The sequence below is a fragment of the Coregonus clupeaformis genome, chromosome 27 (assembly GCF_020615455.1).
Source record: "Coregonus clupeaformis isolate EN_2021a chromosome 27, ASM2061545v1, whole genome shotgun sequence".
Classification (NCBI taxonomy): domain Eukaryota; kingdom Metazoa; phylum Chordata; class Actinopteri; order Salmoniformes; family Salmonidae; genus Coregonus; species Coregonus clupeaformis.
Window position 1 is genome coordinate 37,672,937 of NC_059218.1, and position 59,385 is coordinate 37,732,321.

General features: G+C 44.2%; 2 protein-coding genes across 3 annotated transcripts in view; one reads left to right on the plus strand and one right to left on the minus strand.

Moving 5' to 3' along the window:
• Window positions 1–8,715, minus strand: part of LOC121541913 (gamma-aminobutyric acid receptor subunit rho-3) — a 15,979-nt gene extending 7,264 nt beyond the window's left edge. The window contains exons 1-4 of the mRNA XM_041851297.2: window positions 5,716–8,715; window positions 4,525–4,637; window positions 1,156–1,223; window positions 1–202 (exon numbers count right to left, since the gene is read on the minus strand). The exon at window positions 1–202 is cut by the window's left edge and continues 22 nt beyond it. Coding sequence (XP_041707231.1) covers window positions 1–202; window positions 1,156–1,223; window positions 4,525–4,637; window positions 5,716–5,858 — 526 coding nt within the window. The 5' untranslated portion in view covers window positions 5,859–8,715. The remainder of the gene's footprint in view (window positions 203–1,155; window positions 1,224–4,524; window positions 4,638–5,715) is intronic.
• Window positions 8,716–42,750: 34,035 nt separating this feature from the next.
• On the plus strand, window positions 42,751–55,151 carry LOC121541235. Of its 2 annotated transcripts, XM_041850213.1 has the most exons (8): window positions 42,751–43,118; window positions 45,569–45,880; window positions 46,219–46,485; window positions 46,812–47,147; window positions 47,311–47,445; window positions 54,285–54,347; window positions 54,659–54,746; window positions 55,010–55,151. In XM_041850213.1, the coding sequence occupies exons 1-7, from the start codon at window positions 43,040–43,042 to the stop codon at window positions 54,727–54,729; spliced, it is 1,263 nt and encodes a 420-aa protein (XP_041706147.1). In that variant the 5' UTR covers window positions 42,751–43,039; the 3' UTR covers window positions 54,730–54,746; window positions 55,010–55,151. The 2 variants fall into 2 exon arrangements, with proteins under 2 accessions (XP_041706147.1, XP_041706146.1); XM_041850212.2 differs by lacking the exon at window positions 55,010–55,151 and having other exon boundaries at window positions 54,659–54,814.
• The last annotated feature ends 4,234 nt before the right edge of the window (window positions 55,152–59,385 follow it).

The window sequence follows — 59,385 nt, forward strand, 5'->3', positions numbered from 1 at the left end:
CATCAGGGTACACCCTCAGCATGATGTTCTCCATGGTTGTGTCATGGATGAAGGAACGTTTGGAGTGGACAAAGAACACGTCCGGCACCCAGATCTTCTTCACCAGCCGAGCGTCAAATGTCCGGCTCCTGTTGCTGCTGGAAGGGAAGGCCAGCCGGTCGTCCTGCCAGTAGTGTCTCAGGTACAGAGTCATGGTGAAGTCCTATACAAACACACCAACACACCAAGGCTTAGGCCCGATAGACAAACTATCACATTATCAATGTGTGAGTAATTGTATCTCAATAATGGTTCACATAAATGATTTGTATGTACAGTAGGTCGAGAGACAGGGTCATGCAGGGTCAAAGTGACTTTGACTGTTATGCCTCAACATTAAATTGGGCAGAATAGAGTCGAACAGAGTTCCAACACTTAAAGGGATAGTTCACCCAAATTACAAAATGACATATTGGTTTCCTTACCCTGTATGCAGTCTATGGACAAGGTATGACAGCAATCCATGCTTTGGTTTTCCTGGTACTGTTTCCAAATGCTAACATTTTAGCATTTGTGGCACAAATCCCATTTAAGTCATGGTACTGATATTAGCATTTTTTTACTTGTGCATAGACTGCTTACAGGGTAAGGAAACTAATGTGCCATTTTGTAATTTTGGTGAACTATCCCTTTAAGGATGAGGGACAGAATATAAGGGTTGTCTCATTGTGTGAAAGTGAGTTTCAGTGGGTTGGTCACACACACACACACACACACACACACACACACACACACAGTCTTGTACAGCTAACCTTGTGGGGACACACAATTCAGTCCCATTCAAAATTCTATTTTCCCTAACCCCTAACCCTAACCCTAAACCTAACCCTAACCTGTATTCTTACCCTAACCCTAACCCTAACCCTAACCCTAACACTAATTCTAACCTTAACCCTAAACCCCCTAGAAATAGCATTTGACCTTGTGAGGACTAACAAAATGTCCCCAGTTTATAAAATGTATGTTTGTTTACTATTTTTGTGTCCCCACAAGAATAGTTAAAAACGTCTGCACACACACACACACACACACACACGCACGCACGCACGCACGCACGCACGCACGCACGCACACACACACACACACACACACACACACGCACGTTTATAGACTTACCATGTTGACTTCAGATATACTGTCAATGCTCTCCACCTGCACGTCTATGCCCACAGGAATAGCTGCCCCTACAGGGGTGAAAATACAGCCCCAATCAGTAAACAGCTTGAGATTTCACATGTCTATCTTGACAGGGCAATCAAGTTTAGTCAGGCTTTTGGCTGTGTGCTGTCATATGGATTCATGACTCAATGTCTGACTCAACCTGAAAGCTATTTTATGACCTAGCATCACTGGGTTTCACAAGACCTATCACGAATATATCACATCTGTCTGCACATGTAGCCTTAGTTATACAGTTTGTGAGAAATGGGGTGGTTTACCAAAATATTTGTAAACCACCCCAAACACTATACTTTAAATGACATTTTGGGTAAACAAATTGTGAATAAGAGAGAAACCCAAACAAGGGGGTCAAAGAGCAACTTGGGGCTATGCTTGGTCTCAACAGAGATACTGTGACACTGTGGTCACGCTGAACATTCGACCGCTAAGCCCTATGTTGTGACTATCCTGTCCATCACTCTCCCTGCTAAACACAGCTGCAGACTAGAGGGCCCCACATAACCCCAAAGACCAGAGGGCCCCACACCTCCCCTCCCCACAGACACAGCATTCTCATAACTCAGGGATCCAAGAGACGCTGTGTCACCAAACTCATAAATGGCTTCTCTCCATATCTCCTTTCATTCTATAAGTCCTTATCACATAAAACCTACTACATCCGTCTATAATCAAGATACATCCATCTATAATTTCAGTGCATTCGGAAAGTATTCAGACCCCTTGACGTTACAGCCTTATTCTAAAAGTGATTAAATAGTTTTTCCGCCTCATCAATTTACACACAATACCCCATAATGACAAAGCGAAAACAGGTTTTTATAAATATTTGCAGGTTTTCAACAAGGATCTCTCTGTACTTTGTTCCATTCATTTTTGCCTCGATCCTGACTAGTCTCCCTGTCCCTGCCGCTGAAAAACAACCCCACAGTTTGATGCTGTCACCACCATGCTTCACCATAGTGATGGTGATAGGTTTCCTCTAGACGTGACACTTGGCATTCAGGCCAAAGAGTTCAATCTTGGTTTCATCATACGAGAGATTCTTGTTTCTCATGGTCTGAGAGTCCTTTAGGTGCCTTTTGGCAAACTCCAAGTGGGCTGTCATGTGCCTTTTAATGAGGAGTGGCATCCGTCTGGCCACTCTACCATAAAGGCCTGATTGGTGGAGTGTTGCAGAGATGGTTGTCCTTCTGGAAGGTTCTTCCATATCCACAGAGGAATTCAGGAGCTCTGTCAGAGTGACCATCCGGTTCTTGGTCACCTCCCTGACCAAGGCTCTTCTTCCCCGATTTATCAGTTTGGCCGGGCGGCCAGCTCTAGGAAGAGTGTTGGTGGTTCTAAACTTCTTCAATTTAAGAATGATGCAGTCCACTGTGTTCTTGGGGACCTTCAATGCTGCAGAAATTTTTTGGTACCCTTCCCCAGATCTGTGCCTTGACACAATCCTGTCTCTGAGCTTTACGGACATTTGCTTCGACCTCATGGCTTGGTTTTTGCTCTGACATGCACTGTCAACTGTGGGACCTTATATAGACAGGTGTGTGCCTTTCCAAATAATGTCCAATCAATTGAATTTACCACAGGTGGACTCCAATCAAGTTGTAGAAACATCTCAAGGATGATCAATGGAAACAGGATGCACCTGAGCTCAATTTTGAGTTTCATAGCAAAGGGTCTGAATACTTATGTAAATAAGGTATTTCTGTGTGTAGATTGATGAGGAAAACATTTTACTTAATCCATTTTAGAATAAGGCTATAATGTAACAAAATGTGGAAAACGGGAATGGGTCTAAATACTTTCCGAATGCACTGTACGTCCATCTCATTATAATCAAGATACATCCATCTATAATCAATATACGTCCATCTATAATCAAGATACATCCGTCTATAATAAATATACCTCCATCTATAATCAATATACATCCATATATAATCAAGATACATCCATCTACCGTTCCGACATATCAAATGAATGAGGAGCTATTCCATAGTCCCTCAAAATACATCACAGGGGTTTGAGTTGGACTGCCCCTGCCTCACACGTGTCTGTAGAGCAAACAGACAGAGTTACATATCTGCCTTGGTAGGATTAAAGTGCTCATGGCAGTATCAAAATGAGTTCTTTGAAAGATAAGCAATTTCAGGGAAAAATGGTTTCCTAATTTCAATTCCACCAAATGTACTCTTCTCTGTGACCTGCCCAATCTAATTTCAACGTTACAGGGATTAACTTTCTCCATCGACCCTACCCCACCTCGCCTAGACAACACAGAAACAAACACAGACAAACACAGGTATAGTTTGGAATAGATAGGAAAACAGACAGATGGAAACCTAAATGCACATAAATCCATAACGTGCCATCACACCACATTTAGAAATATGTACCTAAACTGTCATTATAGCCTTCAGTATAACTGTTATGTAAATACATGTCACAGCGACAGTTGATTTACAGTGGGACCCCAAACACTGACACACATGCAAACATTCATAAACATGATCAGTAGTTCAATCTAATACTGTCTGAATACCTAATGACCATACTGTGGTAGTACTGTATGCATGGGACTCTTTGCTGCTCTGGACTGCCCAGTAAGATTTAGCATTTGGTATTGTTTCAGAAAGCGTGGACCGTAATCCAGATTACTATAGTTCTAACATCTGTGTACCCGGCCGCAGGCTGTCTATGTCTGCTAGGATCTGCAGACAATCTGGGTCAGTGATTTATTTTCTGGAATGGGGTGTTACAAAAGATGACACTGTAACCTACTTTCTGCTCCAGGAGAGAGCATACAAGCTACGGTACTAGTGTCAACGCTGCCTCTTCCAAAACCTGAATTATACCTAATCTGTATGGATCTGCTGTGTGGCACGTTATGGACTATCTATAAGAACAAATTACTGTAGGTAAATCTCCATTATCCTCTCTCTCTCTCTCTCTCTCTCTCTCTCTCTCTCTCTCTCTCTCTCTCTCTCTCTCTCTCTCTCTCTCTCTCTCTCTCTCTCTCTCTCTCTCTCTCTCTCTCTCTCTCTCTCACTCACTCACTCACTCACACTCTCTCTCTGTTTGTGTCTCTCTCTATCCACCCCCCTTCTCTCTCTCTCACTCTCTCCCTCCCTTCCCTCTCTCAAATGACCCTTGACTTCCCCATTCACGCTTAATTAATGAGTCAAACCCAACACGTGCTGGTAAAAGCACACACAGTCACATCCGAACGATACATTATCATAGTTAACCACAGGCAAATTTGTTGTATACCCACCAAGCCAAAGGAGAGTGGGTGGATGGTCTTACCTCCAAAGCCAGGCCGCATTGCAAAGTCATGGTCCTCGATACGGAGCAGCTGTTCAGATTTAATTAGCAGGGACTTGGTGCTGTCAGACTTTTTCATCTTAAAGTCTATTCGTCTGAGGAGCAAAGAGGACACAGATCAGCATATCAGATGTAATATTTCCTCAGAAATACACACTCACACCAACTGGCACACACACGCGCACACACACACACACGCACACACACACACACACACACACACACACATACCTACACACTCTCTTAAGGTAGCAACATCTGCTCTGGGGTGTTAGCTGTTAAGAATTATTCATTTCACTTTATATGTCTTATTAAAACCTAAAGTAAGTGTCTACATAATGTGAGAGCTCTTCAATAATGATTTAGCCCATTACCTTCTCCCCTCTGTTCTAATTGGTCTCCTGTCAGTCGAGTCAGAGCTGAGCTGGTTCTGTAATTAGTCCTGGAGGATTATATAGTCTTCCCAGAAACTCTCACATTACAGTTAGTCGAGGGTCAAATGACATGATTGATGAATCCCTCCAATTTGGTTGACAACACACCCTGCATCATCACTCGTAAAGCTTCTAAATAGCATCATACGAAGCTTCAGTCAACTGATATTCTAATTTTACAATACTACCCAAACACAACAACTCCTCTATTATTACAAATCATATTCTGGCGTACACTCAACCCCCTTATCAACACCCCTCTCCATCATTACCCACAAACTACTGCTTCTCTCTTACGAGGTGTCCCCACCCAAACACGGGTCCCCTAACATTACCTCTAAGTCCCTGTGGTTACCTCACCTGCCCTGGCCTTTATCCACAATGCACTGCAGTAATGACGTCTGTCCCAGCACACATTGGAGATCATTCACGCGACCATGGTAAATTCACCATCAGTGTTTTTGAAAATTTATAGAGATTGGATTGATGCATTTAATCCATGAATAGCATTCCATGTTAAACAATACAACTCCCCCAAAAAAATAACCTTTTAACCATATCAATCAGACGACAGATCAACAGAACAGTAACGTCCTGTGGTGTGTGTACTAAATTAAACGTTGCTACCAGAACTATACACAAACCAGCTTCAAACCAAACAGAACAGATAAGCAAACACAACCGTTGACAAGAACATAACACAACTCCAGTGGGACCACACTACTAGAATCTGGCTCACCCTCCATGTTGGTTCTTGGTATTCTCCCCAAGGTACACATCCTTGTGCCTCCTCTTGTTGGGTCGGTGGCTGCCGTCGAGAAGTGTGACAGGCCACAGCCAGGCCAGACATATCAGCCTGAAGGCCAGGAGCACCAGGTTCATGTCTGGGGCTGGAAGAGCGGGAGCAACCAGGAGGTCTTCCCAATGCGTCTGAGTCTATCTCTCAGAGATCTTCCAGGAGGTCAGTGGGACACCACGACTGTCCCTGTCCGGTGGCCCATCCATATCCCAGCAGCACTCATTCTACCTCACCACGCACATGCAGAGCTCTGAGAGATCTGTGTTATACAACCCTCTCGTCCTCTGTTACATGCTGCACGTTGATCCAGGCTTCCAATGGTCAGCTCCAGTGCCACAAAATGTCCCTCCAGCTTGTGTTTTTGCCTGCCCGTGCCCTAGTGCCAGTCCCTATGGCTCGTGTTTCTATACTACTCAGGGCACATCCTGTTCTCCCTACTGTCCTCTCTCCCCTCCCTCTGATTAAAACCAAATATCAATTTATTCCTATAATGACAAAGGAATGACGTTAATTCCTCTCTAATCTTCTTATGTGTGGTTGCTGAAATCTTTCAGTAACCTACAAACTGGAGCCAGGGGAGGGCGGGGTGGGGATAACACAACCAACAGTTTCTAATCATGATTCTCCCCAGATAAAAAATAAAAAGCATGTAGCCCACATTCAGAGTGTGGATCCAGGGTTTTCCTTAGAATTGCATTGGGATTGTGATGTCAGCAGGAAAAGATTTCAACATATCTGTTCCACTTGCTTATTCAGATTTTTAGAAAAGCATATGTGCTTTTTGGATAGTTACCATGGATTTATTTAAACCATTGACCATAAAAGAGGTTTATACTACCTGTCAATGCCACTATTTTCAGTTATTGCTTCCCTGTCAGCACAACAATACTATCCCTTTGGCACTGTACCTCTGTAAACCTACCCTTGCATACAGTTGAATGCCAGTGTCTGCCATATGCCAGTCATTCATCTAAACCTCACAGTCATGCACTCTGCTACCCCCAAATCGCTTTATCATATCACTTCATCCTCCTAAATCCTCCTCTTAACATCTGCAAAGCATCAACAGTCAACATCCAGCTAATCTGGAGCTATGGAGATGGATTGCCAAATGACAACCATCAAATGTGTTTAATGCCACTAGATTAGTTGAGCATCTGTGTGACAACATGAGGTGAGGAAGAGGAATCAAAGGTGACATAATAAGCATGATAATTATTACAGGAATAGCACTAGTAATAGTAAAGTTGGTCTTCTACAATCGTCATCATTCATAGAATATATCCATGATAGGAACAAAAATGAGCATGTATTCTTCATTTTGCTGTATTGGTTGTATTGATTTTAAGGTTGGACTAAAATGGTGGTCTCATAGCTGCTTTTCTAGTATTAGGCATTGGCTTTATAATGTCTACAGTTTAAACCAGGCTGTGCATATATTCCAGTCATTTAAAACAATGATTTCCTTTCAAGGTCTACATTGACTAATGTAGGCCAACCATGACTGTCAGGCCAGTTAAATGTTGGCTTTTATCAACCAGAATGTATGCTAATGTCACCACAAGGGGTTTGTTAACAGCTGGTAATATTCATGAATATGATCACACGGGAATGGATGGATACATATTACACAGAGAAAAATCGAAACGAAACAAACAGAGATTATAGTGATGAGTAAACACAAATTAATAGAAAAGAACAAAATCGCACAGCAGAGGATGTATACAAATTTGACAGGAAGAGACTGGTAGAGAATCAATGATAAAATGGAAGTGCCCACAGCATAATCCCAGTCCAGTGGCATTCTCCTTTAATCTGGGATTAGCGTTGATTGAGGACAGAGATAAGTGCTGCCATCTTTAAGGCATGCACATGGAGACAGTGTTTCCCCACACACGCGCCTCCTAAAGGAGAGATGTACACGTGGATGAAATTACAGTACCATCTCGCAAACACACCTTCTCACTGTTGGTAAACCATGGCAACAGAGTGAGGCCTCCAGACTAAAACATGTTTGCTATGACAGACAGATAAGTTGATATATTAAAACCATAGCCATTCATTATTGACATACTGTACATACATCATACAATTCTGCTGTGAAATGATTGTGCATTTCTTCTGTGCTCCTCTGTTTATCAGCTCCTATGGGATGACTGGTCTGTGGGACATTTCTCATCATAATGTGGTATTACAATTTAATTCAGTGCATAAATTGCATCATTTTCAAGCCATAAAGATATTTAGGGAATGTGATACATTGTATCAGAAAGACAACCATGTTGTTAATATCAGACATATCTTTTTTTACAAGAGAAACTGTTACGTTTCTTATAAGTCACTTATAATACTCACATGGGGCCAATGGGGTCATGTTGGCTGAGAAACTTCAACTTCTTATATGCAGCCACAACAAAAATTAGACTAGGATTCAGGGTTGGTTAGTGGGGTCTGTGATCACGGGGGTATAATACAGTGGCAGTAGCACCCAGTGGGAGAAAAATGACTGTGACTGAATCTGTTCCACATTGAGATATCATTGGCCCTGAGCTGATCTCATCTCTCTGAGGTTCCATTCTTGCCTCAACGCCCTGACGTTTCGATTTTGTTGCATCTCATCTTATTGAAACGTGTTTAAGTATGTGTTACTGTAATTCATATTTTAGTTGCCATAGTACACAGTAAATGAAATCATAGTACACATGAAATCAACCTCTTGCCTCATGCCTGCCTGCACTGTGACATCCCGCTGTGGCTTTTCTCGTCCAGACCAGTTCTCTTTGATTAATGACTGTACTGAAAGTTTGAGAGAAAAAGGAAGCTGCCTTTCACGGAACTACAAGGTACACAAAACTATACTGTTTCAGTGGAAACCACAATATAAAAAGGAGAACTAACTGTGTATACAGTTATTACTCAGAAGAGAGAGAGATTTCAATGTGACAAATCGGAGGGCCTGTTGTCTGGACCTATGGCAGTCTCTATGGGGGTACCACAGGGTTCAATTCTTGGGCCGACTCTTTTCTCCGTGTATATCAATGATGTCGCTCTTGCTGCTGGTGACTCTCAGATCCACCTCTACGCAGACGACACCATTTTGTATACATCTGGCCCTTCATTGGACACTGTGTTAACAAACCTCCAAACGAGCTTCAATGCCATACAACACTCCTTCCGTAGCCTCCAACTGTTCTTAAACACTAGTAAAACTAAATGTATGCTCTTCAATCGAACGCTGCTGGCACCCGCCCACCCGACTAGAATCACTACTCTCGACGGGTCTGACCTAGAGTATGTGGACAACTATAAATACCTAGGTGTCTGGTTAGACTGTAAACTCTCCTTCCAGACTCACATTAAGCATCTCCAATCCAAAGTGAAATCTAGAATCAGCTTCCTATTTCGCAACAAAGCCTCCTTCACTCATGCTCCCAAACATGCCCTCGTAAAACTGACTATCCTACCGATCCTTGACTTCGGCGATGTCATGTACAAAATAGCCTCCAACACTCTACTCAGCAAATTGGATGTAGTCTATCACAGTGCCATCCGTTTTGTCACCAAAGCCCCATATACTACCCACCACTGTGACCTGTACGCTCTTGTTGGCTGGTCCTCACTACATATTCGTCGCCAAACCCATTGGTTCCAGGCCATCTATAAATCACTGCTAGGCAAATCTCCCCCTTATCTTAGCTCATTGGTCACCATAGCAACACCCACCCGTAGTATGCGCTCCAACAGGTATATCTCACTGGTCATCCCCAAAGCCAACAATTCCTTTGGCCGCCATTCCTTCCAGTTCTCTGCTGCCAATGACTGGAACGAACTGCAAAAATCTCTGAAGCTGGAGACTCTTATCTCCCTCACTAACTTTAAGCATCAGTTGTCAGAGCACCTTACCGATCACTGCACCTGCACACAGCCCTTCTGAAATTAGCCCACTCAACTACCTCATCCGCATATTGTTATTTATTTTGCTAATTTGCACCCCAGTATCTCTATTTGCACATCTATCATTCCAGTGTTAATACTAATTGTAATTATTTTGCACTATGGCCTATTTATTGCCTTACCTCCATAACTTGCTACATTTGCACATACTGTATATATATTTTCTGTGGTATTTTTGACTTAATGTTTTGTTTTACCCCATATGTAACTCTGTGTTGTTGTTTTTATCACACTGCTTTGCTTTATCTTGGCCAGGTCGCAGTTGTAAATGAGAACTTGTTCTCAACTGGCTTACCTGGTTAAAATAAGCTGAAATCGGGTTGTCACTAGTTACCACATCCACAAAGTCTAAATTGACTATATCGTAAAAATAATTTAAGGTTAGGTATAAGGTTAGCAGTGTGGTTAAGGTTAGGGTTAAGGTTTAAAATCAGATTTTATGAAGATAAATTGTAGAAATAGGCAGGGTTTAGCCATTTGTGGCTGTGGTAACTAGTGACAACTGTGAAATAGTGTGAGAAGTAGGAAATTAGGTGACAGAGTGACATGGAAAGAAATCAATCAGATGTCAACCCACTTGGCACAAACTGGTTGAGTCAACGATGGCGCACGCAGACGCACGTGCAGAGCCGGTCTCGTCAGCATGTAACGCTGTAGGGTAGTTTCTCTGGACCACCCCTTCCATAAAAAAAAATATGCGTCACAAGCTGACTACACCGGGCACGGGCGTGCATCATCATGCACCATCGCGTGCATGTTGATTTTGTCCATCCACACCAGCGTTCTGCTGCGATCCAAGTGCCAACTGTAAAGTTTGGTAGAGTAGGAATAATGGTCTGGGGCTGTTGTGCATGGTTCGGGCTAGGCCCCTTAGTTCCAGTGAAGGGAAATCTTAACGCTACAGCATACAATGACATTCTAGACGATTCTGTGGTTCCAACTTTGTGGCAACAGTTTGGGGAAGGCCCTTTCCTATTTCAGCATGACAATGCCCCTATGCACGAAGCGAGGTCCATACAGAAATGATTTGAGGAGATCGGTGTGGAAGAACTTGACTGGCCTGCACAGAGCCGTGACCTCAACCCCATCGAACACCTTTGGGATGAATTGGAACGCCGACTGCGAGCCAGGCCTAATCGCCCAACATCAGTGCCCGACCTTACTAATGCTCTTGTGGCTGAATGGAAGCAAGTCCCCGCAGCAATGTTCCAACATCTAGTGGAAAGCCTTCCCAGAATAGTGGAGGCTGTTATAGCAGCAAAGGGGGGACCAACTACATATTAATGCCCATGATTTTGGAATGAGATGTTCGACAAGCAGGTGTCCACATATCTTTGGTCATGTAGTGTATATATACATATTTTTTTAAACAAAAGTCAAGAACTTGTGTTCTCATAAGTGAGTACACCTCAGCCATTTATAACTATTTTTTTTTAACCAGAAAGGTGAGTTCCAGACCTTTCTAAAACTTTTCAGCATTAATAGTTATTGTTTATGTCCTTCTTATGAAAATCATTACTTCTGGGTATGCATAATTAGGTGGAAATCATAATTTTTCCCTAATGTATCAATTATTAATATGTAGACAAACTGGAATTAAAGCCAGACTAAATCAGTAGCACAGATGGAACCATCCAAGCAGAAGATACATTTCCTTCAAATAATAATAATTGTAATAATAATAATATGCATTTTTAATGTCGATATTTGGTTTCCTTGACAAACACCCTTTTGAAATATAATAAATAGTCTATTTACCTGTCCACAAGTTAACCAATTATATGCTGGATTCATGTCTTGAACTCAAACAAAAATAAAAGTTAAAGAATGGGATTCAGCCAGTGGCTCAGATGGAACTATCCAAGCAGTAGATAAATACAATAAAATAAAATGCAAATAGTCCGGGTGGCCATTTGGTTAATTGTTCAGCAGTCTTATGGCTTGGGGGTAGAAGATGTTAAGGAACCCTTTGGACCTAGACTTGGCGCTCCGGTACCGCTTGCCATGCGGTAGCAGAGAGAACAGTCTATGACTTGGGTGACTGGAGTCTTTGACAATTTTTGGGGCTTTCCTCTGACACCGCCTAGTATATAGGTCCTGGATGGCAGGAAGCTTGGCCACAGTGATGTACTGGGCCGTACGCACTACCCTCTGTAGCGCCTTATGGTCGGATACCGAGCAGTTGCCATACCAGGCGGTGCTGCAACCGGTCAGGATCCTCTCGATGGTGCAGCTGTCAAACTTTTTGAGGATCTGGGGACCCATGCCAAATCTTTTCAGTCTCCTGAGTGGGAAAAGGCATTGTCGTGCCCTCTTCATTACTTTCTTGGTGTTTTTTGGACCATGATAGTTTGTTGATGATGTGGACACCAAGGAACTTGAAACTCTCGACCCGCTCCACTACAACCCTGTCGATGTGAATGGGGGCGTGTTCGGCCCTCCTTTTCCTGTAGTCCACGATCATCTCCTTTGTCTTGCTCACGTTGAGGGAGAGGTTGTTGTCCTGGCACCACACTGCCAGGTCTCTGACCTCCTCCCTATAGGCTGTCTCATTGTTGTCGGTGATCAGGCCTACCACCATTGTGTCGTCAGCAAACTTAATCATGGCGTTGTAGTCATGCTTAGCCACGCAGTCGTGGGTGAACAGGGAGTACAGGATGGGACTAAGCATGCACCCCTGAGGGGCCCCTGTGTTGAAGATCAGCGTGGCAGATGTGTTGTTGCCTACCCTTACCACCTGGGGGCGGCCCGTCAGGAAGTCCAGGATCCAGTTGCAGAGGGAGGTGTTTAGTCCTAGGGTCCTGACCTTAGTGATGAGCTTTGTGGGTAGTATGGTGTTGAACGCTGAGCCGTAGTCAATGAACAGCATTCTCACATAGGTGTTCCTTTTGTCCAGGTGGGAAAGTGCAGTGTGGAGTGCGATTGAGATTTCGTCATCTGTGGATCTGTTGGGACGGTATGCGAATTGGAGTGGGTCTAGGGTTTCTGGGATGGTGGTGTTGATGTGAGCCATGACCAGCCTTTCAAAGCACTTCATGGCTACCGACGTGAGTGCTACGGGGCGGTAGCCATTTAGGCAGGTTACTTTCGCTTTCTTGGGCACAGGGACTATGGTGGTCTGCTTGAAACATGTAGGTAGTACAGAGTCGGTCAGGGAGAGGTTGAAAATGTCAGTGAAGATACTTGCCAGTTGGTCATGTCCTGGTAATCCGTCTAGCCCCACGGCCTTGTGAATGTTGACCTGTTTAAAGGTCTTGCTCACATCGGCTACGGAGAGCGTGATCACACAGTCATCCGGAACAGCTAGTGCTCTCATGCATGCTTCAGTGTTGCTTGCCTCGAAGCGAGCATAAAGGCATTTAGCCAGTCTGATAGTCTCGGGTCACTGGGCAGCTCGCGGCTGGGTTTCCCTTTTGTTATGACGAGTTTCTCTGGTATCGAGTACTTCAGGATGTAAGAGAATAGTTAAACACTTAGATGGAGAGTTGGTTCAGAGTATTTAATTATTACAGTACTGGATTCACATGACAAGCGGTACGGGCGTAGCCTATTGTCATCTGAATGATAGGCATACAAAATCTCTCAGTTTATATACGGCTTTGCAAGCTGATTCCATCCAACAGTTGCCAACCATTATTGAGTGTCACTCCCAACAACAATAGTATCATCTTGCAACCCAGTCAGCTTGCACCCTAATAAGGATATTCCATCACGTAGTCATTCTAAGATTAACACAAGTGGCCCCCAAGCTATCTTGGCACGCAGACCTTCTGGCACCCACCAGTGACAGAAATAATTACATGGAATGTCCTCATCCTCCCAATCCCATGCAGCTCATAAGATCAAAGACATTAACAAATACTGTATAAAATACGTTATATCACCTTTGTAGTCCTTAATAGTTTGCAAACTCCTGCCACATCCGATGAATGTCAGAGCCGGTGTAGTAGGATTCAATCTTAGTCCTGTATTGACACTTTGCCTGTTTGATGGTTCATTTTAGGGCATATTTCTTATAAATGTCCGGATTAGTGTCTCGCTCCTTGAAAGCGGCAGCTCTAGCCTTTAGCTCAGTGCGGATGTTGCCTGTAATCCATGGCTTCTGGTTGGGAGATGTACGTATGGTCACTGTGGGGACGACATCGTCAATGCACTTATTGATGAAGCCGGTGACTGAGGTGGTATACTCCTCAATGCCATTGGATGAATCCCGGAACATGTTTCAGTCTGTGTTAGCAAAACAGTCTTGTAGCGTAGCATCCGTGTCATTTGACCACTTCCGTATTGAGCGAGTCACTAGTACTTCCTGCTTTTGGTTTTGCTTGTAAGCAGGAATCAGGAGGATAGAATTATGGTCAGATTTGCCAAATGGAGGGTGAGGGAGAGCTTTGTACGTGTCTCTGTGTGTGGAGTAAAGGTAGTGTAGAGTTTTTTCCCTCTGGTTCCACATGTGACATAGAAATGAGGTAAAACAGATTTAAGTTTGCCTGCATTAAAGTCCCCAACCACTAGCAGCGGCGCTTCTGGATGAGCATTTTATTGTTGGCTTATGGCCTTATACAGCTCGTTGAGTGCGGACTTAGTGCCAGCGTTGGTTTGTGGTGGTAAATAGACAGCTACAAAAAATATAGATGAAAACTCTCTTGGTAGATACTGTGGTCTACAGCTTATCATGAGGTACTCTACCTCAGGCGAGCAATACCTCGAGACTACCTTAATATTAGACATCTCGCACCAGCTGTTATTGACAAATAGACACACACTCCCACCCCTCGTCTTACCAGACGTAGCTGTTCTGTCCTGCCGATGCACGGAAAATCCAGATAGTCTCGAACGGAGCTCATCCAGTTTATTCTCCAGTGATTGCACGTTGGCCAGTAGAACGTATGGTAGAGGCGGGTCACCCACTCGCCGACTAATTCTCACAAGGCACCCTGATCTGCGCCCCTGGTATCTCCTTCTTTTCTTCATGCGAATGATGGGGATTTGGGCCTTGTCCGGGAGAAACACTATATCCTTCACGTCAGACTCATTAAAGAAAAAATCTTCATCCAGTTCGAGGTGAGTAAACGCTGTTCTGATATCCAGATTGGTCATAAGAGACGGTAGTATTTGTACATTATGTACAAAATAAGTGTCACGACTTCCTCCGAAGCTGCCTCTCCTCCTTGTTCGGGCAGGCTTCGGCGTTCGTCGTCACCGGTTTACTAGCCACTGCCGCTCCATATATCATCATTCCATTTGTCTTGTCTTGTCAATTACACACACCTGGTTCATATCCCCTCATTAGTCTGTGTATAAGTGTTCCCTCTGCCCCCTTGTCCTTGTGGGTGATTGTTCTATGTGAGTTGAGTGTAGCTCGGTGGAGCTACTCGTACCTTGTATTGCCGGGGTAGATTATTCCCCTGTGCCTGTATTTTGTTGTCACTATCCAGCGCATTTGTGTACGACGGAATAAACTCTGTATTCGGTGATTTACCCTCCTGCGCCTGACTCCTTCTAATCACACTCATCACAATAAGTTACAAACAATGCGAAAAAACACACAAAATAGCTGTCAGGGTTGAGTGTAGAGCAGTGGCGGTTTTACACGGAGGCCGGGGGAGGCCCGTGCCTCCCTGGAAATGTCCCTGGCCACCCCTGTGGCCCCCCCGTGCTGACCAAATAAAAAATTATGAATTTATAACTATTTTACACGCGAGCGCCAAAAGCGGAACTAATGCAACGCTCTACACGGCAACGTTCTACACGGGTAATTAGAGTGGCGCACCCAAAAACTGTATCCTGCCATCTGCCTGCCTGCCACGTGTGGTGCTGCTTCGGTGAATGAGAGCTCAGCAACTACTATTTGCGAGAGGAGCTACGATTTGCAGGAGTCGAAGGTAAGTAAACGATTTAATATCATAAGTGACTTGTTGTTCTTGCACATAGCCTACATGTTCCTTTTGTTCCTCACACATAAATCAAATCAAGTTTTTAAATGTCTGGTCTCGATTTGTTTAGAAATGTAATCATATCTAAGCAAACTCATCGAAGCAGAAGCAAATATCCAAATGTTAGTAGGCTATCCTTGCTAGGTCTACACAATGTTGTGATGTTAACCACGTAACTTCATCCGTCTTGGCTGTTGCATCGCGATAACAAATACATTTTTAGTAAAGTAATCAACAGGTTATCTGCCAGTGTTAAGTAGGGAGGGATGGTTAGGTAACAAAATGTAATGCATGCCCCTACGTTTTTTTCTTCTTCTAATAGTTATCATGAAACGAGGAAGGGACATAAAGTCATTTTTTGCCCCAGCAAACAAAAAAGTGAGAGAAACAAATCGAGGTTTTGAGAAAGTTGAGGAAGAGGGAGAGCCAGCATGTGATGAAAGTGAGGGGTCTGACAAAGAGAGGGAAATTCCAGAGGGTGAGGAGGATGAAGAAGAGGGTGAGGAGGATGAAGAAGAGGGTGAGGAGAATGAAGAAGAGGGCGAGGAGAATGAAGAAGAGGGTGAGAAGCATGAAGAAGAAAGCATACAGGGACAGAGAGATGAACAGCCAGAGGGACAGCAAGTGGATCCATGTGGATCAAGTACTGCACCATCAGGTTTGTGATGAGGAAGGTTCTTACTATTTGCAAAGCAATGCAATTACAATGTAATGGTAGGCCTGCTGGGTGTCCTTAAAATGCTGCTTTCTGCTGTTAATTCTTTTTTGTGTCAATATGGCTCTGTTTTTTTTTTAAGTAAATACTTTGCCTACATTTTGAAATACATGCAGATATACAGTAAATAAATGTTGTAGTTGTGCCCTATGTTTACTGTCCATCTTCTTCAGATATCAGCAAGTCTAAGTATGACGTACCAGTACAGCCGAACTTGAAGATATTCCCAACCACACTGATGGGGGACAGAAGACGAAGCTTCAGACCAAACTGGTACACTACTCATCCATGGCTTGAGTATTCTGTAATGACGGACTCTACATGTTGCTATGCATGTAGACATTTTAGCACACCAAATGCCCCAGACACCGTTTTTGTTTCAACACCTGGTTTTACAAACTGGAAAAAGGCAACTATGAGAAATGCAGGGTTTTCACTACATGCAAAGTCTGAACGACACAAGTGTGCAATGATCGCATGGAGGGATTATCAAAGAGCTGTTAGAACTGACGCAACACTAACAGATCTCCTTGACAAACACACTAAACAAGTACAAGAAAATCAGGCATACATTAAAACAGTTGGGGAAGTGCTGTTGCTTACAGCTACACAAAACATAGCACAAAGAGGACATGATGAATCTGAAGGGTCCACTAACAAAGGAAACTTTAGGGAAATTCTTAACACAGTTGCTAACCACGACCAACTTGTTAAGAGAAGATTAACTTCCATTCACAATGCAAAGTACACAAGCAAGATCATCCAGAATGAGGTTTTGGGTTGTTTGGCAGAAATGGTTCGGTCTGAAATCATAGAAGAAGTGAAGAAAAGTGAGGTTTTTAGCGTCATGGCAGATGAAACAAAGGATATTTCAAAAAAAGAACAGATGTCCTTCACACTCAGGTACTATTACAATGGGGCCATTAAGGAGAGTTTTCTCCATTTTGAATCTGCAGAGAGGTTAGATGCAGCAGGGCTTACTGGAAAAATAGTACACTTACTGGAACGTTATGGCCTGGACTACAAAAATAACCTCGTAGGCCAAGCGCACTGATGGCGCTGCCGTTATGAGCGGTAAGCATTCAGGGGTTCAGGCAAGGATCAAAGAACAGGCTAAATTTGCCTTCTACGTCCATTGTAGTGCTCATTGTCTGAATTTAGTGTTAGTTGATGTAGTCAAAAGTGTCCCAGAAACGGAGGAGTTTTTTTTCTTTGTTACAGAGTCTTTATATGTTTACTTCTTCCTCATATGTGCACCCAAAATGGCTGTCTCTCCAAAGAGAAATGTATGGCAGAACCAGAGAGCTGCAACGTTTAAGCGACACACGTTGGTCATGCCGATTTCTAGCCCCTACGTAATATCATGGACACTCTACCTGCCCTTAAACGACTACTGCAAGAGATTGCTCAAGAACGTCATGGTGAAAGAACTGTTGAGGCCCGAGGTCTTCTTGCTCAAATTGACCTAGAATTTGTTGTGCATCTTGTTACTCTGCGTAAGTTGTTTGGGGGAGACAAAGCTATTGTCTGACATGTTACAGTCACAAACTGTTGATCTGTTAAGTGCTGTTGACTTAGTAAATGCTTTAGTCCTGACATTGAAAGACCACAGGCAGGAGTCTTTCTTTGATGAGTTGTGGGATGAAGCATTGAATATTTGTGAGCAGTGTGATTCTGCAACAAGGTCAGTGGCGAAACGTCAGAAAATGCTGAGCTCTAGACTCAGTGGCTACTGCACGCTAAGCACTGTTGGTCAGAGGGAGGTAGAACGTGACAAAGATATGTTTCTCACATCATTTTTCTATCCTGTAATTGACAGCATGCTCAATGAGTTGAACAGACGTTTCTCCAATACAAACTGTGAGCTCATGAGAAGCATACAGTCTCTCAGCAATGTTTTTTCATTTGGCCGTTTGTATAATGCAGACATTGATGATTTAGGGCATGAGCTCCATCAATTTAAGAGAGTTTTGGACAGAAAAATACAGAGTGGTGAAGTCAAAAAGCCATGCAGTACAGTTGAGCTGGTTTGTTTTATTGAGCCATACAGGGAAGTTTTCTTTGAGCTCTTTAGACTGTGCAAGATTGCTGTAACCCTTCCTGTAAGCTCAGCCTCTTGCGAACGCAGTTTCTCCACACTGAAACTGATAAAAACCTTCCTGCGGTCCACCACTAGTGATGAGAGACTCAGTGATCTTGGTGTCCTGAGCATAGAGTCCAGAAGGGCCAAGGCTCTGGATCTTGATGTATTTGTGGACCGTTTTGCCAGACAGCACAACCGCCGTATCCTGTTGCTGTAGTGTATCTATATGATATATACGCTAGTAGCGTATGAGTGCCGCTGTGAGGAAAAAGAGATATAATGAACAATAAAACAACAAGCTTGAGCTTCTTAAGACACGGTGGGTTTATCTGTTCTCAATACCACCGGTAAAATGAATGGAGTTAGTCTGGTGTCCACATGAAGTTACGTGTGTAGACAAAGAGTCTGGTGTCCATATGAAGTTACATGTGTAGACAGAGACAGTCTGGTGTCCATATGAAGTTACATGTGTAGACAGAGACAGTCTGGTGCCCATATGAAGTTAAATGTAAACAAAGACAGTCTGGTGTCCATATGAAGTTACATGTGTAGACAGAGACAGTCTGGTGCCCATATGAAGTTAAATGTGTAAACAAAGACAGTCTGGTGTCCATATGAAGTTATATGTGTAGACAGAGACAGTCTGGTACCCATATGAAGTTACATGTGTAGACAAAGAGTCTGGTGTCCATATGAAGTTACATGTGTAAACAGAGACGGTCTGGGGTCCAAATGAAGTTAGATGTGTAGACAAAGACAGTCTGGTGTCCACATGAAGTTACATGTGTCTACTTAGATGAACCCACCGTGTCTTAAGAAGCTGAAGCTTGTTTTATTTTTCATTTTACATCATCTATCTTTTTTTCCTCACAGTACCAGTAGTTCCACACACTACTAGAGTGTATGTATGTTTGTATGTATGTATATATATCCCACCAATCCTCTCTCAAGAGGTTTTCAAAAAGGGGCAAACTCATGTCTCAAGACCTGCTTCTGTTGGTTCCCCTCTCCTGCCTGTAACTTTCCATCCACATCCCCAAAGTTTTGTGGCCCATTATGACATCACTCCATTAAGTGATTGCTGCATGTACTGCTCTAAGGAAACACTTCTCTCTCTCTCTCTCTCTCTCTCTCGATAGATAGATAGAGTTTATGATTTTATTCTTTTGAATTATCTCTGCCAAACATCTATGTACTACAAATCTTCAAGCTCCACAGATGTTTTATGGCATCCACTAAACCTCTTTAGATATTTGTAAATTATACAGTGTGATACCTTTCAACGAAAGTTTATTTTATTTTTTACCAACTATGATTTTTCCTTTTGAAAACAAGGAAAGCAAGAAAAAAAAGAAACAAAATCACTCCAATCATTGCACACTTGTGTCGTTCAGACTTTGCAGGTCCAGCTTTGACATGATGATCTAACTAACACTAATATTGTAACTAATATTGTAACTGAAATATGTATGATCCTATGATGAGCGATTGCTTACTTCCCTTTCACTCTTAAAAAATTACTGAAAAAAATGTGTATAAAAAGGTATATGTAGTATATGTTTGTTTAGTGAGCATTCATGCTGTCATTTTTTCCTAATGTGAACTATGGTGGAAATGTGCTGTCCTAAATGGACTTGCCCATATATGTTGTAAAGCCTTTTTTGTACACCTGCTCATCAACTGACAGTGAAGTACACAAAGACACAGACACACACACACACACACACAGACACCTGTAATATTCTTGTTTTCATGTTGTTGCTGATATCCATCAGTGTTGTTCATATTGCTACATTGTGTTGACATGATTGTTGCTTTTAAACGAATGTTAACTTAATGTTTATTGTCTGCATCCTATTGGACTACTGGATGTTAATGTGTAACACGTTTCCCTGTTTATGTGCTTTAGCAATACTGTATGTCAATATGGTCATGCTAGTAAAGCCTCTTTGAATTGAATTTCTTTTCTGATTTGGTTTATTTTACCTAAATGGATACAGGGTAGTGTGTTTTGTTTATAAATCACTCAGAAAGTTTTCTTTCTTAAAACAAAATGTGGAATCAACTGTCCACAGTAGTGGGGCTTCCATAAATAGGAAATGGCACATTGTTGTACCCTTTGTTGTATCCTGGAGTTTTGTTCACATTGAATATGAACCCTGTATTTGTACCCTGTACTTTTTTTTTTTTTTTTTTTATTTTTATTTTTTTTCATTTTTATGGCACTATCTCTCTTGCATCTGCACTCTTGTACAAAATACGTGTTATAATAAATGTCATATGATTTTAAAGTAAAATAAAGTTTATAATCTTTGAATATCATGTGTTGCCAGTTTTTTTATGTGTGCCCCCCTGATTAAACACTGGCCCCTCCTTGGCCCCCCTAGTAAAATGTGTCTAGAACCGCCACTGGTGTAGAGGGAACGTGGAATCACACGCAGGACACAGAGATTCAAAAAACAGATGTCTTTAGTGAAGTCCGACAGTACAAGCCAACACGGCAACAGGCCACAGGCGAAACATACGCACACTGGAATGTCCAAAGTAAATGCGCACAACGTGCAGGACTCTCTAAACAAAACGAAATACAGAGAGCACAGAACAGCGGACCAACAACAACACGTGACATCGAACAATTACACACAACACCTGACCAAACACAAGAGAACTAAATAGGGTGCCTAATGAACACTTAACAATGAACAGGTGTAACAAACAGAAAAAACCAAAATAACAAGAAACATCGAACGGTGGCAGCTAGTACTCCGGAGACGACGACCGCCGAAGCCTGCCCGAACAAGGAGAAGGAGCCGCCTCGGCCGAAACCGTGACAGTACCCCCCCCCCTTGACGCGCGGCTCCAGTCGTGCGCCGCCCCCGGCCTCGGGGACGACCAGGAGGACGCGGAGCAGGGCGCGTAGGATGACCACGATGGAACTCGGTCAGAAGAGACGGGTCTAGGATGTCCCTCCTCGGCACCCAGCACCGCTCCTCCGGGCCGTACCCTCCCACTCCACGAGATATTGGAGACCCCCATCCGGCGTCTCAAATCTAGGATGGTCCAAACAGTGTACGCCGGAGCCCCTCGATGTCCAACGGGGCGGAGGAGTCTCTTCTATCTCAAAGTCCTGGAGTGGACCAGCTACCACCGGCCTGAGGAGAGACACATGGAACGAGGGGTTAATATTTTTGTAATCAATGGGCAGTTGTAACCTGTAACACACCTCGTTCAATCTCCTCAGGACTTTAAAAGGCCCCACAAACCGCCGACCCAGCTTCCGGCAGGGCAGGCGGAGGGGCAGGTTTCTGGTTGAGAGCCAGACTCGATCTCCAGGTGCGTACACTGGCCCCTCACTGCGGTGGAGGTCGGCGCTCGTCTTCTGTCGACGGATGGCTCGCTGCAGATGCGCCGCACCCACTCATCCACCGCAGGGGCCTCGATCTGGCTCTCATGCCAAGGTGCCAGAACCGGCTGGTACCCTAACACACACTGGAAAGGGGTTAGTTTAGTGGAGGAGTGGCGGAGAGAGTTCTGTGCCATCTCGGCCCAAGGCACATATCTCGCCCACTCCTCCGGCCGGCCCTGGCAATATGACCTCAGAAACCTACCCACATCCTGGTTGACACGTTCGACCTGCCCATTACTCTCCGGGTGGTAACCCGAGGTAAGGCTCACCGAAACCCCCAACCGTTCCATGAACGCTCTCCAGACTCTGGAGGTAAACTGGGGGCCTCGATCAGACACTATATCCTCGGGTACCCCGTAATGCTGGAAGACGTGAGTAAATAGAGCCTCAGCGGTCTGTAGGGCAGTAGGAAGACCCGGCATGGGAAGGAGACGACAGGCCTTCGAGAACCGATCCACAACGACCAGGATGGTGGTATTCCCCTGTGAGGAGGGAAGGTCGGTAACAAAATCCACCGAGAGGTGAGACCAGGGTCGTTGTGGAACGGGCAGGGGTTGTAACTTACCCCTGGGCAAGTGTCTGGGCGCCTTACACTGGGCACACACTGAGCAGGAGGAGACATAAATCCTCACATCCCTGGCTAACGTTGGCCACCAGTACTTTGTACTAAGGCAGTGCACCGTCCGGCCAATACCTGGATGCCCAGAGGAGGGTGACGTGTGAGCCCAATAAATAAGCCGATCCCGGACCTCGAGCGGGACGTCCGTCTGACCCACCGGACACTGTGGAGGGCTAGGGTCGGTGCGTAATGCCCGCTCGATCTCCGCATCGACCTCCCATACCACCGGTGCAACCAGACAAGACTTAGGTAGTATGGGAGTGGGCTCCACGCACCTCTCCTCCGTGTCATACCGCCGAGACAGGGCATCTGCCTTCCCGTTCTGGGACCCAGGGATGTAAGTGATCTTAAACACGAACCGGGCTAGAAACATAGTCCACCGAGCCTGGCGAGGATTCAGTCTCCTAGCTGCCCGAATGTATTCCAGGTTACGGTGGTCAGTCAGAATGAGGAAAGGGTGTTGAGCCCCTCAAGCCAATGCCTCCACACCTTTAGGGCCTGTACCACGGCTAACAGCTCCCTGTCCCCTACGTCATAATTACGCTCCGCCGGACTGAGCTTTTTCGAATAAAAAGCACAGGGGCGGAGTTTAGGTGGTGTGCCGGACCGTTGTGAGAGAACAGCCCGATACCGGCTTCAGACGCGTCCACCTCCACTTGGAATGGTAAAGTGGGATCCGGGTGCGCCAGCACTGGAGCCGAGGTAAACAGGTCCTTCAGTTTCCCAAAAGCCCTGTCCGCCTCAGCTGACCACCGCAAGCGCACTGGACCCCCTTCAGAAGGGACGTTATGGGAGCTGCCACCTGTCCAAAACCCCCGGATAAACCTCCGGTAGTAATTCGCAAAACCCAAGAACTGCTGCACCTCTTTAACCGTGGTTGGGGTTTGCCAATTACGCACGGCTGACACACGGTCAACCTCCATCCTCACCCCTGACGCAGACAACTGATAACCCAAAAAAGGAGACCGACTCCTGGAAGAACAGACATTTCTCGGCTTTGACATACAGGTCATGCTCCAACAATCTCCTCAATACTCTGCGCACCAGGGCTACATGTTCGGCCCGGGTAGAACTGTACACCAGAATATCGTCTATGTACACCACTACTCCCTGCGCCTGCATGTCCCGGAAAATCTCACCTACAAAGGATTGGAAGACTGATGGAGCATTCATTAACCCGTATGGCATGACGAGATACTCGTAATGACCGGAGGTAGTACTAAATGCTGTCTTCCATTCATCGCCCTCTCTAATGCGCACCAAGTTATATGCGCTCCTGAGGTCCAATTTTGTGAAGAACCGTGTCTCGTGTAATGACTCCGTCATAGTCGCAATCAGCGGAAGTGGATAACTATATTTCACAGTAACCTGATTTAGACCGCGGTAATCAATACACGGGCGCAAACCTCCATCCTTTTTCTTCACAAAAAAGAAGCTCGAGGACGCGGGTGAAGTGGAGGGCCGTATGTATCCCTGTCTCAGAGACTCGGCAATGTATGTCTCCATTGCCCTCTTCTCCTCCTGTGACAACGGATACACATGGCTCCGCGGGAGCGCAGCTCCTGCCTGGAGGTCTTTCGCACAATCCCCCTGTCTATGAGGCGGCAACCATGCCGCTCTGGTCTTGCTAAACACGAGTGCCAAATCCTCATACTCGGGGGGAATGTGCAATGCGGGCATCTGGTTCGGACTCTCCACCGAGGTCGCCCCTACGGAAACACCCAGACATAGCCCCTCACACTGAGCAGACCACGCTTTAAGAGCCTTCTCTCGCCACGAAATAGTAGGATCATGGGTAATCAACCAGGGAAGCCCCAGTACCACCGGATACGCAGGAGAGTCGATCAGATAGAGCTGAATCGTCTCCTCATGACCCCCCTGCGTCTCCATCCTAAGTGGCGCTGTGACCTCCCTAATCAACCCGGATCCTAACGGACGACTATCTAGGGCATGTACAGGGAAAGGATTATTAACCGGAAGGAGGGGAATCCCTAACTCTACACAGAATTTGCGATCTACAAAATTCCCAGCTGCGCCTGAATCTACTAGCGCCTTATGCTGGGAACGAGGTGCAACCTGTGGAAAACAAACAGGTATGGTTATGTGTACGACAGAAAGCTCTGGGTAAGTGGGGCGCCTACTCACCTGGGAGGACTCCCCAATGTGTGACCTGCCTTCTCCTCCACCAGGGGACCCTCCCCAGCACCTAGCCGCGGTGTGCCCTCCACGGCCACAGTTGGTGCAGGGGACGGCCCCCTCGGGCTCCTTCTTCTCCTTCCTCTAGCGCCAGCACCTCCGAGCTCCATCGGGCTCGGCTCGGAGGTGCTGGAGGGTGGAATGGGCGACCCCCACCTGGGACGTCCGCGGGTAGCGAGCAGGGTGTCCAGCCGAATGGCCATGTCAACCAACTGGTCAAATGAAAGCGTAGTATCCCTGCACGCCAACTCTCTGCGGACGTCCTCCCGGAGGCTGCAGCGGAAGGGGTCTATGAGTGCCCGCTCATTCCACCCTGCATCTGCCGCTAGAGTCCGGAACTCCAGTGCAAACTCCTGAGCGCTCCTCATCCCCTGCCGGAGGTAGAATAGACGCTCCCCCGCCGCCTTCCCCTCTGGTGGATGGTCGAACACTGCACGGAAGCGGCGGGAGAACTCCGCATACGTGATAGTAGCGGCGTCTATTCTCCTCCATTCGGCGTTGGCCCACTCCAACGCCTTGCCGGTGAGACAGGAGATGAGGGCGGAAACGCTCTCGTGTCCCGAGGGCGCCGGGTGTACGGTGGCGAGGTAGAGTTCAACTTGTAACAGGAACCCCTGACACCCGGCAGCGGTGCCGTCGTACGCCCTCGGGAGCGAGAGCCGAATCCCACTGGGTTCGGGGAGTTGGACGGGCGGGCTGACCGATGGTGATGGTGCGGTAGGTGGGGGTGTGGGTACCCCGCTGGTCTCCCATCGATGGAGGGTGTTCATCACTCGGTCCAGGGCATGCCCGATTTGGTTGATTCTGTCCTCCTGACCACGAAGGCGCTCCTCCATGATCTCGGTGGGTGCGGGTGCTCCTGCTGATTCCATATAGATGGTGTGTAATTCTGTCAGGGTTGAGTGTAGAGGGAACGTGGAATCACACGCAGGACACAGAGATTCAAAAAACTGATGTCTTTAGTGAAGTCCGACAGTACAAGCCAACACGGCAACAGGCCACAGGCGAAACATACGCACACTGGAATGTCCAAAGTAAATGCGCACAACGTGCAGGACTCTCTAAACAAAACGAAATACAGAGAGCACAGAACAGCGGACCAACAACAACACGTGACATCGAACAATTAGGGCGGCAGGTAGCTTAGTGGGTAAGAGCGTTGTGCCAGTAACCGAAAGGTCGCTGGTTCTAATCCCCGAGCCGACTAGGTGAAAAATCTGTCGATGTGCCCTTAAGCAAGGCACTTAACCCTAATTGCTCCTGTAAGTCGCTCTGGATAAGAGCGTCTGCTAAATGACTAAAATGTAAATGTAATTACACACAACACCTGACACAAGAGAACTAAATAGGGTGCCTAATGAACACTTAACAATGAACAGGTGTAACAAACAAACAAAACCAATCTAACAAGAAACATCGAACGGTGGCAGCTAGTACTCTAGAGACGACGACCGCCGAAGCCTGCCCGAACAAGGAGAAGGAGCCGCCTCGGCCGAAACCGTGACAATAGCACAGTTGGTTAGGAGCCCGTAAAACTGCAGCCATCCACTCAATTCAATATTACTTTTGTAATACAGTAAATCTTACAAACTAATGTAACATTCAACCTTAAAATGAGTAACACATCCATGGCCACATTTTGAGGTTACTGTAAGTATAAATGTCTTCTTATGTAATCAAGTTCAAGATAGCATGCATAGGTCATCGCAGGTCAATGGAGATTTTCACAATTGTGTAATAATCTGCCCATGTACTTTTGATGTAATCTCAACTGCAATCCAGGTCATTTAGTTCTGCTATTAGATGAAGCACAGTGATAACACATTCATCTGTTTTATAAATAATCAAAATATCTGACATTGTATTCCCATTTGAACTTTCCTGTGCTTTTAAATAGTTGAAAGCGCAGTGATAGACATTTGGGTGACAACTAAGTTGTGTCTAACCTGCCTGTCTGTCTGTCTGTCTGTCTGTCTGTCTGTCTGTCTGTCTGTCTGTCTGTCTGTCTGTCTGTCTGTCTGTCTGTCTGAGTTACTGACGTGATCTTCCTGTCTGGGTTGGCGCCCCCCCCCTTGGTTTGTGCTGTGGTGGAGACCTCTGTGGGCTATACTCGGCCTTGTCTCAGGATTGTAAGTTGGTGGTTGGGGATATCCCTCTAGTGGTGCGGGGGCTGTGCTTTGGCGGAGTGGGTGGGGTTATATCCTTCCTGTTTGGCCCTGTCCGGGGGTTTCTTCGGATGGGGCCACAGTGTCTCCGGACCGCTCCTGTCTCAGCCTCCAGTATTTATGCTGCAGTAGTTTATGTGTCGGGGGGCTGGGGTTAGTTGGTTATACCTGGAGTACTTCTCCTGTCTTATCCAGTGTCCTGTGTGAATTTAAGTATGCTCTCTCTAATTCTCTCGTTCTCTCTTTCTCTCTGAGAACCTGAGCCCTAGGACCATACGTCAGGACTACCGGGCATGATGACACCTTGCTGTCCCCAGTCCGCCTGGCCTTGCTGCTATTCCAGTTTCAACTGTTCTGCCTGCGGCTACGAAACCCCTACCTGTCCCAGACCTGCTGTTTTCAACTCTTTAATGATCGGCTATGAAAAGCCAACTGAGAGACCTGAGCCCTAGGACCATACGCCGGGACTACCGGCCGTGGTGACTCCTTGCTGTCCCCAGTCCGCCTGGCCTTGCTGCTATTCCAGTTTCAACTGTTCTGCCTGCGGTTATGGAACCCCTACCTGTCCCAGACCTGCTGTTTTCAACTCTTAATGATCGGCTATGAAAAGCCAACTGAGATTTATTCCTGATTATTATTTGACCATGCTTGTCACTTATGAACATTTTTGAACATCTTGGCATGGTTCTGTTATAATCTCCACCCGGCACAGCCAGAAGAGGACTGGCCACCCCTCATAGCCTGGTTCCTCTCTAGGTTTCTTCCTAGGCTTTCGCCTTTCTAGGGAGTTTTTCCTAGCCACCGTGCTTCTACACCTGCATTACTAGCTGTTTGGGGTTTTAGGCTGGGTTTCTGTACAGCACTTCGAGATATTAGCTGATGTAAGAAGGGCTATATAAAATAAAATTGATTGATTGATTGTCTGTCTACCCTGTCTACCCTGTCTGTCTGTCTAACCTGCCTGTCTGCCTGTCTGTCTAACCTGTCTGTCTGTCTGTCTGTCTGTCTAACCTGCCTGTCTAACCTATCTGTCTGTCTGTCTAACCTGCCTGTCTAACCTGTCTGTCTGTCTGTCTGTCTAACCTGCCTGTCTGCCTGTCTGTCTAACCTGTCTGTCTGTCTGTCTGTCTGTCTGTCTGTCTGTCTGTCTGTCTGTCTGTCTGTCTGTCTGTCTGTCTGTCTGTCTGTCTGTCTGTCTGTCTAACCTGTCTGTCTGTCTGTCTAACCTGCCTGTCTAACCTGTCTGTCTGTCTGTCTAACCTGCCTGTCTAACCTGTCTGTCTGTCTGTCTAACCCGCCTGTCTGCCTGTCTGTCTAACCTGTCTATCTATCTATCTGTCTGTATGTCTGTCTGTCTGTCTGTCTAACCTGTCTGTCTGTCTGTCTGTGTCTATCTATAAAACATAAATACAGTTATTTTATAATGTTATTACATTACCGGTTAAAGTTATTACACAATTTATGAAAAACTTGTTGTCCAATAAAACTGTATTACAAAAGGTTATTACGTTATTGGCTCAGTATTTTTATAATATTATTGGCACGTTATTATCGGTTATTACATTAAAAATGAAAAAGTTATCAGTCATTACATTAGAAATGAAAAAGTTATTATATTATTGGCAGTTATTACATTATGGACTGGTCATACATGTGGCTATACAACTGCAAGAAATCACATTTCTAACCTGCATCCAAGGTGTTTACAAGACTTAAGATCAACAATTATAACTTCATGTCACATTTTGTGAGCTTTATGACGCAAAATGGCATTTTACAGTAAGGGTCTCTTTACAAGGGGTTTATAAAAGGGTTTATAAGACGTTTATTAATGGTTAATTAATCATTTATAAATGTGTACGTCTCTGATGGAAATGTCTTTGGTTCTGCAGCAAGCATTTAATGACACAGCGGTGGTCCATCACATGAGGCGACTCCAGCTTGGGACTAGTCAGGAGGCTCCCAGCCAGACAACCCTGCCTAGCCCCTGTAGAAGCCACTATGTTGGGGAGGAGGGAAGAGAGACTTGATGACGCCAACGGAGAAGGTCACTGGAACTAGATTGGGTTGAGAGTGGAAGAAGATCTGAGAGAGGAGTGGAGAAGAGAGGAGAGGAAATAGGGACAGGAGAGCTGAATGAGAGGTGTGGTACGTACCCAGTGTATTCCTGGGTGATATTATTTTAGGAGTGGGACAGAGCTTGGACAATGTTTTAACTCACGGTTTTAAAAAATGGATGTCAGCTTTTTTTTAATCATCTCTGTATTTCTGTACATGTTGTTGTTGTTTTTTGTCATTATCATTCCCCCTTGACAACATATAGAGGATTGATCCACTGATTTTACCTGCATGATCAGAGGACAGGCAGACAGGTCCACATGCATGTTGACTGGCAGCAGGTGTGTTTATAGCATGACGAGTCTACTGCAGAACTATGTGTATGTGGTACCACCCGTTGTGGAATAGTTTCTGTACAGCAGGTAGTGTAGCTAATAATCGAGAACGATTCAAGACCAAGACCGGAACAAATCGAGTCCAAGTCAAGACCAACACCGGAGGGGGGGCGAGACCGAGTCAAGACCGAGACCGGGAGGGGTCAAGGGGTCCGAGACCGAGTCAAGACCGAGACCAGAAAAATGTGAGTCCAATTCAAGATCATGATTGTAATTTTGTCAAATCACCACCATAAGAGTTCAAAATGTCCAGTATTTCTGTGTTCATATTTCAGAACAACATATGGATTCTTTAAACATTCAAATAGTGAAAAGAATAGAGCCACTCTACAAATTATTACTAACCCAAACACAGTGGGGAACAATGGGCCTTCTACGCCTTCAGAGAAGGGCTAAGGATTTATAAAATAATAATGATAATAATAATGATAATGATATTATTATTTTTAATGATGTTCTGATTTAATCTCTTCAGTTTTTGTTGGAAAGGAAAGGGTTAACACTGATGAGAAAAAAATCCAGTCAGGATTTTCTTTGCTGGTCTCTGGGAAGAAAAATCTAGCTAGCTAAGTCAGCAATTGGCTAGGCCATCAGAAGCTAGATAAAGGCATCTGCCATTCAACTGTATTAGGGCAAAAAAATGTGGAGTGACAGTGGAATCAACCAATCTTATGGAAATGTCTGCCTTCTTGAAGGTCAACAGGTCACTGCGCAATAGTGAGCAGTAATTTTCCCACGGTCTAGCTAGCTAGCTTTTGCTGTTGATTAGTTTGCAGCGGCTGCAGCAGGTGTTATCAAATACGATGTTATTGCTAATTTGTTAGCTTCTCCCTTTTCAAGAATAAGTTTCAACAAGAAGTTAAGTTTCAAATGATCATCATCTGGTGAGTGGAACTGTGTTTTTTATTGCAGCGTGCTTGCTGTTGTTAGCCATCTCTTTGAAAATAACTGTGTGTGAATGTGTGTGAAACATTGTTGCATTTAAAGTGGAACTGACCACATCTTAGTGTTTACAGGCAGTTACAACAGTGCGACTTTAGATCATTAGAACTCATTCGCCAAAGGCCACAAAATACCCATGAATGGATTTCTGCAAATATGTAAACACCACGGGAGTCCTCTTACATTTGGTCCTATTGATCAAACAACCATGAAAAGGTAGGACCTCTCCTTCAGTTATGCACATCAACAACAACAAGATCAACAACTAATGCTAGCCATAGCAAGATGAGCTAAAATCTAACGAAGGAACATAAGATAAACCCTCTCAAACTTTTTCAGCTAGTTGGCTTTCAAAATTGCACTGACAAACGATGGGGAATTGTAGCCTACTCGTCCTTCTGCAGTTTGCCTGCCAATGCATGCTTGTCCCAACCAAGCACCCAAGCTAACTGGCTAAAGTTGGCTAGCTTGCTAGCTAGCTACTTCCAGACACAAATGAGAGAACACCTCACTCTGACAATTTTACTCGCCGTAGCAGAGCTGGTTAGGCTGTTTACATACAGTGAGGGAAAAAAGTATTTGATCCCCTGCTGATTTTGTACGTTTGCCCACTGACAAAGACATGATCAGTCTATAATTTTAATGGTAGGTTTATTTGAACAGTGAGAGACAGAATAACAACAACAAAATCGAGAAAAACGCATGTCAAAAATGTTATAAATTGATTTGCATTTTAATGAGGGAAAAAAGTATTTGACCCCTCTGCAAAACATGACTTAGTACTAGGTGGTAAAACCCTTGTTGGCAATCACAGAGGTCAGACATTTATTGTAGTTGGCCACAAGGTTTGCACACATCTCAGGAGGGATTTTGTTCCACTCCTCTTTGCAGATCTTCTTCAATTCATTAAGGATTCGAGGCTGACGTTTGGCAACTCAAACCTTCAGCTCCCTCCACATATTTTCTATGGGATTAAGGTCTGGAGACTGGCTAGGCCACTCCAGGACCTTAATGTGCTTCTTCTTGAGCCACTCCTTTGTTGCCTTGGCCGTGTGTTTTGGGTCATTGTCATGCTGGAATACCCATCCACAACCCATGTTCAATGCCCTGGCTGAGGGCTGAGGGAAGGAGGTTCTCACCCAAGATTTGACGGTACATGGCCCCGTCCATCATCCCTTTGATGCGGTGAAGTTGTCCTGTCCCCTTAGCAGAAAAACACACCCAAAGCATAATGTTTCCACCTCCATGTTTGATGGTGGGGATGGTGTTCGTGGGGTCATAGGCAGCATTCCTCCTACTCCAAACACGCCGATTTGAGTTGATGCCAAAGAGCTCGATTTTGGTCTCATCTGACCACAACACTTTCACCCAGTTCTCCTCTGAATCATTCAGATGTTAATTGGCAAACTTCAGACGGCCCTGTATATGTGCTTTCTTGAGCAGGGGGACATTGTGGGCGCTGCAGGATTTCAGTCCTTTACGGCGTAGTGTGTTACCAATTGTTTTCTTGGTGACTATGGTCCCAGCTGCCTTGAGATCATTGACAAGATCCTCCTGTGTAGTTCTGGGCTGATTCCTCACTGTTCTCATGATCATTGCAACTCCACGAGGTGCGATCTTGCATGGAGCCCCAGGCCAAGGGAGATTGACAGTTATTTTGTGTTTCTTCCATTTGCGAATAATCGCACCAACTGTTGTCACCTTCTCACCAAGCTGCTTGGCGATGGTCTTGTAGCCCATTCCAGCCTTGTGTAGGTCTACAATCTTGTCCCTGACATCCTTGGAGAGCTCTTTGGTCTTGGCCATGGTGGAGAGTTTGGAATCTGATTGATTGATTGCTTCTGTGGACAGGTGTCTTTTATATAGGTAACAAGCTGAGATTAGGAGCACTCCCTTTAAGAGTGTGCTCCTAATCTCAGCTCGTTACCTGTATAAAAGACACCTGGGAGACAGAAATCTTTCTGATTGAGAGGGGGTCAAATACTTATTTCCCTAATTAAAATGCAAATCAATTTATAACATTTTTGACATGCGTTTTTCTGGATTTTTTTGTTGTTGTTCTGTCTCTCACTGTTCAAATAAACCTACCATTAAAATTATAGACTGATCATTTCTTTGTCAGTGGCAAACGTACAAAATCAGTAGGGGATCAAATACTTTTTTCCCTCACTGTATTATCTAGAGCGTTCTTGACTAACTATTACTTTTTTTGTCTACGTTTACTGACACCGGTCATATTCAGCGGGTGTTGCGCGTTCGTAAATTAATCAGTTGTGCTGCACTCAGGCACACTCTGATGAGAGTGCTCTGAAATCGGAGTAGATAGCCAGAGTGAATTTGTGAATGCAAGAGTTATGCTAACTGGATAACAGTTGTTCAAGTTCTTGCTAGCTAACCAAATTACACCTGCATCTCTAGCTGTGTATAGCCACCGAAAAATGATATGAGGGGAAAAAGTCATAAATAGCAATAAGGCACGAGGGGGTGTGGTATATGGCCAATATACCACGGCTAAGGATTGTTCTTATGCACGACGCAACGCAGAGTGCCTGAATACAGCCCTTAGCCGTGGTATATTGGCCATATACCACAAACCCCTGAGATACCTTATTGCTATTATAAACTGGTTATCAACATAATTAGAGCAGTAAACATAATGTTTTGTCATAACCATGGTATACGGTCTGATATACCATGGCTGTCAGCCAATCAGCATTCAGGGCTCGAACCATCCAGTTTATAACTGTGTATAGCCTCCACTACACCACTGTTCCTTTGTTTTACAAAAAGTGCACTCACCTACATGAGTGCGCTGGTTTTACGGTTGCTGTCCTTTCAGAATCACAAACCTGTCACACACTGAAGGCCTATAGGTTCGCCACTGCGCAAACATGTCTATAATAGATATAAAGGCTGTTAAGATACTGTATATTTGGCCTGGCGAAGCGGTTTTATGCGCTGACTGAATGGAAGCTGATAATTCTGAGTTTTTTACTCCGCTGGTCTCGGCTGGTCTCGGGAAGAAATTACGAGTCCTCACTGTTCGAGATCGAGTCAAGACCGAGTACAAATATATCAGACACCGAGACAAGACCGAGACACTCAATATGTGGTCTCGAGACCAGTAGTATTACAACACTTGCTAATACCTCATGAGAGATGGATTTACATTACTTTCACTTTTTACACAACCAACTAACATTCCCCTTTCGATCACCCTTTCATGGATATTTTCTTCATTCATATTGGGGTTGTTTTTCCAAGCCATTGTGCAGTATGTGTACAGAGAGAACTTGAATTAAAGAATGTAAATAATAATCAAATCGTCTCACTTCATCATTACATCTGTCACTCTCGCTCTCACCATAACTCACGTTAAAGTGTCGATACTTTTGGTAACCTATTGCACATAGAATAAAAAGTGGGATTTTATGTTATTCACTCAAGACTACTCATTTTAAAAATGTTTTTTGCACCACCCTATTTTTCCCATGACTCTGTTTAAATGTCCATCATGTTACTGTACTGTATGGACTAGAAACAGCTGGACTTGGCAGTGGCTCTTCAGACAGAAGCAGAACAAGCCACTGCCATGATATGCCCACAATGTGTTACTGTCCCAATTCCAGTCCAGTGTGTTGTAGCATTACATATTGTTGGAAAACAGCAGTTTGTTATTTCAAAGGAGATGTATACAATTTTCGGATGTATCCCCTACTTGAACTGGATGATTTACCAAAAACATTTGGATTAGCATACAGCACCATGGAAAAGTATTTGCCCCCTTTCCGATTTTCTCTATTTTTGCATATTTTTGATATCTTCAACCAAAACCTAATATTAGATAAAGAGAACCTGAGTTGACAAATAACCCCAAAAAATGATACTTATTTTATTTATTTAATTAACAAAGTTATCCAACACCCAATTCCCCAGTGTGAAAAAGTAATTGCCCCCTTACACTCAATAACTGGTTGTGCCACCTTTAGTTGCATTCTCCTGTAGAATTCTCTGATACAGAGTAGAATTCATGGTTCCTTCTTTTAAGGCAAGTCGTCCAGGTCCTGAGGCAGCAAAGCATCCCCAAACCATCACACTACCACCACCATGCTTGACCGCTGGTATGAGGTTCTTACTGTGGAATGCAGTGTTTGGTTTTTGGCAGACTTAATGGGACCAAAAAAGCACCTGGAAGCACTTGGATGATCATCAAGACTCTTGGAAGAATATTCTATGGACAGATGAGTCAAAAGTATAACATTTTGGATGACATGGGTTCCATTATGCCTGGCGAAAACCGAACACTGCATTCCTAATCCCAATTGAGATGTTGTGGCAGGACTTGAAACGAGCAGTTCAAGCGAAAAAAACACACAAATGTTGCTGAGTGTTAGCAGTTCTGCATGGAAGAGTGGGCCAAAATTCCTCCACAGCGACGTGAGAGACTGATGAACAACAACAGGAAGCGTTCGGTTGGAGTCATTGCAGCTAAAGGTGGCACAACCAGTTATTGAGTGTAAGGGGGCAATTACTTTTTCACACAGGTGCAATAGGTGTTGCATAACTTTATTTATGAAATAAATATATATTTGTTGTGTTATTTGTTCACTCAAGTTCCCTTTTATCTAATATTAGGTTTTGGTTGAAGATCTGATAACATTTAATATCAAAAATATGCAAAAGTAGAGAAAATTAGAAAGGGGGCAAATACTTTTTCACAGCACTGTATATTACTTAAATAAGGTCAATAGAAATTGCAGGCCCACATAATTGATTGACAGAAGCCCCCGTTTATACCTGGTTCTAATGTGCATCCTTTGCCCTGATCTTGTCCACATTCTGACTGGGCCCACACTTTTAGACCAGTGTAGACAATCAATAGACACATTGCGATCTGATTGTGATCAGATCATCCTGCCCACCTCTGGAGGTAGTCAGACCCACATTGCGTCTAGATATCTTACAAGTGTAGACATATCCGGACAGAGAAAACATTTAAATCATCATCATTATTCTGCCCTCAAAAATCATTGATAGGCGGCACCATTGACTAATTACATCAATATGTGTCTTACAATAAATAAATACATGTTATTTTAAAAGAATAGCTGTGAAATAATTTGCATAAAGGAAGGGACCAGGAAATCTGGTCACAATGCAGACACAGTGGACGGATAACAGACATGTGTAGACACATTTCTGGAAATGTGGGCACAATCAGAATGTAGAAAACATCAGGACAAAGGACCCATGTCAGATCCAGGTATAAACGGGGCTAGAGGTTTACCTTCCTTGCGTTTCAGTGGCTTTTGCCTACTGTGAGCTGGTTACAATGATAACAATTGTTATCTGTTAACTGGTTGCAATCATAGATGACCGTCATGAATTTCAGTAAAAGCATGGTGGATGTATATAACAGTATACTTTTCACTTTTGCCTCTTGTTTTTAGTAAGTTTCCAACTTCATTACATGGGTTTTGTCATATGCTGGTAACCCAGTCATTGATGGAGTGCAGAGATATATAACTGTCCCACACAATAACCTATAATAGCACTGACAAATAAAGGAATACTTAGACTTAACATTTCATGTGCTTTATTTCTTAAAAAACTAAAATGTATGAAGTATGTCTTGATAATTAATTCCAAAATTGAAATAAAATTAAATGAGCTTATCTTCATCCTTGATGATGATGATGATTGTTGGTTCGCTGCTTTTGGAGTGAGGGCAGTGGATCTCCCTCTGCCAGGAGGTGAAGGTGGACGGGGGTACCACCAGTGGGAAGAACTAGTTGAACGGCAGGTAGCCTAGCGGTTAGAGCATCATGCCAGTAACTGAAAGGTTGCTGGTTCGAATCCATGAGCTGACAAGGCTCTGTTGATGTGTCCTTGAGCGAGGCACTTAACCCTAGTCACTCTGGATAAGAGTGTCTGCTAAATTACTTAAATGAGGAAGGACATGGCCCTTCTCATCAGCCAAAACACAACTACCCCCTCTGGGGACAAGAGATGGAGGAAATGTGGTAGAGAGTGAAATGTCAAAATAGTGATAGACGAAAACTGCCAGCTAAACAAGATGTAAAAGACTGAAGACTGGACATACTTAAACCAGGAGTGGACAATCTTAGTGTGAATAATTTAATAGCTTTTTTGTCATTTCTAATGTAATAACCAGTCTCCTGGCTCATAGCGATAGATAGAGAAAGAGAAATAGAGTGATAGAGATAGATAGAAGGTGTAGTACCTCTGACACTATGGTTCACATCCGTTTCCTGGCCAGAATCACAGTGATGAAGATAGTCAGGTGGTAGTGGGAGAGAAGATTAAAAGGCAGGTATCTTACATCACAGGAAGGGAAGAAAGAAAATGTGTCTTATGGTAGTTGCAGACTGATAGTCAACTTCAAAACAATTCTCAAAAGGGGGTCTGCTCAAATAGGCTTACACATTTCATTTCCCATGGAATAAGCCTTGCGGAATAAATAAAGTATGTGTGTGTGTGTGTGTGTTTTGGGGAGGGGATGTTAAGCCTGCTTGTTGTAGTACAGTACTGTACCCCGTCCGTGTGTGTGTGTCTCTCCCTCTGTACCTCCCTCATCCATTACTCACCTGTTCCTGGGTCTGTTGCCATTGCTGAGGATGCCTCCTACCAGTGTCAGTACGGAGGACAGAGCAGTCCGGCTCAGCTGCTATCTACTCTACCCTCTCCAGCCTCCAGGGATGGCCTGGTACGGGCAACACCTCAACACCCACAGCCACTCCTCCACTGCAGGCTCCTCATCTCTATGCCTCTCTGTCTAGACCAGCACCCAGAGACCATCACCACTATCTCACAGCCCGACCTGACACAGCCAGGCCAACCATAATAACAAGAGATAATATAAGGCAAGTACTGGAAACATTAGAACGCTATGAAAAATGTGGGAAACCAGGCCTGGTATTCATAGTTGACTTTGAAAAGTCTTTTGATAAAGTACGATTGGAATTTATATATAAATGCCTGGAATATTTCAATTTTGGAGAATCTCTTATACAATGGGTTAAAGTTATGTATAGTAACCCTAGGTGTAAAATAGTAAATAATGGCTACTTCTCAGAAAGTATTAAACTGTCAAGAGGAGTAAAACAAGGCTGTCTACTATCAGCATATCTATTTATTCTGGCCATTGAAATGTTAGCTATTAAAATAAGATCCAACAATGACATCAAAGAGCTAGAAATCCAGAGCTTAAAAACAATGGTGTCACTGTACGTTTTCTTTTAAATCCACAATTTGGATCCCTCCATAGCCTCATAGAGGATCTAGATAATTGTTCTTACCTCTCTGGATTACAACCAAATTATGATAAGTGTACTATATTACACATTGGATCACAAAAAAATACAACTTTTACATTATCGTGTAGTTTACCAATAAAATGGTCTGACGGCGAAGTGGATGGCCTGGTATGGGCAACGGTATTCATATCCCAAAAGAAAGAAATGATCTCACTACAATAATTTTAATAGAAAGTTTGCAAAAATAGATAAGATCTTGCTACCATGGAAAAGAAGATACCTGTCTATTTGTGGAAAAATCTCCCTGGTTAACTCTTTAGTCATATACCAGTTTACTTATTTGCTTATGGCCCTGCCTACACCTAACAACCTTTTTAAAAAATCCATTTTTATTTGGAATGGCAAGCCAGACAACATTAAATGTGCCTATGTATATAATGAATATGAATTCAGAGGGCAGAAATGATTAAATATCAAAGCATTAGACCTCTCACTAACGGCTTCAGTCATACAAAAGCTATACTTAAATCCGAACTGGTTCTCTACCAGATTAGTAAGAATGGTTCACCTCGTGTTCTAAAATGGCCTTTTTCCCTTTATTCAGATTACAACCTCTCACTTTTGGTTATTTGAAAATGAAATCATCTCCAAAATATCAGTATTTTTAAAACAAGCCATAGAAAGTTGGTTGCAATTTCTGTTTAATCCATCAGAAAAGACAGAACAAATATTACAGCAATTATAATGGTTAAACTCAAATATACTAATTGATAAAAAAACTTTATTTAAAAAATCTACTGCAAAAATGGAAGAGGCAAGTGGAAGGGGGAGAAAGTAAGGAACTTGTCTGTTGGCCCTGCATTAAAGAGCAACATTGGTTAAAGAAAGTTGTGATAGATAAAAAAGTATACCAGTTTCATTTAAGGACCAAAAAATTGTCAGCTGTGCCATACAGATTGCAAAATAGTTGGGAAGAGATTTTCGATGTACCGATTCCATGGCACATGGTTTATGAACTAATACAGAAAACGACGCCCGATTCAAAACTTAGAGTTTTTCAATTTAGATTATTATACAAAATTCTTGCAACCAATAGACTGTTATATATATATATATATATATATATATATATATATATATATATATATATATATATATATTGGGGGATACAACCATCCCAGCTCTGCAGATTTTGCTGCGAAGAGACAGAATCATTACATTATTTGTTTTGGTACTGTCCATATGTAGCTTGTTTTTGGTCACAGGTTCAGACATGGCTGAAGAATTGCAACATTTACCTGGAGTTAACTCTGAAAATAGCACTACTGGGTGATCTGAAAAGTCATAGTCAATCGATCAATAATATAATAATACTATTAGCAAACATGTTTATCTTTAATTTACCATCTGTAGACACTATGAGAATAGAAAGGTTCAGAACTTTTGTGAAAGGTCACAGCACAGTTGAAAAATATATGGCGAATAGAAATCAAAACTCGATGGTCTTCAGAGAAAGATGGGAGGGGTTGAAAGGGTAGCTGAAGGATGGGACAAAAAACAAACAAAAGATAACTAATGTAAAATATACTGTGTCCGTAAAATGTATATAGTATGAATGAGCTGGAAGTAGAAGCCTAAGTGTTGTTGTCCATTAGTTTATTCCAATTAGGGGAGGGATGGTAGGGTTAGTGGAAAATAATAAAGGAAAATATATAAAAAATGTATATATATATATACACACATTTTAGTAATTCATGGGCATGTCTTATAATTCGTGAGCTTGTTTAAAAAAAAATCTCAGTCAATGTCACTTCCAGGGCTTCGTAGATTCCTGCAGTGTCAACACTATGGTACTATATATACAGCTGCGGATAAAATTAAGAGACCACTGCAAAATTATCAGTTTCTCTGGTTTTACTATTTATAGGTATGTGTTTGGGTAAAAATAACATTTTTGTTTTATTCTCTAAACTACTGACAACATTTCTCCCAAATTCCAAATAAAAAATATTGTCATTTAGAGCATTTATTTGCAGAACTGGTCAAAATAACAAAATATATGTAGCGTTGTCAGACCTCGAATAATGCAAAGAAAATAAGTTCATGTTAATTTTTAAACAACACAATACTAATGTTTTAACTTAGGAAGAGTTCAGAAATCCATATTTGGTGGAATAACCCTGATTTTCAATCACAGCTTTCATGCGTCTTGGCATGCTCTCCACCAGTCTTTCACATTGATGTTGGGTGACTTTATGCCACTCCTGGCGCAAAAATCCAAGCAGCTCGGCTTTGTTTGATGGCTTGTGACCATCCATCTTCCTCTTGATCACATTCCAGTCCTCCATCCACACCTTGATTGACCTGGCTGTGTGGCATGGCGCATTGTCCTGCTGGAAAAACCAACCCTCAGAGTTGGGGAACAATGTCAGAGCAAAAGGAAGCAAGTTTTCTTCCAGGACAACCTTGTACGTGGCTTGATTCATGCGTCCTTCACAAAGACAAATCTGCCCAATTCCAGCCTTGCTGAAGCACCCCCAGATCATCACCGATCCTCCACCAAATTTCACAGTGGGTGCGAGACACGGTGGCTTGTAGGCCTCTCCAGGTCTCCGTCTAACCATTAGATGACCAGGTGTTGGGCAAAGCTGAAAATTGGACTCATCAGAGAAGATGACCTTACTCCAGTCCTCTACGGTCCAATCCTTATGGTCTTTTGCAAACCTCAGCCTGGCTCTTCTTTGCTTCTCATTGATGAAGGGCTTTTTTCTAGCTTTGCACGACTTCAGCCCTGCCCCTAGGAGCCTGTTTCGAACCGTCTCGCTGCACTTCACCCCAGCTGCCGTTTGCCATTCTTTTTGTAGGTCACTTGATGTCATCCTACGGTTGTTGAGTGACATTCGAATGAGTTGGCGGTCATCCCGGTCAGTAGAGAGTTGTTTTCGCCCTCTGCCGGTCTGTAGCTTTGTTGTCCCCAATGTCTGCTGCTTGACCTTCTTATGAACCGCCGTCTTTGAAATTTTAAGGGTGGAAGCAACCTGACGCTCACTGTATCCCTCTGCCAGTAAAGCCAGAATTGAACCCTTCTTTTCCTCACTCAGAACTTTCCTTTTCAACTCTTTTGGCATGGTCAATAGTTATTTTTTAATTAATATTACTTTTTAGGTACTATTAGCACTGTTTTTGCCATCCAGCTGGTCCTATTGCAAGAGGATAGTGATGACCACAGCAGTGTTTTTTATACTTTTCCTCGTTAAATAAGATTTGGTTCATGTGATCACCTAATCAGTACCTAATTCAGTAGAATGAGGTGTGCCTGTGTTGGAATTCAACAGACACTGGAATGGAATGGCTGTCATACATGTAGATATACTGATTTAAGACAAATCTGCAGTGGTCTCTTAATTTTTTCCACAGCTGTATATCTTAATGTAAATAATATATGTTTTGCACTTTGCGTTATGTGGTGTGATTTCACATGGATGAATTTACAATTTGGGAGAGGGGTTAGATGCCAGCATCCTTTTTTACATGGTAAACAATGGCCAGACACACACTTACTCTCAGGCACAGTTTTATGGCACACGTTGTACGGTTGATTGGTCTGTGAACTCAGTTTCTGTGGCCTGGCTTAATGGAGTAATGCAGGGGTCGGCAACAGGCAATATAGGAAGCGCCTATTAAGTGCCCAAAATAATTTTTTGGGGCACCCTAAAGTTTTTACTTTTTGGTCTAAAAAGACTCTAAATTCAACCGGAATTCTGCTAAAATGAGTTTAACTTAGGAAATCTGTTCCCAAGTATTCCCACAAATAAAAAAAGAGACATATATATATGATAGTTTCTCAATGTAATCAAGGTATGAAATTATTGTAATTTTCAAATATAATATATTTAATTGTGGTCAATTTGCAGTGTACAAATTATTATAATTATGATCTGGCCGCCCAACCATCGGCTCCTAGCCTGTGGCTGAATCTAGTTGCCTAGCCCTGGAGTAATGTAATGAACTCAATTACTGTGGCCTGGCTTAATGGAGTAATGTGTAATGAAGCAGACAGCAGGAGGTTGGCCTGGGTGGTGTGCAGGGTAATGGAACAACTGCTTGAATAGTTGCACAAAGTGTATAGGCACATTCTCAAATACACACACACGCACACACACGCACACACGCACACACACGCACACACAAGCATGTGCTCACACACACACACACACACACACACACATACACACACACACACACACACACACACACACACACATGCAAACACACACATTGTTTTTTTGGTTTAACAAGCTTCCATTCCCCCTGTCATGAGAGGATTTATGGCTGATTTAAGATTAAATGATCAACCCTGTGACTTTATTTGGCACTTAATAGGCACTTACTTTAGTTTTTTTAAGATGGAAAAAACATGTTTTTTATTAAGTTGAACATGTTACTAAGTTACACTTCTCAAAAGGCACCGAATTGGTGGAATGTCCCAGCTGCCTTTCACATAACTACAAGATGCAAGAAAATATACTGTTTCAGTGGAAACTACAATATAAAAAGGAGAACTGTATGCAGTTATTACTCAGAAGAGAGATAAGGTTAAATAATGTGAGAAGTAGGAAATATGATGACATACAGAGAGACAGGGAAAGATATCAATCAGATGACAAGAGTTTCTATGAGACACTGAGTATGAGAGTGGAGAAGGGGTGGGGAGGTTTGACACTGAGTGTGAGGGCTGGAGAAGGGGTGGGGAGGTTTGACACTGAGTGTGAGGGGTGGAGAAGGGGTGGGGAGGTTTGACACTGAGTGTGAGGGGTGGGGAGGTTTGACACGGAGAGTGAGGGGTGGAGAAGGGGTGGGGGAGGTTTGACACTGAGTGTGAGGGCTGGAGAAGGGGTGGGGAGGTTTGACACTGAGTGTGAGTGGTGGAGAAGGAGTGGGGAGGTTTGACACTGAGTGTGAGGGCTGGAGAAGGGGTGGGGAGGTTTGACACTGAGTGTGAGTGGTGGAGAAGGAGTGGGGAGGTTTGACACTGAGTGTGAGGGCTGGAGAAGGGGTGGGGAGGTTTGACAGGCAGGTAAAAGGGAAAGAGGCGTTGCCAAGATAACACGTTACACAACCTAACCAATAATTCCACCGTGCCTCGATGTCTCTGTAGAGGGGTATGTATTTCAGACCAACCTGTCTGCCCTGCTGCTCCCTCCTTCTCTCTCTCTTCCTCTCACACTCCCTCGCTTCTCACTGTGAGAGGAGCTGGTTGCTCTGACAGGGAAACAGCTTCTCTCCTCTGACACAAGTGGTTCCTCTGACAGCGATATGAACAGCTTCTCTCCTCTGACACAAGTGGTTCCAGGTGGGATTCAGACTCATTAGCTCTCATTTGGGTTTACAAAGATATATATTCCATCTGGATCCTTTAAACTGGCAGCAAAAGCTTTCGATCCATAACATCCTTGAGGCTGAAATATATTGGAATCAGGACGTGAGTCAACAACAACCGTACGTGTGACTTTGTGAATGAATGAGAATGGTAAAGGCACTTGTTCAAGCTTGCTTGAGGTTGCTGTGGATTCTCACCTTGGCAGAGTGTAAGATCCCAGGTAAGGATAAGATCTCTCTCGACTCTTTGAAAGGTAGTAGTGCATGAATTATCAGGATAGGGTCAAGGGTCAAGGCAGGGCATGGGATGTCTTTAATGTGACTATGCTGACCCACTGAGTGAGGAAACAAATAATTTGACTACTGTATGCCTTTGAAAACTTACATCTCATCTAATCTTAAGATACATCTCTTTTTATTTGTTCATGGAACGGGTGCCTTTTGCATTTTGTGTCCCTTTCACTGCACAAGACATCGTATTTCCTCTTGGAAAAACTAGACAGGCGTCTGAAAAATAACTAACTGTTTTAACATGTGGTTGGACTGTCTCCTTGCCATCCTAAAGGAGAAGGGTTTTCAACAAGACAAATCCAGTGTAACGCAATGGTTTAGAGATGATGGTTTGGCCAGGAGTTTTGTGAATATAAACAACCATTCCTATACAACATAAGTTACATATTGTCACTGTAGTGTCCCTGTAACTTGCCTTTGAAGTCTCTGAGGATTTATGAGGTGAAAACATCCTTCAAGTCAATGCTGAGCCTCCCTTGCTGTGCATGTGGAAATATGTGGTCCAGATGTGTTCTCTCTGAGGAATCCAGTGGCCCACGGCGTCTGTGATGGCTGGCCCTCAACACGGCTCTGTTCGTTCTGACTGGAAGACTACAGAGACCGGATCCTACTGTCCTGTCCAGTGTTTAGACTGGCCAGACCTCACTGGGACCCAGGTCAACTGTCTCTCCTGCACAGGAGGCTGCTGAGGGGAGAACGGCTTATAATAATGGCCGGAACGAAGCAAATGAAATGGCAACAAACACCTGGAAACCATGTGTTTGATGTATTTGTTACCATTCCACTAATTCCGCTCCAGTCATTGCCACAAGCCCATTCCTCCCAATTAAGGTGCCACCAACCTCCTGTGCTCTCCTGGTTGGGCACTGAGGAGAGGCTCACAGTCTCACTGGGACGTCTCTGACTTTTCACACGTTTGCACACATGTCATGCACCAGGGCCGTGCAGACCTTAAAAATATATATATTTAAAAACCCAAATACCTTATATTCTTAATTCTCTACTAGCCTAGGCTACTGCTCACAGAGAGGGCAAATATATGGGCTATCGGCTGATCATAGTGAATGTATGCAAAGGCAGCCTCCCGAGTGGCGCAGTGGTCTAAGACACTGCATCGCAGTGCTAGCTGTGCCACTAGAGATCCTGGTTCGAAACCAGGCTCTGGCAAGCAGCAGCATCATCCAGGGTAGGGGAGGGAATGGCCGGCAGGGATGTAGCTCAGTTGGTAGACCATGGTGTTTGCAATGCCAGGGTTGTGGGTTCGATTCCCACGGGGGGTATGAAAAATAATGTAGGCACTAACTGTAAGTCGCTCTGGATAAGAGTGTCTGCTAAATGACTAAAATGTAGTTGATGTAAACCCGATAGCTAGCTAACTGTTTGATATGCTGTTGTAACAATTGAACTACTCTTTACCTGGGATTGGAGTTTGTTCTGCTGCTAACATCTGCTCTGACCGTGAGAGACGACATACAACTCAAAAAGTAGCCAGTGTGCCACTACTCACACTACCGCCTGTAGCTTCTGCTCGGGCGGGGATGGGGAATTTCCCAAAAATATTTAATTAGCTAGTTTGATTGGCAAGTCTTTACAGAACAGGAGAGAAAATAGACTTAAAGTACAATCAAAATGTAGTAATAAAAAAATGCTACCAATCTGAAAAGGCCCTTTTCTCATAGGAGGGTAAAAGTGCAGGTGCTTAGGTACCCCTAGAGCCCTATCTCTGCACGTGCCTGTCCTGCACTATATTTGACTCTGAGTTGGTGCCCTGTCTATGACGGACTTCACTGACGCTATCATTGTTATTTGACAGTAAAAAGCCCATACATTCCCCTGTGAACATGGATGTCAATTTACCCATTCACAGTGCAACATATTGTTGTGTAACCACATTTTGTGCACAACAAATGACTGAAAAAGCCACATGTTGAGAATAGGCTGTGTGATTACCAGTTTCAAGGGTATTATCTAATACTTATCCAGTCAAACCCTGCATTTAACTCAACAATTGTAATGTGTGGCCTATCATGTTTGGCTTTAGGAATGCCACCATAACCATATGGTGCTGGACCTCACTCTGGAGTGTGTGGGGGTTAAAATGGTGGGGTTGGGTAAGACAAAATGTAGGAAATGCGTCAGAATCGTGGACAAACGTAACCTATAGCAAGATGGAAAGAAGGGGAGAAAGGTTCACTGACGTGTCCAATGCAGGACACGTCATATGAGTTATATTGACATGGAAAGAACGTACTTCACGTTCTTTCTAAAGTGTGTAGGTTGAAAGAGACTGAGAAAAATATAGGAATGGAGAGCATATTCTTTCATTCCTCCTTAAAAGGTGACATTTCCCCACACCGTCATCTCTCTACTTCTACCCTAGATGCCCACGTGACATGCCTGTTCTCTGAAGACTGTGTGCTGCCCTGCAATTTCAAACCCAGTGGGAATGAAATCATCCGCTGGTATCTCCAGGAAGGGCTCCTCCTCAGCCAAACCCAGCAGGGTGGAGACCAGCCGGACCAGCCTCCCCAGGACCACCGTACCAGGACGTACCTGCTCCAGGACCAGCTCTCCCGGGGCAATGCCTCGCTCCACCTCAGCCATTGTGGCATCAAGGACCGGGGCCGCTACAGGTGTCTGGTCAACAGCACTCTGGGACAACAGGAGTCCTTTGTCATCATGAAAGTGGAGGGTTAGTAGTCTCGCTGGAGCTAGTATCGAGGCTAGTGTATGTTGCTGAGTATCCACTTCACATATCAAATGCCTTTACCGTAGCTCGTGGTGAAATGCCCTTTGTGTCATGAAGGTTAAAAGACGTGAATCAACCAGCTGAATCTGTATTTGAGCTGTTAGACCTAGAGCCAAATGGCTAAACTGATATCAAGCCAAGAGTAGAGTATTTGCTCTTGTTATGGTTTTGTGACCTTGCTGTACAATGTTTGAAGGGTTTTTGCTCTCAAATTCAGTTTGTAGTGAAACCACTCAAGGTTGTTACTCTCTAATCCTGGCTATCTATTATTGTTATTTCAGCTAGCATCAAGATGGTTACTATGGAGAAGAGTACGAACAGAGAGATTCAGTGCCTGTCCAAGGACATCTTCCCCGCTCCCCGTGTGCAGTGGTCCACTCTGCCCCCAAAAGTCAACCTGAGACCCATCACGCATATGAGATCCAACACTGAGGGCCTCTACTCCGTTCAGAGCACGCTGAGAATGTTTGAAAATACCCTCACCTACATCTGCACCGTTAACTCAACATATGGATCACAGTCATGGAAGAGCTCAATGCAAGAAAGAGGTACGTCATAACCAGCATTGACTCTCTCTCTCTCATTTTGCAGATGCATAGCCTATAGTTGAGTAATTCTCATAAAAACAGTAACAAACCACTGTGAGTGACTGTTGTGATGACTAAGTGCAGAGCCAGAGACAAACCCACACAGAGAAATTGACTCATTTATATGTGGGAGCTCTCAACACCCAGTCAGACTTTTTTGATTTAATTCAGTGTCACACACTGCCCTCTAGAGTTTAAGAGAGTGACTACAGCAGTAAGGCCCCAAAAGGACAGTAATATTTAGACATATTCATGGTTCACGGTCCATAAAAGTATTTAATCAACAGCGTTGATTGGAGAGGCGGGGCAAGAACTGTCCATACCCTGCATCGATCGACAGAACCTCCAGAACTTCTCCCTCAACTGGACCTTCAGCAGAACCAATGAACCCACAGTCATCCTCAGCTACAACAGCAGAACCAGACGGATCTCCAACCTCTGGGAGGGCCGGGCTGGACTGAAGCCGGACCAGGTTTTGATGGGAGACGGATCCCTCCTTCTTCACAACCCAGAGAGTCAGGAACACACAGGAACCTACACCTGTACATTCACAGGCATCCAGAGTAGACACATGGTCCAAACCCAGGTCAACATCAGGTCAAGATCCCAGTTACCAGTGACAGGTACATAAACATTAAACCTTCATCTTAAATATCTATACTGTACTATTTTTTTCATGGTATATAGTATGAGCTTATTATACACACAAGGTTATTGATGATAAGTGTTCACATAATTTCATAATCCTGCATTTTTCACACATGTTTACCTTGTCCAAATGTCTAGAAAAGATGCCAAAGACTACAGACCAGGTTGAGCGTACAGGGGAAAGTCACTTCCACATGTTGATGATTGTTGTAGTAGTTGCAGTGGTGGTTGCAGCAGTAATAACAGCACTACTACTGTATAAAAAACTAAGAGGTAAGTGTAGCCTTTCCTGCAGTCAAATGACCAAATCGCCCTCTAGTGGTCTCATGGGTGGAATGTTAATAATATCTTTCATAATTTCATAATTAATCAACATTATTTCAAAAAACCTGCTGAAAATTCAGTGTTTTTATGTTATATTTCAGTCTTCTGTGATGTATATAAAGTGCAATATTGGGATGCAAACTTATATCTGACATGGTACAGGTGTCTTCTTTTTTCAAAGTAGATTTGTTTAAGACTACCAAGAAATACAGTGTGACCCTGATTTAGCCCACTGGGGTAAAAGGATAAAGACAGAACTAGGGTTGCAAAAGGAGGGTATATTACTAGAAACTTTCGAAGTTTACCAGTAAATTACCAGATTCTTGGTATCTTTCAAGGATTTTATGTAATCTATCTAATTTAAATTTAATGTAAAATTAAAAAAATAGTTAAGGCGAGGCACCACAGGCTGAAATTACATTTTTGTATCTACTTCTCAATTTTGGGATTTAATATTAGCAGTTTCAAAAAGTAAAAAAAAAAGTAAAAAAAAAAAAACATGATGTAAATGTGTATTTTATTTTGTTTATCATACTACCGTCATCAAACTTTTATGAATTTTAACCACATTCAAATAGAAATAACTCCATAATTTCATACACCATTTAAAAGCCCATTTCATAGAGAACGTTACAAACTGGACTATATGTAGTACCTTACTTTGAAGAGATCGTGATTGGGTCTAAATAGGCATTTGGCGATTGGTAGGCTAAATTCAGTGTACTTGTCTTTAACTGCCATTTCCTGAAAGTCAGACTCTTCCCACATGCCAACAAATTTTTCTCAGACTTCAAATGTTTTGTGGTTATCTTTATACAGTATATATTCCCCAGACGTGTATAGGGGGAATTGTTGATGTTGTCAAATTTTTATTCAAGATAATATTTTCTTTGGAAATATACGCAAAAATGCAGTTTATGTACATATCTTTAGTATTTTACGGATAGAAAGATTATAAGGATATACAATAGGGAGAACAAGTATTTGATACACTGCCGATTTTGCAGGTTTTCCTACTTACAAAGCATGTAGAGGTCTGTAATTTTTATCATAGGTACAATTCAACTGTGAGAGACGGAATCTAAAACAAAAATCCAGGAAATCACATTGTATGATTTTTAAGTAATTAATTTGCATTTTATTGCATGACATAAGTATTTGATCACCTACCAACCAGTAAGAATTCCGGCTCTCACAGACCTGTTAGTTTTTATTTAAGAAGCCCTCCTGTTCTCCACTCATTACCTGTATTAACTGCACCTGTTTGAACTTGTTACCTGTATAAAATACACCTGTCCACACACTCAATCAAACAGACTCCAACCTCTCCACAATGGCCAAGACCAGAGAGCTGTGTAAGGACATCAGGGATCAAATTGTAGACCTGCACAAGGCTGGGATGGGCTACAGGACAATAGGCAAGCAGCTTGGTGAGAAGGCAACAACTGTTGGCGCAATTATTAGAAAATGAAAGAAGTTCAAGATGACGGTCAATCACCCTCGGTCTGGGGCTCCATGCAAGATCTCACCTCGTGGGGCATCAATGATCATGAGGAAGGTGAGGGATCAGCCCAGAACTACACGGCAGGACCTGGTCAATGACCTGAAGAGAGCTGGGACCACAGTCTCAAAGAAAACCATTAGTAACACACTATGCCGTCATGGATTAAAATCCTGCAGCGCACGCAAGGTCCCCCTGCTCAAGCCAGCGCATGTCCAGGCCCGTCTGAAGTTTGCCAATGACCATCTGGATGATCCAGAGGAGGAATGGGAGAAGGTCCTGTGGTCTGATGAGACAAAAATAGAGCTTTTTGGTCTAAACTCCACTCGCCGTGTTTGGAGGAAGAAGAAGGATGAGTACAACCCCAAGAACACCATCCCAACCGTGAAGCATGGAGGTGGAAACATCACTCTTTGGGGATGCTTTTCTGCAAAGGGGACAGGACGACTGCACCATATTGAGGGGAGGATGGATGGGGCCATGTATCGCGAGATCTTGGCCAACAACCTCCTTCCCTCAGTAAGAGCATTGAAGATGGGTCGTGGCTGGGTCTTCCAGCAGGACAACGACCCGAAACACACAGCCAGGGCAACTAAGGAGTGGCTCCGTAAGAAGCATCTCAAGGTCCCGGAGTGGCCTAGCCAGTCTCCAGACCTGAACCCAATAGAAAATCTTTGGAGGGAGCTGAAAGTCCTTATTGCCCAGCGACGGATCACGGATCAGTCGTCCTGGTCCCTTTGCAGAAAAACAGCCCCAAAGCATGATGTTTCCACCCCCATGCTTCACAGTAGGTATGGTGTTCTTTGGATGCAACTCAGCATTCTTTGTCCTCCAAACACGACAAGTTGAGTTTTTACCAAAAGGTTCTATTTTGGTTTCATCTGACCATATGACATTCTCCCAATCCTCTTCTGGATCATCCAAATGCACTCTAGCAAACTTCAGACGGGCCTGGACATGTACTGTCTTAAGCAGGGGGACACGTCTGGCACTGCAGGATTTGAGTCCCTGGCGGCGTAGTGTGTTACTGATGGTAGGCTTTGTTACTTTGGTCCCAGCTCTCTGCAGGTCATTCACTAGGTCCCCCCGTGTGGTTCTGTGATTTTTGCTCACCGTTCTTGTGATCATTTTGACCCCACGGGGTGAGATCTTGCGTGGAGCCCCAGATCGAGGGAGATTATCAGTGGTCTTGTATGTCTTCCATTTCCTAATAATTGCTCCCACAGTTGATTACTTCAAACCAAGCTGCTTACCTATTGCAGATTCAGTCTTCCCAGCCTGGTGCAGGTCTACAATTTTGGTCTTGGCCATAGTGGAGTTTGGAGTGTGACTGTTTGAGGTTGTGGACAGGTGTCTTTTATACTGATAACAAGTTCAAACAGGTGCCATTAATACAGGTAACGAGTGGAGGACAGAGGAGCCTCTTAAAGAAGAAGTTACAGGTCTGTGAGAGCCAGAAATCTTGCTTGTTTGTAGGTGACCAAATACTTATTTTCCACCATAATTTGCAAATAAATTCATTAAAAATCCTACAATGTGATTTTCTGGATTTTTTTTTCTCAATTTGTCTGTCATAGTTGACGTGTACCTATGATGAAAATTACAGGCCTCTCTCATCTTTTTAAGTAGGAGAACTTGCACAATTGGTGGCTGACTAAATACTTTTTCCCCCACTGTATACAGGCCAAATAAGTACCTTATTTAATGTGCAGGGGTACTGGAGTGGTTGAGGTGGGTTTATACATAAAAAAGTGACTGGTAGTAGGATATACAGTACCAGTCAAAAGTTTGGACACACCTACTCATTCAAGGGTTTTTCTAAATTTTTACTATTTTCTACATTGTAGAATAATAGCGAAGAAATCAAAACTATGAAATAACACATATGGAATCATGTAGTAACCAAAAAAAAACATATCTTATATTTGAGATTCTTCAAATAGCCTTGATGACAGCTTTGCACACTATTGGCATTCTCTCAAACAGCTTCACCTGGAATGCTTTTCCAACAGTCTTGAAAGAGTTCCCACATATGCTGAGCACTTGTTGGCTGCTTTTCCTTCACTCTGCTGTCCGACTCATCCCAAACCATCTCAATTGGGTTGAGGTCGGGGGATTGTGGAGGCCAGGTCATCTGATGCAGCACTCCATCACTCTCCTTCTTGGTCAAATATCCCTTACACAGCCTGGAGGTGTGTTGGGGTCATTGTCGTGTTGAAAAACAAATTATAGTCTCACTAAGCCCAAACCAGATGGGATGGTGTATCGCTGCAGAATGCACCCCCACACCATAACACCTCCTCCTCCATGCTTTACGGTGGGAACTACACATGCAGAGATAATCCATTCACCCACACCGCGTCTTACAAAGACATGGCGGTTGGAACCAAAAATCTCAAATTTGGACTCCAGACCAAAGGACACATTGCCACCGGTCTAATGTCTATTGCTCGTGTTTCTTGGCCCAATCAGGTCTCTTCTTATTATTGGTGTCCTTTAGTGGTGGTTTCTTTGCAGCAATTCGACCATGAAGGCCTGATTCACACGGTCCCCTCTGAACAGATGATGTTGAGATGTGTCTGTGACTTGATGTCAATGGGGCTGATGTGGATGCGGTGTCGGAGTCAGGCGCAGGACACAGAAGCTCAGTCAAACAGACTTTACTAGTCAAATATACAATACAAAAATAAACGGGCCTCAAACACTGGAGGCGAGCGATTACGCAAGCAGTGCGTAAAACACGAACTAAATGAGTACAAAACTCTGACATCAACGGACAGGCGGACAACAACACACAAACTCACATACACAAAGCAGAAAACTTATAGGACACATAATTAGACACAAACGGACACAGGTGCAACAGACAGACCAAACCAAACAAACATCGAAACATCCAACGGTGGTAGCTAGTACTCCGGGGACGACGAACGCCGAAGCCTGCCCGAGCAAGGAGGAGGAGCAGCCTCGGCAGAATCCGTGACACTTGAACTCTATGAAGCATTTATTTGGGCTGCAATTTCTGATGCTGGTAACTCTAATGAACTTATCCTCTGCAGCAGAGGTAACTCTGGGTCTTCCATTCCTGTGGCGGTCCTCATGAGAGCCAGCGCTTGATGGTTTTTGCGACTGCACTTGAAGAAACTTTCAAAGTTCTTGAAATGTTCCGTATTGACTGACCTTCATGTCTTAAAGTAATGATGGACTGTCGTTTCTCTTTGCTTATTTGAGCTGTTCTGGCCATAATATGGACTTGGTCTTTTACCAAATAGGGCTATCTTCTGTATACCCCCCAACCTTGTCACAACACAACTGATTGGCTCAAATGCATTAAGAAGGAAAGAAATTCCACAAATTAACTTTTAAGAAGGCACATCTGTTAATTGAAATGCATTCCAGGTGACTACCTCATGAAGCTGGTTGAGAGAATGCCAAGAGTGTGCAAACCTGTCATCAAGGCAAATGGTGGCTATTTGAAGAATCTCAAATATAAAATATATTTTGATTTGTTAAACACTTTTTTGGTTACTACATGATTCCATATGTGTTATTTCATAGTTTTGATGTCTTCACTATTATTCTACAATGTAAAAAATAGTACCAAATTAAGAAAAACCCTTGAATGAGTAGGTGTATCCAAACTTTTGACTGGTAGTGTACATGTAAACAGGGCTGAAAAGTGACTGGTAGCAGGAATATATAAATATGTATGGTAATACTGTATACTAGTGGTAATATATCCATGTAGAAAGGAGTAATAGTGACCAGTAGCAGGATAAATAGATCAATACTAATGGTAATGGCAATCAATAATCAATGAACAGCAGCGTAATAGTCATAACAAGTCTAATCAATAATAATTTTAGCATCAGCGTAGGTTATGTCTCAGTGGGTAGAGACCTGTGGATGGACATAGAGTCAGTGTGGATAGTCTGTGGGAGAGAGAGAGCAGTAGTTGTTAGCCATTTTACAGTCTTATGGCCAGGGGGTAGAAGCTGTTTAGGAGTCTGTTTGTCTGAGCCTTGATGCAGCGGTACCACCTGCTGGACGGGAACATGGAGAACAGTCTATGTCTCGGATGGCTGAAGTCTTTGGCAATTTTTTGGGCCTTTCTCAGACACCTCCTGGCATGTACATCCTGGATGGCTGGGAGCTCACCCCCCAGTGATGCGCTGGGCTGTCCACACCACCCTCTGGATGGCTGGGAGCTCACCCCCCAGTGATGCGCTGGGCTGTCCACACCACCCTCTGGATGGCTGGGAGCTCACCCCCCAGTGATGCGCTGGGCTGTCCACACCACCCTCTGCATGGCTGGGAGCTCCCCCCAGTGATCCGCTGGGCCGTCCACACCACCCTCTGCATGGCTGGGAGCTCCCCCCAGTGATACGCTGGGCCGTCCACACCACCCTCTGCATGGCTGGGAGCTCCCCCCAGTGATCCGCTGGGCTGTCCACACCACCCTCTGGATGGCTGGGAGCTCACCCCCCAGTGATGCGCTGGGCTGTCCACACCACCCTCTGGATGGCTGGGAGCTCACCCCCCAGTGATGCGCTGGGCTGTCCACACCACCCTCTGGATGGCTGGGAGCTCACCCCCCAGTGATGCGCTGGGCTGTCCACACCACCCTCTGGATGGCTGGGAGCTCACCCCCCAGTGATGCGCTGGGCTGTCCACACCACCCTCTGGATGGCTGGGAGCTCACCCCCAGTGATGCGCTGGGCTGTCCACACCACCCTCTGGATGGCTGGGAGCTCACCCCCCAGTGATGCGCTGGGCTGTCCACACCACCCTCTGTATGGCTGGGAGCTCACCCCCCAGTGATGCACTGGGCTGTCCACACCACCCTCTGGATGGCCTTCCGGTCGCCGGCCATGATATTTCATGTAATGAGATATCACCTAATTTGCATATTTTATACTATATTTCAGAAAAGTTATAGTTCAAAAAGTATAATATTGGTGTGTATATTCAACTGGTAAAAGTTAGTTGGGATATGATTAAGAAAAATCAAATGTTAGATAGGGTGTGGTGCCTTAAATAAATGATAGAATGACAAACATTATTTTAAATATATATCCAGAGCGACACAGTTAGTGTATTAATTTTAAGGTAGCTAGGTGAGACAACCACATATCTATCACAGTCATAGTAAGTAACATTTTCCTCAATAAAGTGCTAGTAAGAGAAGACAAGTGCTAGGATGAATCACTTCTGAGCACCATGCATTCTGTACTCATACTGACAATGAACGAAGTGATGCCTCATATCATATATTTTTACTCCTTAGCCAACCAACGGCAGGCTGGTGGGACCACTGTGGAGGACACAGAGATGGAGCCAATGGAAACTAGTAAGTATTCTTTAGCAATTGTCAGGACTCATCATTATATGGCCTTTGTGCTTTTGTCCTATTATAATCTCATCAATTTATCTGACTTTTACCATGTAACCTTCAGCCCAGATACCGTTAGCGTTTACAGCATTCATAAAACTCCCACTCTTCTATCACTCTTGAATGAATTTAGCTACTAACATTCTTATTTATTCAAGTTTGGTTGAAGTACACTGGTTAGAAATACTGCAGTCTTTAGAGTTATTACTTTATTGGATAATATCTACTGCCCTGCTTCACTGATTGGCCTCTCCATCTCTCCCTCACAGTTAAAACAGCCGATGATTCACCAATGGATAACTGCCAGCTGACAGAAGACCACAGCAATAGCCATAATTAGCTCTGACTGACAAGCAGGTTAGTGCTATCTGGGATCCTTGGGAGTTGGGACGTCCTTACCCTAAACCCTAACCTTAACCCTCTACCCTTACCCTAACCTTAATCCTAACCATAACCATTACCTAACCCTAACCTTAACCCCTACCTTAACCATTTTAAATGTCAACTTCAATGGGGGGGTGTGGACGTCCCAAGGATTCCCAATAGCAAGGACACTGACAAGACTTTCTAGATGGGTCATACTGTTCCTAATCACAGACCTCAACTTGACTTCTATTTAGAAAATATGCCAAAGGACCACAACCCACAATATATGGCTCAAGGGGGAACATTCTACCACATAGGGATGCATTCCAGGGATTTAATTGGAGAGTGCTGTTCTACAATGGAGCACATCTGTGTTCTAGACAACTGAATAACTGTACAGTCTTTATAATTTACATTAAAGTTGTGAATACAGTGTACATTGTAGGAGTCATATGTGTCTGAACAGTTGTCAACTCTGAGATGCCTTATACCATTCTAAGGTATCTAATTACAGTACTGGGACAGAAATAGACACTGCTATGCTGTATGTAATGGAGCGTGACATTTTCGTCCTGAACTTGAGCTTCCATTTTTAAAACGCTTACGCTGCTACGGTATGTTATGTGTGAAATGTAATGTGTGATGGAACTATATTTTGGACAATACTGGTTATGCTGTACCTTTGAGTTGACCTGCACTTAATTTTTGTTGTGAAAGGATACACAAGCATGAACAGGTATGTCTTAAAATGGCATGGATTTGTTGACATTTGCTTTATACTGTAACCAGTGGCGATTTACCAATGTAAATCTTGGTGGGGCAAACAAACAATAAGTATACCAGTTTCATGTAAGGGCCAAAGGATTGACAGCCGTCCCATATAGATTGCAAAATAGTTGGGAAGAGATTTTTGACTTACCGATTCCATGGCATAGTGTTTATGAACTGACACGCAAAACGACGCCGGATTCAAAACTTAGAATTTTTCAATTTAATGTATTATATAAAATTCTTGCTACCAATAGAATGTTATTTATATGGGGGATACAATCTTCCCAGCTCTGCAGATTATGCTGCGAAGAGACAGAATCATTAGATCATTTGTTTTGGTACTGTCCATTTGTAGCTTGTTTTTGGACACAGGTCCAGGAATGGCTAAAGGATTGCAATATTTACCTGGAGCTAAACCTGCAGATAGCAATACTGGGTGATCTGAAAAGTCATAGTCAATCGATCAATAATATAATAATACTTTTAGCAAAAATCTTTATTTTCAATTTACGATCTGTAGAAACAATGAGAATAGAAAGGTTCAGAACTTTTATAAAACATCACAGTACAGTTGAAAAATATATGGCAAATAGAAGTCCAATATGGATGGTGTTAAGAGATAGATGGGAGGTGTTGAATGGAGCTGAAGGATGGGACTAATAACAACAACTAATAACAACAAGATAACTAATGTAAGACATGCTGTGTCCATAATAAGTATATAGGTTATAGGTTGAAAGCTTTTGTGAAAGAGCACAGTTAGAAGAATATGGCATATAGAAGCAAACCAGATGGACATCATGAAAATGATCGGAGGAAGTTCAGGAGTAAAAACAAACAAAATATAATTATTGTAAAATGTGACTGTGTCCATAAAATGTATATAGTATGTATAAGCTGGAAGTAGAGGCCTAAGCATTGTTGTTCACTAGTTTACTCCAATTAGGGAAGGGGTGGTGGGCTTGGAAAGTAATGGGGAAATATAATTTAAAAAATAATATATATATATATACACACAGTTGAAGTCAGAAGTTTACATACACCTTAGCCAAATACATTTAAACTCAGTTTTAGTAAGAATTCCATGTCTTAGGTCAGTTAGGATCACCACTTTATTTTAAGAATGTGAAATGTCAGAATAATAGTAGAGAGAATGATTTATTTCAGGTTTTATTTCTTTCATCACATTCCCAGTGGGTCAGAAGTTTACATACACTCAATTAGTATTTGGTAGCATTGCCTTTAAATTGTTTAACTTGGGTCAAACGTTTCGGGTAGCCTTCCACAAGCTTCCACAATAGGATTGATTTGCACTTTTCGCACCAAAGTACGTTCATCTCTAGGAGACAGAACGCGTCTGTCACAGTTCCCTCGGCCAGAACCCAAAAGCAGACCAGGCGAGAGTTGAAGTGAGGTTTATTCGGATACAAACAAAAGGTGCAGAATATTCCAGGGACAGAGCGGGCCGTGGATGAGTTGTTGGGGTTTGCAGTGCAAGGTCCAGTGATGGGCTCGGCAGCCGCCGACCATCAGGCAGAGGTGGGGTGGGTTCCGGACGTGTGACTGCAGGTGAAAAAAACGGAGGTAACACAAAACTCAACAAAGTACAAAACAGCAAAAACTCACGCTAGATACTCTAACTATCCATACACCTACTGTTTCTGCTCCTCCGAAACTATGTTGCAGAGCCTACAAGGTGCTGATTAGGCCCAGGTGTGCAGATTGCTAATGGGAAGCAGGTGCGGAACCCAGAGCGCTCCCTTCCGCCCTGCTGGAGTTCCGCCCGGACCCGACTCAGACAGCGATCGTTACAGTGCCCCCCCTCCGGCCAGACCCACGGGCGGACTCCCGGAGCGCCAGGATGGAGCGTAAAAGTCCCTGATGAGATCCGCATCTGGGACCTGTCGCGCGGAATCTCCTCTCTTCAGGACCATACCCCTCCCAGTCCACGAGATACTGGAAGCCCCGGCCCCGCCGTCTGGAATCCATAATGCGACGCACCGTGTAGGCAGGACCACCTCCGATCATCCGAGGAGGAGGAGGAGGCGGAGGAGGCAACAGAGGACTGAGGAAGACAGGCTTGAGGCAGGAGACATGAAAGGTGGGATGGACTCTGGCGTCCTCGGTAGTTTGAGTCGCACTGCCACTGGATTGATCACCTTCTCCACCACAAACGGACCAAAACTCGGTAACAACTTCCTAGACTCAGTCCGTGCGGAAGATCCGTGTGGCCAGCAAACCCTATCTCCGATGGTATAGGTGGGAGCGGGGGTCCGGTGACGATTCGCCTGGAGCTGATACCGGTCCGAACCTCTAAGGAGTGCCTTTCTGGCCCGATGCCAGGTCCGTGGCACGCTATGGGCCTGAACAGAAGGCACGAGAGCTCCTTCTCCTGAGAAGGAAACAGGGGAGGTTGGTAGCCATACAGGCACTGGAAGGGAGACATCCCAGTGGCAGATGTAGGGGAGAGTATTGTGGGCATACTCAACCCAAGGCAACTGAGAGGCCCAGGAGGTGGGGTTGGAAGAGACCAGACAGCGTAGCGTGGATTCCATCTTCTGGTTGGCTCTCTCCGCCTGACCATTGGATTGGGGGTGAAAACCAGATGTGAGACTGACTGTAGCTCCAATGGCCAAACAGAAGGACTTCCAGACAGCAGAGGTAAACTGAGGGGCCACGGTCGGAAACGATATCACTGGGCAAACCGTGGACCCTGAAAACCTCCCTGACCAGGATCTCGGACGTCTCCGAGGCAGAGGGAAGCTTGGCAATAGGCACAAAGTGGGCGAACTTGCTGAACCTGTCCACGATAGTCAGAGCGACCGTGTTCCCCTCAGACGGGCAACCCCGTGGCGAAGTCCAGGGCCAGATGCGACCATGGGCGCGGGGGAATAGGAAGGGGGTGAAGTAGTCCAGAGCTGGGCGATTGGTACTCTTATTCTGCGCACACACTGGACAGGCAGCAACAAAACCCCGTATCCTCGCCAGGCAGGCCACCAAAAACGTCTGCGAACGCCATTGTCCGAGCCACGCCAGGGTGACAAGCCATCTTACTGGCGTGGGACCATTTGAGAACAGCAGGACGAACCGACTCAGGCACAAACAACCACCCGGGTGGACCGTTACGGGACCCGGGCTGAGTCCGAAGGGCCGCCAGCACCTCCTCCTCAATCCTCCACATAACTGCTCCCACGACGCAGTTCGGGGAGAATTGTCTCGGTCTTGGACCCACTCTCCTCCGTCTTGGAGAACATCCGGGACAGCGTCCACCTTGCCCGTTCTTAGATCCAGGTCGGAGCGTCAGGACAAACTTGAATCGTCGAAAAACCAACGCCCACCTGGCCTGGCCGGGAGTTGAGGCGTTTAGCCTGATTGCACGTAAGCAAGATTCTTGTGGTCAGTCCAGACAATAAACGGTTTGCTCCGCCCCCCTCCAACCAGTGGCGCCACTCCTCCAAGGCAAGTTTCACCGCGAGAGCTCCCGGTTACCCACATCGTAATTCCTCTCCAGGCGGCGGCGAGAGTAGTAGGCGCAGGGATGGAGTTTACTGTCCGTGGAGCATCGCTGCGACAGGATGGCGCCAACTCCCACATCAGGCGCGTCCACTTCAGCACGAACTGGCGGGCGTGTCCGGTTGAGAGAGAATCGGTGCGTTGGTGAATCGCCTCTTCAAATCCAGCAGCTCGATCCGCCTCCGGATTCCACTTGAAGGTCCTGATGCTGGAAGTCAAGGCAGTTAATGGAGCGGCCACGGCTGTAATCCCCGGATGAATCTGCGGTAGAAATTCGCAAACCCCAAAAATCTCTGGAGCTGCAATCTCGTACCCGGGCTGGGCCCATTCCAGAACCGCTCTAACC

Coding starts and splice junctions, on each gene's coding strand:
- LOC121541235 (XM_041850213.1), top strand. CDS start 43,040: ATGAGAATGGTAAAGGCACTTGTTCAAGCTTGCTTGAGGTTGCTGTGG. Junction 43,119..45,568: donor GGCAGAGTGTAAGATCCCAG/GTAAGGATAAGA, acceptor CTTCTACCCTAG/ATGCCCACGTGACATGCCTG. Junction 45,881..46,218: donor TGTCATCATGAAAGTGGAGG/GTTAGTAGTCTC, acceptor TTGTTATTTCAG/CTAGCATCAAGATGGTTACT.